This window comes from Amaranthus tricolor, chromosome 13 (genome assembly GCF_026212465.1).
Source record: "Amaranthus tricolor cultivar Red isolate AtriRed21 chromosome 13, ASM2621246v1, whole genome shotgun sequence".
NCBI lineage: Eukaryota > Viridiplantae > Streptophyta > Magnoliopsida > Caryophyllales > Amaranthaceae > Amaranthus > Amaranthus tricolor.
Window position 1 is genome coordinate 1,722,187 of NC_080059.1, and position 72,089 is coordinate 1,794,275.

The window sequence follows — 72,089 nt, forward strand, 5'->3', positions numbered from 1 at the left end:
AATTACATTAAAGATCTAAAACATTTGTTATCATTGTGTAAAGCTACTGATATAACGCAAAATACCACAAGTGAGGATCTACATTTACATATTAAAAACACATTGTGTAATTGTTGCGCGTGCCGCGTCTAATTGTTACAAATAATAAGAAAAAAAGAAAAATCCACAAGAGAATAAAATTAAAAAATCTAGAACAAAGAAGACATATTTATTAAAGAAGAAAAAAAAGAAAAAAATTATAAGGAAAAAAACCAATAAAAAGTAATAGCAAGATCAAAGAAAATGAAAACTGAAAGAAGAAAAACCTAGAAAACAAATGTGAACAAGAAATAAAAAAGCATAAGAGAAGAAAAAAGATAAAGAATTTGAAAGAAAAACTGAAAATGATGAAGAATCCAAAATAAAGAAGATACACACACAAAGAAGAAGGTACTTAGTCGTGTGTTGTTGTGTTCTATAAAGTTTTAAACAAGAGCAAATCCTTCTTTTTCCTCATCCCTCTTTGATGACAGCTTTTTTTCCTAATGCTATTTAAAAAGTTAATTGAAAATATTTTCTCCCAATAAAACCAAAAGTGTAAAAAGTGCAAGGCACAATAAAATGCAAAAAATGCAAGAGCAAAAAGGCACACAAAAGTTCGTCCCTTTTGCAATCATTGAGCCCAAACTAACAAAAAGCGATTGTATTTTGTCCTACATTTGAAGCGAATCTAGGCGCACACGAGGCACGCTTTTTAAATTTTAGGGACTAGGATGAGTTATACAAGATTAATTTTGAGACTTTGAAACTCGAATAAGCTCCAAATGATTGTGTACTCTAGGAAAAGCTCTTCTAACATCAGCACTATACTTGTGCCTAAGATTGCTAGTATCGTGAAGCAATTTTTGGTTTACCATAAGTCATTTCTATGAGTTCTAACAATAACACTATGGTGTGGAAGGAGAGTTCCTATGATTATCACCTCAACTATATTCTATTGCATTCTTCTACCAAGTCTTTAGAAGATATACATCAAATCTTTTCAAGTGAACAATCTTAGTTCCACCTCAAGTCCCCAACCAATGAACAAAACAGAGAGCACGAATTTTGAATTAATCCACTACTTGGATTTGGAGAGAGTTAAAAATTCTCATGGATCAAATGATGCCAAATCAAAAAACAATCCCCTTTCAGGTAAAGAAGTTAACAACCATAGAAGCATCTTTTCCAAAGTCCAAAATCAAACCACAGCTCATCCAGACTCCAAAGTCAAAACAAAATTGTTCACTCATAAAAACAAAACAACCATGGTCAACGTAGAAAATCTATAAACTTTCTATCACACTATCTCTCAGCTCATACTTCACGCCAATTTAAAACACTTGCCTGAACCAACCACAAATTGCAAGATTCATAAATGGAGAGAATAGCATATCGACAACACCCTTATTACTAGTACTAGACATCAAAATCACCCTATTTACATGAGCCCCACCATCATTTGCTGCCTCCACCACTCAATTGTTGTGGGAAATCAAAACTCATATTTGCAATGTAAAATCCTCTGTATTTAGAAATTGAACTATTCAAATGTAAAATCCATCAAGCTCAAAATGGTGGGTGACAAGACTCAAGAGAAAAAGAAGAAACGGGTATTGCAGGGATGCTTGAGATGAATTAACATGGGGAAGAGTTGATAACAACGGAGTAGGAAGGATACGGGAATCGATCAAGAGTTAGTATCCTTCTTTGTGATTTATTAAACTAAACATGTCTTCCAACTATATAAGTCTTATTATACACATAAATCTTGTTAATGACTACCTCTCAAAGCTATTCTTCAAGCAAAAACCCCTTAGAGATATCTGTCGCGTCATGGAGAGATAAACTGTTTCTCATCTAACTTTAGCAATCGATGTTTCTTCTTATAAAGAAATTCATAATCTACCAAAACAGATTTAGAATGGTGACAACTTGACTTAGTAGGACCAATCAGCTTGAAGCCTTGTACCGATGAACTATACCATCAAAGATCACATCTTTATAGGGTAAAGCATCCATGCGTGTTATTTAGAGTACTGATAAAGGAACCAACGAGTACAACAAAGCTACATCATCTAAGTGCAACACAAATGGTAAGTTCTTATTTTAAAAATTATTTATAAAAAATAATCAGTAAAATGACAAAGCAGTTCTATGAATAGCTGCCTCAACGAGTAAAACAGATCCAACCACAAAAAACTTGCAATTCTCCTTCACTAACACTTCATGTAGCAAATAGCCAAATATAACACTTCAATAGTTCAAATAATCTTCTTAAATGCTATCAGGGCAATGGTAAAGATCCTATATCCAGTAGTATGTCCTAACTCCTAAGATCTCTTATATCTCAAAATGACCTACAGTCAAAAGAAGGTTAAGAACCTATATGTTTACTTTATGATACGTCAAAACCGGAAAAGACACAAGACTAGACATAAAATTGGATGCTTGATTTCAACCAACATTTTGCACATTCCTCGATTATAAATCAAATTTAATTAATAGTGATCTTGTCAACAATGCACACATAATTCCAATTCTAACTAAAAATTGAAATCAAATCTCTAGACTTCACATTTCAACATGTCCGGATTCTAAACTCCTCCTAAAACGTCATCGTCTATCACTACCAATCCCACAACATCAGAGGGTGAATAATAGGATACCCCATGTCAAAGGTTCTTCAAGTCATAGGGCTCGTTAACTGTCTAGCCACATAAAAAAATTCCAAGCTTCAGTAAAACGCATGATCCTCAAAAAAAAGAAAAAAAAAAACTTTTTTGCTCATGCCTCAGTACAATTTCCAATTACACATAATTCTTGCAATCATAAGACAAACACATAATCCCAATTCTAAATCGAAATTGAAATCAAATCTCTAGACTTCACTTTCACTAAATAAAATGGAGCATCCAAAACTTTTCATCGAACGCATCAATAAGCAATTTCAAGAAACAATTTAGTTACGAATTCCAATCACCAAAACTACAAAACAAACATGCATTGACAATAAAAGAATACATAATACTGAATGATATAATCACAAAACCCTAATTTAAACCGCCAACCAATTCAAAAATTCACAATAAAAGAAAAAGATCCAAAAAAGTATAGAATCAACACAATCATTAAGCAATACATAAACTAAAACAATACAACCTCAATACATCGCAAAAGAAAATAAAATCAGAAACAAACTAACCTGGAATCTTGATTCAAAATGAATCTTGAACTCAATTTCAATCTGAAGGATTCAGAAATGGAAATGTAGAGAGTTTAAAAGAGATTCTTGTTGTTGTAATTAATTGTTTTTTTAAAAAAATTGATTTAGGTGGAAAAAAAGCAGATGAAAAAAATAAGGAGAGAGAAGGAAGAAGGTTAGGGGTTGGGTTGGGTTTGGGTTTATACGGTTCGACGCGGAGAATTGTCGGGAACAAATTTGGGAATTTCTAAAAATTTTCTATATATTTCTATATCATTAAAAAAATTTTAAAAGTTCAATTTTTTGTGTTTTATTTTGTTGATTATATTAAATTTTTACAATATATCAAAAGATAATTTAAATTTTAATATCTATAATTGATTTTTTCACTAGGAGGTGCAAATCGAAATGAAAAACCTTTAACTACTAAGTTAACCTATAAATCTCATAAAAGTGTTATTTTTATATATAAACTCAATGGTTTAGCATAAACATATTAATAATGACTTAGGGGCGGATTTAGCTATGAGCAAAGTTGTCATTTGACAGCATTGTTTAATATGCAATAATCCTTAATATGGAACTAAAGACTTATTTTAATTTTGTTGAAACCAATTTAGTTGTGTAATGATTTAATATAGTGAATTAGTGGTGTGGGGTAGGAATAATATCAAATGTTTTTTTGATAAATATATTAGTTTACCACATCGTGAATGATATAATTGGTACTTATTTTGAATGTAATTTGTTTCAAAATTTGTAAAATAATGACATTATGCGCTGCTTTCTAATTAAGAAAAACTTGAAATGGGTAATTGTATGCCTTGATTAAAACATTGTTGAATGTAATTATTTTATTTAATTATTAATATCATTTGTTTTTATTCTAGATGCTACTGAATAATGTCAATATTTTTATTTAGAATAAAATTAAAACTAAACATATCTCAGAAGAAAAATATTACGAGGAATACTATTTTTATGTTGAGGTATGAAATAATTTATCATTACTACCGTTATTCTTGGACTAAAGTAAAATAATTTATTAAATTATATGTCCTTATTATTTATGTAAAGTTGCACACAATATTTCCTACTAAAATTAAAGTTACAACCCTAAAATCAAATATTGTATTGTTATTCTAAGGAACAAATCGCAATTTTGAAGTACTAGCATCTACAGTTTGTACACCATGTTGTCTCACCGTTGGATCGGAATGAATTGTAAGTGTTTGACCGCTGGATTTCGTAGTTTCTCTTTCTTGTGGGAAAGGATAGAAGGTCCCAAATGAGTTGGAGTTGGGAGGTATCAACATCGAACCCTTCCTTAACAAAGGATGCTAAAGGATAAAAGGAATCATATCTTAGGAAACCTCCCTTTGGGTTGGACTTTGGAGTTTGTATTATCTATTATGGTATTCATTGATATTCATGACTTTTTAAATACGAATATATCAACACTTTTTAGGTAAAAAAAATAGCAAATTTGACGGCAGTATAAGTGTCATTATTTACAGGTCTAATTTATAATTTTAAAGTTGTCATTTTAAAGTTTAAATTGAATATTTTGGACCTTGAAATGGACATTTTAAATCTTGGATTTCACAAATTTTAAACCATTGGAATAGACATTTTAAGTTTTGAAATTGATGTTTTATAGTTGGAGTATGTAAGTAAAATATAAATTAAGGGTTGGAGTTGGGGTTTTAAGAGTTAAAATTGACATTTTAAATGGTGAAATGAGTGTTTTAAAGGTCAAAGCTGATAGCTAAAATAATTAAATTAAGTCTCTGGGGAAGGAAGATTAAGGCTTGGAGCACTGGTTTTAGCGTTAGATTTGACTTTTTAAGTCTTGAAATGGGTGTTATAGGCTTGGATTGGGCAAGTAAAAAAAATTTTTGGTCGCACACGTGAGGCGGCCACATACAAGTTTTTGTGAAATTAAATTTGGATTAATATATTTTTAGCGGTTAGTACTACAAATTTATAACACTAATTCTTAATTGAGGTTGTTTCACTGTGACATAACTTTAATTAGAACAGCTCAAGTTATTTTAAAAAATTGCTTCCTATATAAGTGTAAATTCATTTTTATTGCTTTTTTTTATTTTTAAACTAATGGGCCTTTTGTATAGACCCATCTCACGGTGAGATGGACTTATACAAGAGGGGCTATATAACTAATTACATCAACATGATAAATGAAGGACGTTTAACTTTATTTATTTTATACAATTAATTTAGGATAAATTGTCCTAAATAATCTTACTTTTTACTCTTTCGGTGTAAATAATCTTAACTTTGCATTATTTTTAAGAAAAAATTGTCAATAATAATCCAATTTTTTTTTAATTTTTTCAATAATAATTATAAATATGATTAACTACGAATAACCGAAATATAGAAACTCGAAAGAAATATCCATTGACAAACAAAAATATATTTTATTACACCTCAAAATTTGTATTATACAAAGAAAATCATTCAATCCACTCAAAACAAAATAAATGTGGTACAAAAATATTAAAAGAGCACATGAAAATGATAGGCTTAGAAGCCCACGAAAACAATACCCGACCCGAATCAGAAGCATTAAAAAGCCAGAGCACGCGATGTTACGTATAAGATGGCTAACAACATTGGAATAGCTGTTAATTTTGACATGTTTGCATTTGATGAATCACCTGTCGTTGGGGTTGTTTTGGACCCACCTACATTTTACACAATTTTCATGACTTTAGTAAAAATAAATCTGATCACGTTTTTGATGTAATGTAATATTATAAGGCATTATTTATTAGGTTTAGAGGCCAATTAAATTCATTTAAATAAAGAAGATCACTTAGAAAACTATCTCAAATTAAGATAATGTAATGCAATATTGTAAATTGTAATAGACCATTATATAGGTCCAACATTTCACTTGTGACACGAATGCCTAAACACTATATATACATAAAATATAATATTTTTTCGTTTTATTATATTTGTTACATCTATAATTTTATACAATTTAATATGTTATTTTGATTATTTATATATTGAATTATTAGATAATAATCTAAATATGAAATTATTTGCTATAATTAATTATTTTTAATTATATTTTCTATTATTTATATAATATCTTATTTTTCGAATTGATTGGAAAATAAGTATTATAAAGTAGAATATGTGTACCTGGAGTTGGACTTCCGGTTGGAGATCCTGCTGGAGATAAGGCTGCCAAATTGCCATAAAAAACATATTAGAAGAATTTTTTCACATAAAATTATACTCTTTTGTCTCGATATTACATTCTCATAAATATAATTATCAAATGAACATAAATATTATAATATTCCCTCCGTATGACGTTAGGAATCTTTGTCTTTTGTTTCATGTTTTCATATGGGAATGGGATGTGATCAAAAAGTCAATTTGATTGCTTTTTTCTTTCAAATTTAGTTTTAAAGGTTGTGTTTTAGAGATAAATATTTTATTTTAAATAGTAAAATTTTAATTGTGAAATTATAAATGATTAATTTGAGAATAATATTGAAAAGCAATTTTCAAATTATTAACTTTAGTTATTTTTAAAATAATATATGGTGAAATTAACATAAATTCAAATTTTTCTTTTTTAATTTAGCAAGCATTAAATTGAACCAATAACCAATTTTAACACCCAAAATTTATAATACTAGTATAATATATAAGAGTTTAAATCATATTTTGCAGAAATTTTTATATGAGAATTTATAACACACAGAAAATCAATTTTCACAAGTTTTTAATACTAGTATAATATATTAATTTATTTTTATTTAATTTCAATTGTTGATTTTTCTTTCTTTCTAAAAAAATAAATGAAATATATATATATTTTATGAAATTTTAATTTGTCTAAGGCTTCAAATGTGTTTTTACACTCACATCCTTTCACAATTTCCTTAGTATAGTATATGTGAGGGACCATATGAAAAATTGAACTCAAACATGCATACGTCTATGACTATATAGGTATTTTTATATGTAAATTATATTCTTTTTAACTTATTTTTCTAATGCTATTAAAATTGAAATTGTCAACGTAATTTTATATATTGTTAAAGGAATTCATATACTAAAAACTTAAATCAGTTAAATTATTTAATTTATATATGAAATACGTTTTAATATGATATCGTCTCAAACAAAAATATGTGTTAAATTATTAACTAGTCAAATAGTACTACATACCATTATTACAAATGCTACGAGGAGGAGTTTTAACATTGCAAGCAGCAGGAAGAGTCAAGGCTTGTGTAGCATTAATATTCAACCCAGCAGCCAAAGAGGAACCACCATTAAGAACCTCGCACAAGCACTTGGGCGAGGACCTCACCACGCTGCCTAGCTGGGTGCAGCAGTCGGACGAGGGTGTCGACGAGTTTCCGGTAATGTAATTCAAGCAAGGTGATAAGGTCACCAACACATTGGTACACTCGTTACTAATCCCCGATGAGCTTGGTTGCGCAATTGTTATCGTACACGTTAAGCTTATTGCTAGTACTATGACTATAACATATTTTGGTGTCTCCATCTTGATTTTTTTTTTGTTGGTTTTGCAAAATTGTTTTTGTCAAGAACTAGACACAAGTATAAATATGGTTGTATAATATTGTATGAGAATTATGAAATTTTAAATGGGTATTTAAAAGAATTATGCTTAGAAGGAAAGTAATACAAGTAAAGTTGTTTGTTATAGGTGACCAACTTTTTTTCAAATGTCTTTGTTAAAGGAACTTGGACTGTTGTTTTGTTGCATGACTTTATTTGTTTTTACATTGATTAATTTTAAAGTATATAAAATATTATGGGTATCAACCATCAGCTTAAACTTTTGGTTGAGTTCGTTCTTTGACATGGTATTAAAAGCTAGCGAGGCAAGAGGTCACGGGTTCGAATCTCAACCACCCCTCATTTAAAGTGGAATATTTAGCGCATGTGTGCATCCACACTTCTAGCCCAATGAGCTCTCGTGTGAGAGAGCGTGTTAGAGTATATAACATATCATAGAACCTCAACCATTATTAAGCATTTGGTTGAATTGGTTCTTTGACAATTAATCAAATTACGTGTCTTTATTTTTGTGTCTAGAATAAAAGATGATATCATATATGTTTCTACCAATCTTCCATGCAATAACCTTATTTGTTTGGTCAATAGGATATTTTGTGTTGAATTTGACCTTTAATAGGCATGTACAACTTTTAATAAACATTTATAAATTTCTTTGAATATAATTATGATCTTGATAATTGATTTATTGATTTTATCATTTATTAGTTTGATCTATATATTATCAATACAATAGGTATCTTGTTTATATTTGGCTTGTCTAATTAATTATAAGATTGTTGAGTATAATTTATTATGGTGTTTATAAAAATCTTGTATGAACTTAGTTTACATAAAAAGTGTATGCGCACATATTTTCATTTATAGAATACAATTAAGTGATTTAAGTGTATAAAAAACTTACTCATGATTTTCTAAACAATCCTAACCGGCACGGTGACACCATAATTAATCCTATAATATCTGAAATAATAATGCCTTTATAATTTTTTTTGATGTAAGCATGGAAAAAACACACACACATATATATATATATATATATATATATATATATATATATATATATATATATATATATATATATATATATATATATATATGACAAATAGTAATGAACTAACTTGAAATGTTTACACGGCAGGTTCAAAATGAACTTAAGTTGGAATTGATCAAAATTCAAACAAAGGGGGAGGAATGTTCAATAGAAATTACTAATTATATTCAGGTTTATGAGTTATGTGATTATTTCATGTGACATATGATACATCCAATAATATAAGACAACTCTTCCGAACCAACATGTCATTTAAATTTAAAGTCAAACATGTATTAATATATTTTATTTTGAAGAGAGAAATTTGATTAAGATTTTTAAAACATATATCGATGATAAAATATAACCATGTGAGATCTCGTTAGATTCGTCTTAATGTATATTTTTTTATTATATATTTTTCATAATTTCTTATGATGTGTATTTAGAGATATTAAGGCTTAAAATTTATTTTTAAAAATTATGCAAAAAATAAATGAGAAGAATATTTGGAAACGGAGGGAGTAATCAATCTATTATATATAGTTTCTTTTTTTTTTTTTGATATTTGAATACCTTCAAATAGAAATAATTTCTTAATTTCATTAATTCACAGCTAAAATTTTTTTTTTTACAAACAGCATTTAAGGTAAGATTAATGAGTTTAAGATGGCATATTGATGATGAGTAGTTCGCAAAATTATCGTTTTTACATAGGAGTATTTTTTCGAATTTCTTTAGTTGCACTTTTTTACTTTTCCACTTTCACAAATAAATTTTGATCACAAATGATTTTTAATTTATGGGAAAAAATATAGTTAAATGATTTTTTATTAATTTTGTTCCAATGCCTACTTTTATTAGTATTAATTAGCTTTTCAATGTTTACACTTTAATTAATTGTGAGGATTTATAAAAAGACATCTTTTCTGTCACTATGTAAATAAAGAGTTACATGCAATAAAAAATAATATTTTTGAAAGAAAGACCCTTTTTTTTGCTCAGTACAATAACTTTTTATTCTTATTAAAATAAAAAATAGATATTATTTGTTATCCTTCTTATATTAAATATTATTCTTATTGAATCTTCGTTAATAATATAAGAATGTGATAATGTAACATTTTTTTAATATCATACGCAATAAATAAGTAAGTATAAATAACACCCAATTAACATTCCAACCTATTGGCTATTGCTAATGCATATATCTTATTTCCACAATGGTATGCTAATTTGTATGTTTGGTATGAGTAACAAACACACAAATGTCTACTCTTGATAAGGCAAATTCCATATTTCCTGCATCACCCCATGAAATATACTAACTCGCTCTTACTAATAATTATTCCTATATATTTGGAAAAGGTGTAATTATTAAAATAAATGAAGAATAGTGTATAGCAATTAGCTAGCTAGCTAGCATAAGACCTTTTTATACTACTATGCAATATGCATTTATTTGTTTGAGAACGTAAATCCATATTTGGCTTTGTTAATGTGTACACTCCCCCTTATTCCTTTAATTTTGGTTAATAACTTTTACTCTCTTTTTGAATAATGTTTTACTTGTATTTAATTCCTCTTTTTTATCTTACATATTATCACATCCATATATTCCTCATAATAATAGTTGATCGTTAAACTTTTGCACGTACACTTATATGGTCATATTGTAATGTGAGATATTAGTAGAATAAATCCTTGTCATACTCAATCACTGATAGGTACGTTTAAATGGTAATGTATCGGAATGAAACCGTAAAGAAAATGAAATGATTGAAGTAGAACAAGTGAAACCATTAAACTTATTAAGAGATTATTCTATTAAATTAACGCTAAATTTTCATTACAATTTTCGGACAATAATAGTGATAAAATTTCATTAAGATGATGAAGAATTTCTCCTTATAAATCTTATGTATATAAACTAGGAGTAAAAGATTTTTACAAGAAAATAACACAAAGTAATGAAAGCAGTAATGAACGCAAATGTAGATGAACCGTACAAGCTCATCAAAACAGAAAATTTTCCCCGTCTAAGGAAAATAATTCTAATTTCAAACAATAATAGCAGAAGCACATGAACTGATTATTAGAAGAAAAAGAGTAAAACGATGTGAAAATTTGGTTATGTTTCCATTGGATGTGCTCCCACTCTGAGTAGTTGATTTAGACCCACTTCCTGCAATTATTCATCAATTAGTTATATTATATCTTGTTATATATTGTGATAAAACTAATAAAATTTAGGAGGATAGCGAAAGTAACTAAATTGGTTATAAACTGTAAAAATAAATAAAGGGGACATATTATAATAAAAGGAGTATATATTCAATGTAAGAGGTACATGTGTTTTTTGAGTTTTAGGATTATAAAATATTTACAAAGATGCCACTAGTGTATCTTTTTAGACCAAATAAGTACTCACAATTTAAAAGTTTCAGTTATTTACAAAATGACACAAAATATGCACTAAAAAGCTATATATATATATATATATATATATATATATATATGTATATATATATATATATATATATATATATATATATATATATATATATCCCATTTTCAATTTCACTTTTAAATGGTTTTTACATGATCCTTTTTGTATAAATATAAAAGATGTAGCACTAACCAGTTGAAGGTATGGTTGAAATAGTGGGGGATGTTGGTGAATAAGGAGTAAATGAACCTTCAGGTGTTGAAGCATCAGCATCAGGAGAGTTAATTGGGGAACCAACAGGGGATTCTGCAGGACTTCCTGATGGCTGGTTTACAGCTGCAATACATATACAAATTTAATACAGTCAATTTGAAGTTTTAATATGATACTAGGATTGCAAAAATGTTGGGGAAGTTTTAAATATTAGGTCATGACAATTTGTCACACAATTTTACTATGGCTCACTTGTATGGATACAAGACACTTATGGGTTTGGGCCCACAAACCCATGGATCAAGAGCGTTGACTTGCACATACACTTGGTGAGGTTCATTATTTCTCAAAACCATATGATAGTAGGAGGACTAGCCCACCCAATATATATGCAAGTCCACCACTCACTATTTTATCGATGTGGTATCTTGTCTCACATATTAAGTATTTACAATACTCCCCCTCACATGTGAGCCACATCATACCAGAAACCACCTTCGGCTCTGATATCATTTTAGGTTGTGATAATTCGTTACATAATTTCACTGTTTCCCACTCGTGCGGACACGAGACACCCGTGGGCTCAGGCCTACAAACCCACGAGTCAAGAGCATTGACTTACACATACACTTGGTGAGGTTCATTATTTTCCAAAACCATATGGTAATAAAAGGATTAGCCCATCCATTATATATGCAAGTCTAGTATTCATTATTTTCAATATTTGTAGTAGGCCTAAAATTTCGAAAAACTAAATGAATGATCTTAAAATCTTTGGTTTACTTTTACTCCGCCCTTCTAACGAAATTAAATGGGTTTATGGCTTACCATTGCACCGGCTAGCAGGTGGTGTTTGAACCTTACATGCAGCAGGGAGGGCTAAAGCTTGGGTCTGATTAATAGTGACTCCAAAGTTAGAACCACCACCATTCAGCACTTGGCAAAGGCATTCAGGCTGTGACCCAACCACACTAGACAGCTGTGAGCAGCACGACGCAGACGGTGCAGAAGAGCTTCCTGATATATAGTTCAGGCACGGCGCTAAGCCTACCAGTGCAGAAGTGCACCCTGACTGAGCCAATGCTCCTCCTGATAGCATTGTCATGACTAGCACAATTCCAATAATTGAGGCCATGTTTTTGCTGTTTTGTGTTATAATGACAGAAACAGAATGTCTTGTATTTCTTTTTGGTGGTATCTTTTTGTCTAAGACTTGGAATTTAATGCTGGGAAAAAGTAATGGGTTTAGATTATATAGTGAGGTTTCTTAATAAAAGAGAAGTCAAAAAGTAATGTTATGGATTACCTAATTGTTCTAATTTTGGCATGTTAGTGAACTAACTATTTTCCAGGTGTAAGTTTAGCTATCAACCTGCATCATTATCGAGATACTCGATGTATTCAACTCATAAAAATTATTACTAATTGTTAGAGTATATAATGTATTTTGAGGTCAAAACCATCAGCTTAAGGTTTTGGGTATATTGGTTTATTATTGTTAGAGTATAAGATGTCAGAAGTCAACGTGATAAGAGGTCACAGGTTCAAATCTCTAACTGCCCCTCATTTAAAGTGAAAATTGAGCCCTAAGTATGAGGAGGGCATATGTTGCATTCACAAATCTTGTCCAAAAGGTTCTCGTGAGAGGAGACATATTAGAATATATAATATATTCTAGTGTGAAAACATATTCACATTATATCATATCCGTCGAGCGACAAAATTTTTAAATCTATGAAACTGATACTAACATCATAAGAGTGTAAATAAATTGTGTTTTAGACTATAAAACTGATACTAACATCATAAAAGAGTAAATAAACTGTGTATTAATTTGATTCTAATGTTATCTTATAGTAGTTCCAAATAATATTTGACTGTATGATAACCAAATCATCTCATGATTACATTGTTGTGTACGTTATCATAATTTTTTAATTTTTTACTCTCGGTCATATTAGACTCTTTGATCATCATAATCAGTTGAGTAGTAAAATTGATCAATTTTGATATCAAAAGATTATGAAAATTTTATTTTGGATTAGGACATTTTTGCCTCATGTCCAAATCTAATCTATTGACAGTTGTTTGACTTACAACAATAATAACAATGTTAGAATCTTAATCCAAAAGATTAGGATCAGTTACATAATTAATATATCAGTTCTAATATAATTTTTACAATTGGCATACTAAAAATGTATATCAAACCTGTAGGATATGTTACAATGTTAGAAAGAAGCAAAACTCCATGGAAGGAGGCAGAAGATACCGGAGCAAGAATAATAGAATACTAAGTGTTTGTTATTATTACTCAATGATGAATGATACAACCAGCAATACATATATACAGTGAATGCCTAACAATTTCTAAGAGGAGAGAGAAGTTGTTACAACAGTTTGTTATACTAACTAAGTATTTAACTATAGTAAAGAATAAACTTGCTAGGCTGACCTATGAGAGTCTTGAGTGTCAACACCCCCGCAAACTTGTGGTGACTGAAGTCATACCAAGTTTGGACAGTAAAATCTAAAACTGGTGAGATGGAAGTATTTTGGTGAGGACATCGACAAGTTGATGATGGGTGGGTAAATAGGTAAGTTCAATGAGGCCATCCATGACCTTTTCACGAGTGAAGTGACAATCGATGGCTATGTGTTTAGTACGGTCATGGAGGATAGGATTGGTAGCAATGTGTATGGCAGATTGGTCGTCACAAAAGTGGGTGACAGGTTGAAGATTAGGGAAGCCAAGTTCCTCCAATATTCTGACGAGTTAAGTGATTTCGGAGGCAGCAGCAGACATAGCATGATATTCTGCTTCAGAAGAAGATTTGGAGATAGTGGGTTATTTTTTGGACTTCCAGCTAACCGGAGATTGACCAAGCATCATGACATAACCAGTAACAGAGCGTGGGGTGTCTAAACAAGCGCCCCAATCGGAGTCTGAATAAGCATGAAGATGGATATCAGTAGAGCCTTTGAGGAGTATACCTTGACCAGATGTAGAAGCAAGGTAGTTTAAGGCATGAGTAAGATTGGTTTGAGTTTTTTTGTAGTTTAAGGTTGAGTGGCAGGGAGGTAACAGTAGCTTTGAAGATAGTAATACCTGAGTCACGAAGCAATTCAGATGTAAACTTCTGTTGAGATAAAATGATACCGCCTTTGGCATAAGTCACCTTAATACCAAGAAAATAATTGAGACGCCCCAAATCTTTGATACTAAACACAAAATGCAAATGAGACTTCAAACCATTAATACCATGAATATCATTTCTGGTAAGAATAATGTCGTCAACATACACGACAGCAAGAATAAACGATTGAGAAGATCTTTTGATAAAAAGTGAATAATCATTCTTGGACAGCATAAAACCTTGATGAAGAAGTTCTTGTGTAAGCTTGGCAAACTGTTATGAATGGTATCATGAATGGTGTGACTTGAGTGCACAATTGATGTGTACATTCATATGTAACTCTTGGGTTTGAAATCCAATGAGTATGGTAATGTGGGTGATTAATTTGTTAACTTAATGATTATAGTGTTTAAGTGTGATTTATTGTGATGAAGTATTCATAGGAATTATTGGTGTTAATGATGATTAATAAAGAAGTGCAAAGGGTCTTGGAAGATACTTTGCTCGAGTAGAATCTGACAGAGGAAGTCTAATGGTCGCTCGACCAAGTGAGCTCTTTGGGTTGGTTGAGCGGTCAGACAGAATGCATCCAGAAGTTCTCTGTAGTTCGCTCGACCGAGCGAGCTCTCTGTTTTGGTCGAGCTGTTCCTCTGACTCACCAGAGGACATTCCTAAGACAGCCTTCAGGACACGATATGGGCATTATGAGTTTACGGTCATGCCCTTTGATTTGACCAATGCACCAGCGGCGTTCATGGCTCTCATGAATAACATCTTTAGCTCGTATCTTGACCAGTTCGTTGTAGTTTTCATCGACGACATCTTAGTTTATTCCAAAGATGAGGATCAACATGCCGAACATTTGATAGTCGTATTACAGACTTTGAGAGAGCATAAGTTGTACGCCAAATTCACAAAGTGCGAAATTTGGCTACGCAAGGTTTCCTTTCTTGGGCACATAGTGTCTAGTGAAGGTATATCGGTAGATCCGGCGAAGGTGGAGGCGATTTCGACTTGAGCCATTCCGAGGAACGCGTCTGAAGTTCGTACATCCTCCCACCTTCCCCTAAGATAAATATTTATTTTAAAAAATTAAGAGCTCCCTTCATTTTTCATTACTTTGCAACTATTTTTTCACTTCTACAACAATCAAATTTCACTAATTTCTCATTTATCAACTTTGTTTTCTTACTTTGACTTTTTTTTACCCTTATATATTTACCCCTAATACAAGCATGCCCTTATAAGTAAAGAATAAATGAAAACATATTGGAACGAAAAAAAAAATGTGAAGTTTTTATTTTAATCAGCACACACTAATAACAAAACTGCTCAAAAATAATAGTAAAAGGAGGCCAATCTGGCCTCAAGCACAGATTCTACAATCATAATAAAATGGATAAATAGACAAGAATCATTCAGTACATATATATTCCTATAACAATTAGCTATAAAATGAAGTACTACAAAATGGCTTAAAATATAGCCAGAACGGAAGTATAGGACACGATTGAGAATACAAAAGCCAGCAGTTTAACAGAAGATTTGATGCTGCTTCCATTTGATTCATCAGTTGATGGGACTGTCTTTGATCCTGAAGCTGCAACATTAAGTAAAAATTTGTTGGGATGGTTTGTCTACATCGATGAATTAAAGATGATGTACACATTTTATAAGTCATTAGTGTCATTCTTCCTATTGTCATATTGTTAATTAGAGTACATAACATATCTCGGGCCTCAACCATAAGCTTAAGTTTTTGGCTAAGTTGGTTTCTTGATCTGGTATCAGAAGCTAGCATGACTTTTGATTCAAATATCAACTACCCTTCATTTAAAGTAGAATTGTTGCATTCATAGTTCAAGCCGAAAGGGCTCTCGTGTGAGGGGCGTGCTAAAGTATATAACATATCCTGGGATTGGGCCTCAACAATAAACCTTAAGTTTTTGGTTGAGTAGGTTCCTTATCACATGGTTTTGAAACGGTATCTTCTAGGCTTATAAGCTAATATTTACAATAAGTTTAATTCAATTTAACATATCTATATGTCAATGTATGTACCTGAGGGTGAATCAGCTGTTGGGCCTTGAGGTTGTTCATCTGGCTGTCCTGTAGGAGTACCTGCTGGTGCACCAGCTCCTGCTCCTGCCTCTGTAACACATACAGAGTTAAGTTTGATTATATTGAACAATTAGACCTCGATATATAAACAATGTCAAAGCCTTAATTAGTCCTGAAAGATCATAAAAAACTCACCACTGCATCGGCTAGCAGACGGAGTTTGCACATTGCAAGCTTTAGGGAGCTCGAGAGCACGAGTTTGATTGATCGAGACACCCAAGGACGAGGCAGCACCACTATTGAGGACTGCACAAAGACACTGAGGCTGCGAATTGACGACGTTTGCAAGAGACGAACAGCATGAAGATGCTGGGGAGGAAGAGTTGCCTGATATGTAGTTAAGGCAAGAAGACATGCTTATTAACACACTTGTACAACTATTAATGCTTGATTGTGCATTTGCACCATTATATGTTAAAAGTGTCATTCCTAGGACTAGGAAAACTAACCATAAATGAGACATTTTGGAAGCCATTAAAAAGTGATCAAGAGGAAGGAATTAAAAGGGGATTTAGTATGTGTTTTATGGATGATTAATTACTTGTTGTGGTGAGTATTTGTTGGGAAAAATGAGGATGGTTTTATAGGAAAAGAGGTTGAAATGGACAAGATAATGTTGTTAAGTTTGGGTGGCCAAACCAATATTAAAGTTCAAATGGGTAGTTGAATTCTAGGTCTTTTTAAATGATTAGTAATTTAACTTGGTTTAGCATTTTTGTATTATTATGTACTTAATTCTTTAATGTTTTCTTTGATTTCCTACCTATATACCATGTATTCTAGTTGGACACTCTTATTATTTGGTTTGACAAATTAAATTTCACAAAAAACCATTATTAATTTCATATCTAATTGATTCTTGAGGAACTAGCTAGCTCCATACCAATCTCATTTGTTCCAATCCTCTAATCAATAATAATTTTCCATTATTTCATTGTCATTAATTCAGTTACTTTCATTTAAACTCCTATCTAGTTAACCTTAAGTGGCATATAGAAGTTGATGTCAATTAATTTTTAATAATACACATTATATGCAGTTTTACATAAATAAAAAATATGTATTAACAAAGAGGTTAATTGTTTTGCATCCACTAATTTGCATTGCTAATTTGCTATTATATCTCCTTTGATTTGAAAACGTTGTATGTAGACGAAGCACATTAAAGTAAAGGTATAATTCACTCAAACATGTGTAGTAGTATGGCAAGTTTTGACTTAGCACTTAAATCTTACCTACTTGTAAGATCAAATCCAAATTTTGCTCATAGACCAAATTTTATATAATTGGTTTGCAACTTAAATTCCAATAAGAGTTCATCTCCTTAAATCAAATCCTATTGTAAGAGTATTACAAGACCTTTTAGAATAAATATAGAAGACTAATTATAATTTAATTTGTCTTTTTTTTATTATTTAATTCGTCTCAATGAATTTGGCTCGAACACTTTATTTTTTTGCCTTTTTATATTTCATATTCTATCTCTAAATATTTTACTATTTTAATCCACTATACTTAATTTCTTAATTACTGAATCAAAAACAAATATTACTAAATAGCTGATATAGAAGTACTAAATACGCATTTCCAAGCCCCTTATTAGCTTATAAGAAAAATGATTTGAACATTCTAGTCACTTCCATTTAGTTATATACAAAAGTCATAGTAGTTGGTCTCCAAAACCCCCACTACATAAATACTCTACTTTTCCCCTAAATTACACTCAAAATGCACTCTAACCTTATAAATCACTCTCAATATTCAAGTAAATTCCAACTTAACAAAAACAACTAAATGGAGAAAATTAAGAAAAACCCGCAATGTTTTTCACAATTAGTATCATTAACCATCTTAACCATTTATCTCTTAGTAATAAATAAGGCTCAAGTAAATGGTCAAGTAATAAGTTCACCATGCACATCTTCAATGGTAACCACCTTCACACCCTGCATGAACTACATTACCGGCAGCACAGCAAACGGGCGGTCGTCGCCGTCTATGGATTGCTGTGATGCCTTGAAATCAGTAATGAGTAGCAGCATGGACTGTGCTTGTGTCATGTTAACTGGTGGTGTTCCTTTGCCTCAAATTGTTAATGCAACTCTTGCACTTGGACTTCCTAGGATTTGTAGTAAAGTTGGTATTCCACTTCAGTGCGAAGGTGACTAATTTTTATTTAAACTATTAGAATATATAAGATATCCTGCGGCGAAAATCATAAGATTAAGCTTTTGGTTGAGATGGTTCCTTGATATGGTATCAAAAGTCAACGTGATAAGAGGTCACGAGTTCGAATCACAATCATCCCTCATTCAAAGTGGAATATTCAGCGTCTGTGCGCATCCACACTTCTAGGCTCTAGCCCAACGGGCTCTCGTGTGAGGGGGCGTGCTAGAGTATATAACATATTCTGAGACCTCAATCATAAGCTTAAGCATTTGGTTGAGATGGTTCCTTGACAAGTACATGCATGATTATTATGTTTTATGATCTCATAAATAACGTCTTTGTTGTTACATGGGTCTGATTTTAAATCTTATCAGGTATTTCCCACCGGTGGGAGTAAATTTTGAGAAAAAAAACCTCTCACATGTAGAGTATTTCCCCACGATTGGGAATGCTCTAATAAAAATTGTATTTGATGAGTTTTATCAGCATAACCAATGAGCTAAAGTTTTTTATGTTCTTTTGCAGGTTCTGCAGTTCCTCTTCCGGCTCCAGGTACCATATTACCATATTAGTGGTAGTCTGGTAGCAGTGTCGAAGTCACAAATTTATATAGAGGTTAAATAGTGGTTAAAAATCTAATTTTTTAAATACGAAAGTTTTGTTAGATAAAATTGCTTGTATAAAGAATCATAAGTTCAACAAAGTTTATTAGAAGAGGAAATTGAACTGAAAAAACGAGAGTACACAAGTATTGAAACAAAATAAAAAAGCAATGCATGCATCAGCCGAGAATCGAACCCGGAACTGTACCGTGGCAGGTTACTATTCTGCCACTAGACCACTGGTGCTTTTGCTACTTATTAGGATAAGTCAAACAGCAGTTTAAAATTACTTAGCAAATTTGAATTGTTATTTGTTGTAAAGTTATTAATCTGTCTTGCGTTTGTTGTTTACTTGTTTTGATTATTGGAAGGTCCCCTGCAGTTTGGAGTACCCCCCGCTCCTAGCTCGGCTTTTACTCCCCAAGGTACTTCAATAACAATTTTAAAGGTTTTTTTATTACGTTAGCTTGTTATATAAACCAACTATTAAACTTAATCAAAAGCCTGGTAATTAATTAGTTGTTTATTAGAAAAATAGACTAAAAAAATCAAAAGCTAATTAAAATTGCTATTCATATATATCGATTTTGTCATGATTATGGTCTGGTCTAAATCGGGTCAGAGAAAACTCAAATCTATACCCATTTAATTTTTTGTGGACCCAGACCAAGATGTTGATTCATAAGATCAGAAAATTTTGGACACAAACCTAGAACCGTTAAATCTAATATGTTTAGGGTCTTAATATAATTGTTCATATTTCAATATTTTTACATATTTAAAATATAATTAGGTGTAAAATAAATCTATAGGTCAAATATAGATTTAAAAATAAGTTAAAATAAAAATAAAATAAGCCAAAAATTTATTATCATGAGTTGGGTAATAGATGAATTTTAGAGAGCGTGTTTGGGTTTATGGAGTATCTAGAGATCGGGTTTGGGTTTAGGGCGGGTCTAGAGAGCAGGTTTGAAGATCGTCGACCCAAATTTATATCCGTTTATTTTACTTGGACTTGGATCCAAATTCAAACAAATTGGGTGTAAATTAAAACAATTGAACCTAGATGGTAAAATTAGGGCTAACTATATGTATGAGGCAGTTTAACAGGGTATTGGATTCATAACAATTAATTAATTCTCATAATAACATTTTAAATTTTGGTTCAAAAGTGAATCTTGTAATTGATTTAAAATTCATTTAATATATTTTTTAATTACATGACTAATCATAAGAAAAAAGTTAATTTCCAATAAATTCGGACGAAAAATGACTTCTCAAACGCAACCTTTCAACATTTAGCGAATTCTAAGATGCTTCTGTATATTTTTGCAAAATTACTTAATAGCTAATTCTTTTTACAGCATCTCAAACACTTGCCCCAGCTCCAGGTATTATACTAAGTCCTGACTATACTGATTTCATTTACTTAATTACTATGTAAAATTCAGCTTAAATTAAAGTGATATATATGAAGTATATTAGAGTGAGAATTTTTTAAGAGTAATTTAGCAAATTTAGAGTGCCAAAATGATTATGCTGATGGTTAATATTACCATTTCCGCTCATTTATCAAATATTATTGAAACTTAACAGGTCCGGTCCAAGTTGTTACAACTCCCCCACCTAGCTCGGAATTAAGTCCTCAAGGTATGTCATAATTTGTTGCATAGATGCTAAATCGTCTAATTTACTATTGCCTTTATCCCTTATAAACTACCCTCACAGTCGTTTTCGATCATATGCAAGGTAGACATTTGCTTAGGGTTCAAAATTAGAATATATGCCCTTATATCTAAAAATTCTAGTTAATAAGTAGACATTTAAAAATTTGTGATTTATGATTAATTGTTTTATCAATTAAAAAATATATGACACGATTATAATATATATGGTCCGTCTCTATTATTTTTCAGAACACCGATTAATATTCAGAATCAACCCTCTACAAAAAGCGTCAATTTTTTTCAATTTGTCTAGAACCCATTATACCAGAAACAATATTGATTACCCCACATTAGTAATAAATAAATCTTACAATACGTATTGTTCAAGTCTCAAGGCATTTTTGATTGAATAAGGTTAAATGGTCTATTTTTGTGACAATTTTTTGTGATACGTGGTGTTAGCTTCCAAATCAACGGTCTTCACACCGGAATCTGAACCGGCAGCCCTAGAACAACCACCGGTTGTACCACCGTCCACAATTGAAGCCGAAGCACCTTCGAGGATTTCGAGGATTCGACCGGTGACAATACCATCATCAGCATCAAATGCATCCAAAATATCCCTAACTACTATTAGTATTTGGGCATTTTACATGTTAGTCAAGCTGTAAATGACCAGTTAAAAATTGAACATCATGGTCATATGTTCTCTTGTTGTCTTGCACAACTTTTAAACATCAATTTCTTCTCTAGTATTACCATTTTCCAATTTGGCAACCAATATGTTTTTGTTTTCATATACAATCAATATATAAATGTTTAGCGTTGATATTAGACTCTGTGTTATTTTCATCAAATTATTAAAAAATTTTATATTTTAAATTGAAAAAATTTATTTTTAATTTTATTTAAAAAAATTAACATTAGTAATCTAATATATTAACTTCACGTAGAAAATAAATAGATTTCTCATTATTTTTGAATAATCACAACTTTATTTTGCATGGGTTTGCTTAAATCTTACCAACGTATATGAGCACTGTTTTAATAGCCTAGAAAATTAATTTGTTTGAAAAGGGGTGAAGGTTTCCAAGAAATTTGATGAATTAAGTTTAGATGTTTTTAAGGGTGAAATGATGTTGAATAAAAGATGGATTATTTACATCAGATATAATTTTAGCGGACACATGTAATATGTAGGATTATTTAAGAGCATAGTTAAAATATATGTTTATTTTCAGCAAATATACATCATGTTGAATTATTAATAACTATTTTTCGACCTAATAAAATCACTTTTCTTTTTTTATTTCATAATCCATATTTAGCAAATGTAATTCCTTAAAAGGAGGGCTTCCAAATTGAGTTGCCACTTGTAATAAGATAAAAAAATAGAAGGAATATAGATTGGTTGTCCATCTATTTAGCAAATGTAAAAAATATCCACCATAAAATTTTCCAAATTTTAAAGATTTTTCATGTCCAATAATAAACACTCGATCAACCATGATGTGCACACACAAACATATATAAATAATAACTAAGGCTTTCATACAATCACCAAATCTTTATTCCATTTACTTTTGTCAAAAGAAATAACATTCAAAACAATACCAAAATCAAGAAAAAAATGGATTCTAATAACAAGTTGGTTGCGGTGTTTTTGATGTCCATGGTGGTGGCAGCCGCCATGAACATGGTGGTCGAAGCCGGCGATCCCAATGGGAGTGGTTCTGAGGTTTACAAGAGCTGCTTTGAAGCATGCATGAAGACTTGTAACGGTGGTGAAACTCATTGTGAGATGAGTTGCGATGACAAATGTGATGCCGAGGAACTCCAATGTAAGTTAATTTTTTTTAACTTTCTTACAAGTTATAACTAATGGTCAATTCCAAATGTCACTCTATGATGGGCCGAATATTCATCTCTACATGCAAAATTAAACATTAAATATCTATTTTTTGTTTTCAATAATTTTTTAATCAAATAATTACCTTATCGGAGCCTTAGTTACAACTATATATATGGCCGATTAAAGTTAATTCGGCCCGATACTTTAACTAAAAACAAACGATTTATAATTTATTAAATTTGATTATATTTTAGTATTGGTAGAACATATATCAAAAAGAATACATTAGTTTATAAAATATATTTGTTGACTTTCACTTATCATTTTATCCAGATGAAATTCAACAGCTTAGATAAATATATATAAGGTGTTAATCTTGTAAAACAAAGTACGATGATAAGACTTACATGTAACTTGCATATCAAAATGAAATAAATAAATGGGAAATTCCACATGGTAGCATTTAGTTTTCATAAAATGTCAGTAGTATTATTTTTGTAAGATTTTTTTCACATGGTAGCGTCCAGTTTATCTACTATCTAATTGTCGTAGCATTTTCCGTTAAATTCTTGTTAATTTTTGTTTAATTCATTATTTTGTAAGATTTTTCTACATAGTAGCATCCAATTTTTGCTCTCAATTGTTTAATTTACCATTTTAACGTTTAATTCACCGATTAATTTATCAACACCCTTAAATATTGTAACAATTTTATTTTCATTCAAATTATTGGCATTATAAAGTTCAAAAGGTGCATTACAAACACTAATAAATAATTCAAAATGCGCATTTTATAAGCTCAAAAGGTGCATTTCATAAGTTCAAAAGATGCATTCCAAGCGCTAATACATATCTACTTAATTGTTACAACATTTAAGAGCGTTGATAAATTAATCGATGAATTAAACGTTAAAATGGTGAATTAGATATTTGAGAGCAAAAACTGCATGCTATCATGTGGAAAAATCTTACAAAATAATGAACTAAACGGAAATTAACAAGAATTTAACGGAAAATGCTACGGCAGTTAAATAGTGCGGATGCTAACATGTGGAAAAATCTTACAAAAGTGCTAACACTGGCTATTCATGAAAATTGGATGCTACCATGTGGAATTTTCCTAAATAAAAAATGCACATAATTTAATTAGTCAATTTTATTATATTTCATTTAGCAAGTCATTGGTTAATCTAATTTTTTTTTATTTTCCTTGTTACAGCCAAACTAAACGAGGTTGGAAAAAAATTAATACATTAAATATGAAGATGATGATAGATAATTGGATACGTAGACAAAAGATGGTATTTGGAAGAGATGCTCACGTTCGTTCCTAACAACATATATATGATTTAATTTGTACTCTATTTATTGTGTTAGTTCCCAAATTTTATGAGTTAATAATGTAATGGACTTTGTTTTATATTTATTTTAAATTTTCATAAGAAATCTGTTTTAATGATTGGTTAAATTACCTTATATTCTAACATTTATCAGTAATATAAGTGGAATAATCCATCAATGAAATAGTATGTTATTTTTCTGTATAAAACAATATAAATACAACCACAATATGATTATACAATAAAAAATATTGTATTATGTAGACAATTATGGGTTGTTTAATAATGATTGAATATTTTTCTTAGGAATTTAATATTTACGGTCTACGTGAAAATCAATTCCCCCTTTACATTTTGCTTTTCATTAATTCTTAAATAAAACGGTCTCACGGTGAGACCATCTTTATTGGGCTGGCTTAATATACATTTTTTGTCTTAAAATGATTACTTATAACGTTAAAGTGATCACTTATAATTTTAATATAATTACGTTTTATAGTCTTAGAGTGATTATTTATAACCTTAAAACGATTACTTATGATCTTAGTAATCAATTGAAAAAATGGGCTATTGTTGAGTGAAGACCCAATTCACATGACCTTTGTGATGAGTTTGATCACTTGATTGCTCATGCTTTATCTTGCACCGTTGAGAGTGAAGATGTAAGGGGCATGAGTTATGGAGGATTGAGATTTGGATCTCTCGATGAAGTGATCAAGGTGGATGGTTTGGAGTGGCTTGATGTTAGCAAGGGAGTTCTAAAAGGGGGTGGCTCGACCTGTTAAGCCAAGAAGCTGCTGCTTTCAGTGCTCTCTGTCTTGGCGCTCGACCACTCGAGCATAGGCGCTCGACCCGAGTGGTTTTCAGCCAACGCGAACAAAATGCTTCTGTTTTTAACTCGGTTTTTTTTGTGGGCCTTTTAAGGCTTTGTCCTAGTGTTCTCTAATGTGTCTTAGGACTATATAAGGGGTCTTGGGAAATCTTTAGGGTTCATGTGAGAGCCTAATAGTGAGAGTTAACTAGGGTTTTAGTCAAGAGAGTTTTCTCCACTTGTATTAGGGTATTTGAAGGAGGTTGACATCAAGGTTCAATCTTTTGCTTTGAGAGTGTGTTCTTGAAACTTGTAAGGTGAGTCATTGATGTATTCTTACTTATATTAATGATAAGATACTTATTTTGAGGGGAGGTATCATTAGATTTCTCATATATTGTGTGTTTTGCTTCTTCCATTGTTGTGCTCTGTTTTTGTGTTTGTTCTTTGCATTAGTTTATTGATTGTTTCTTGACCATTGCCATAGCCTATTCACAACAGCTATTATATGAATCCGTCTCATGGTGAAACGATTTCATACAAGACGAGCTGTTTGCTTTTAAGGGACTATCTTTTCCAGAAACCAAAGAATATTATATTATATGTTTATTTAGAGAGAACATTACCTTATAAGTTATAGGAGTAATTATAAGCTATTGAAAAATTTGATAAATAAAACGTTTAAATGTGTTCGAGAAATCAAATAGTTTTTTTAAAAAAAAAATAAATTTAAAACAGTTTTATTAAACTTAAGAGAAATTGCCCTGCGGTATAAAAAACAAGGGAAATCAAAATTCTGATCTAATGAAAAATCCTAGCAGACCAAATTAAAATTGAAATCTCCTACGAATATTAAGACATGTCAAAATTTAATTCGACTCGAAATTGACTGGAACACGATTGGAAATTATTTCGTTCGTAACTCAAAAATTTTGGCCCTTAAATCGAAAATGACCAGAAAATATCGGAAAAATTAGGTCTAACCCGACCATAATGAACCCAATCGTTAACCTATTTTTAATTCCACGTAATCATTTCAGTTGGAACCTATGTACTATATGCTTTTACTCGATTTTTATATTTTAATTAAATATTTCTTAATTGTAGGCTTGTATCCTTTAACAGGTATAATGGTTTTTTTATAAGAAAATATTTTCGTAAGAATTTAAATTATTATAAATAAAATATATTTTTGAAAAAAATTAGTGAAAATATATAATTATTTAAATCTAATTTAATTCAAAAATAATCTGACCTGCAACTTGTTCGACCAACCATTTAAGAGGCTTGTATACACTATACAACAGTGTCTGTCTAAATTTGAATTAACTATCTCTTGACCTCTCGGGCTCTTGGGCCTTCTAGCCCATAAACCGTAGGTAAGCCATCAATAGTTGAGCATTATCTTAGGAAGACAACATTTTCTTTTGTTAACCTCATTCATTATTATTCCTATTGTTTTTGGCTTAGTCGATTTAAGAAACTCTTTAACTGTTTATTAGAGTTGGTAACTAATTTGACTAATTAAATATATTGGCTAATTAATCGAAAAGATAAAAGTTATTGTTTAACCGTAGTAATATGACTATTGTAATAATGATTGAAGTTGTGTTTTGAAGGTACTTTTATGGGCAATTTATTTTCGCATGGACAACGTAATTTCTGTAGTCGTACAATTTTATAATTATATTTAGTGCAAGTTCATTTATCCGAAAATGATGATTTATTTTACATAAAGCATTGAAATACAAAAGGCTAAATATTCCAATCATTGAACATTCCACATTAAAAGGATGAGAATGAATATATTCCCCAAGAATAAAAAGGTAATTCTCCTATATCTTTAAGAAGACTTTGGTTTTCAATTTTCCTTTCTTTTAACTTCTTTTGTTTAGCTTTAGTAATACATTTTAATAACATACTTTACTTTACTATAGGAATATATTCCATATAAATTTTTGTTGTTTGTTTTTTTGCATTACTTAAGATTGTTTTTAAAAGTATATATATAATAGTTTCATAAGTTGTTTTTCATACGTTAGTGTATAATTGCTTCTTACCTGTTTCTTCTTCTCTATTTATTTACCCATCGTATTTATTATATTGTTTCATACCTAGTTTTACCAATGTTGTTTTTCTGCAAGTAGTTGTAATTTGAGGTTATTTGTTATCTTCCCTCATCCAGGCCTTATTTTCGAGCGGGATATTAAATTGATTATAATGATGATAATTAGATGATATTTATTTTTAATTAATGTTGTGAAAATAAAGACAATTTATTATATTGGTCGAGGGGAGAGGAACAATTTATTATATTGGTCGAGGGGAGAGGAGGGCTATATGGGCAGATCCAGGTGGTATCCGAGTGGTTCGATAACAACATTTAAATTTTATAAAAAAGTAATAACAAATAAAGCAGGGTCGGCCCTACAGGGGCAAGAGGGGTCTGCGCTCCGGACCTATCAATAAAATTGAAAAAGACATTTTAATATTTAATTGTTAAGAATCTTTAATAAAATACTTAATAATTAGAGGCTTATAATTAATATTTCACGTCCGACCTTTTAAATTTCAGAGTCGACTCTAATCAGCAAAAGTACGAATCCTCCTACGTATTCATCACAATTGAGCATTTTAGTTTCTCTTTTCGGCTAATGAAGTAAGAAGAAAGGTGGTGGCAGGCACAAATCATGATTCATAAAGGTTAAAACCAATGGCCATTTTGTTTGACTTAAACTTTATAATAATACTTCAATAATAGGAGTAGACTATTAATAATGGGCCATTTAAAAAGGCATATGTTGAATTTTGATACTCCACTAGATACTTCGTATATAATTTAAACATCTACATAGTTGAGATGTCTATGTCTTTAAGTTCTTTTCATTCGGTTTAAATAATTTTTAGCTACAAATATTAATTAGTTCAGTTTACTTGTGAAAATGATATAAAAATTGGGTGAAAAACAGAGCATAAATAAGAGACACAACAAATAACAATAACAATGTGTTTATGAGGTATTAATGGATACCTCCCCTTCAAATAAAGTATCTTATCATTAATATAATCACAATTACACTAATTACTCAACTTACAATAGTTAAGAGCTCACTCATAACCCATAAAGGTTTCACCTTTAATGGTGAAACTCCGCAAATGCCACTAATACAAAGAGAACACTCTAATGACCAATGCCCTAGCTTCCCTAATGTATTTGCCTCTCCTCACTCTTCTAATGATGTTCTTAGACCCCTTTATATAGTCCCATAACATATTAGAAGCCCTAGGACTAATCCCTTGAAGCTCAAGGAAATCCCGCAACATAATAGGACACGCGTTATTTGGCCCTCTGGAAAGCCGCTCAACCGAACATGCTCCACTCGACCACCCGAGTGAACCTCCATACCTTTCTGATCATCTCCAGCAACTTGGCTCGGCTGGTCGAGCGCCCCTTCAATGATCTCTGGCTGCTGCTACCTTGCTCAAATGACCATCATCACCTTGAGCCTTGTCTTGACCAATGCATCTCTCATGCACCGTACTCATATTCTTCGTTGCATCATCATTACGGCACCCCAAAGATCCTTCACATGAGGGTGATTTGGTGTTTGTTCTAACAACTTGAAATAAGTTTAGTTGAGAATTAAATTTTGTATTAGTTGGAGAATAAGTATCACTTTTGAGGAAAGCTTTTGTGTTGATTTCTCATCTAACTCTCTCTTTTATAAGTCTACCTTGTAATTAAAAAAAATTAAATTTGAGAGTTAAATTCAATTTTGATTTGCAAAAACATAGGGTAAAAATAAAAATAATATGAATTAAAAAATTACTTAAGCTATATTTGGTTTAACAATGTATACTTGTAATGAAAATTAATTGAACTAAACCTAACCTTAGTAACAATCGATAGATTATTGCTTATATAAGCTTTTCATATGGGGTTGAGTTGATAATCGAAAGATGGGTAATCAACTTATCAATTAAGTTTGGTTTAGATTCTTTTTTTAAAAAAAAAAAATCTTCCAAGTTCCAAATTTATAATTTACCTCAAATTAGAAATTTCGAAACTATACGTGTACATCATTAGCATATTAGTTTATTTTATAAATTTATCGTACCTGAATCGTAATAGATCATGTTTATATAAGTTAATTTCTACACACAATTATTCACATCTACATAATTACATAAAAAAAAATAAAAAATAAATAATAAAAAAATGGAACTATGCTACTTCTTACATTTGTTTTAAGTCAAGCTATTTGGACATGATGACAATACCAAACATATAGCGATTTGCTAACTTGTTATAATTAAAATAATTTTATATTTAGAGTAGTTAACTATTAGTATCAGAAAGGAAAATTTAATAAAAGCGATTAAATTGATAAAGCCATTAAAATTACTTCTTTCGTCCGATTCAATTTGTATTATTTGTCATTTTCGTCTGTTCTATTTAATTTAAATTATTCTATTTTTGAATATTAATTCATTCGCATAATTTATTATCGCTCTTCATTTATTTTTATTATCCACTTTTTTCTTAAAAAACTCATAATTTTTTTTGATTTAATTCTAATAGGACAGAAAGAGTAATTTTTAATTTTTAAGTTATGTAAGTCACTTTAGGGCTATATAATAAGGAGATATGCATGTTTTTTGAATTTCATTTTTTTGATATCATTAAAACATGTAATTATATTCATCAAAATACCATTGAAATAACTTTTTTAGTTTTTACCATTTTATTTAAGTTAGTCTCTTGAGAGACCGTCTTTTTAAGAGACATATCTCAACCCCAACTTATTAAAGATTAATACCTACTTATCGTATTTTTAATGTCTATTTGCATTATCCTTAATGCTTACTTAACGTATCCTTAATGCCTATTTGTAATATCTTAAATGTCTAATTACATCATTCATAATGCCTACTTAAAATATTTTAAAAAAATATATAATGGTCAGGCCAATTAGAAATGGTCTCTCACAAGAATTTGTGTTTTATTTAAGTTTTATTTAATTCTCTTTCTCCTAAATTAATAATAAAATTAGTTCAATTAAATTTGATTTATAATTTTTGTGAGAACAAACATTCAATAAACTGAAAATCTTTTTTGTTCCTTACTTTTGATATAACATGTTTTTGAATAACTTTTTTTGGATTTTCCTTCTTCCCTTATCAACCAAAAAGAAGAAAATTTGAAATTTTGTGAAAAAGAATTTGAATCAAAAACAATTTCCACAGCGGAAGTCTCTATAAGGTAGGTGGAAAACATCATTTCAACTTTAATTATTTATATTTATATTTTAAATTATAATAATCCAAGTTATTGTAATATCTTCCTCCATACAATAAATAGAAAGCATGCTCAAATATGGAATCACCACGTGTACAGAAAACGCCACCGACAGTTGAATCTTATTTATTCCCATTAAAAAACAATAACGTGGCTTCATTTAACTGGATTCTCATACTTTTCAAATTATTTATTTTTTATTTTCCACTAATAACTTTAAACTTCATTTGTGGGTTTTATTAATAGCAGCAAAAAATAAGTCATTTTCCCAACTTTCCCAAGAGTTTTTCCCCTTTAAGGAGTCTTGTTCATAGAGAACCAAAATTATGACTTAATTTGTGGAAATATATTTCTATATGTATCACAAATTTCTTAATAAGTTTTGAGGGGATAATATCCAATCATATTCCTAATTATCTTATCTTTATTTTCCTATATAAAATATAAATATATAGTTCGACTATATATTATTATAAATGATACCCAATAGTTTAGGAGTAATATTTTCATATTAGTGTTATTAGTTATATTATTATGGAGCTCTATTGGTTGGAGAAAGCTTTTATGATGCCTGTTAGACGCCTCTGCCGCAGATTTACTGCTCGTCTTCGTTTTCGCAAGCGTGGTATGTTTTTTTCTACAATTTCGAGGGCTTCAACCATAAACATATGTTTTTTGTTGAGTTGATTTTTAGTTTTAATGTTTAGTAAATTATTATTAGTTTTTTTACTCTATTTTCTAGTGTGAAAAAAAACTGAATAAAAGGATTATGGAAGGCAATTTTATATGTGATTGTCCAACTTAAGCATGATTTCTTGACATAAATATTAATAGTTCTTCCATTTAAATAATTAGCCGGCCTTTTGTGAGGAGCAAGTTATAAAATAATTTAAATTTTTAATTGAGTTGATTTATTGATATTGCAAATCGATAATATATATTTTTAGTTTTATGTGGTAATAAGATTTATGTGATCTAAATGATGTTTCTCTTAATTATAAATGTAACTTGTGATTATATTCTGGATATTTAGATTGGTTTAAATTTTGTTTATGTATGAGTGTTTTTAAAGTTTAATAATTGACTGTGTTTTTATTTTTAATCGACTGTCTAGCTTTATGGTTGTGACTTGTGACTTGTGATTTGTGACATATGGTTGGAGTTGGACTTTAAGAAATATCTACAATATATGTATTAAGCTTATGTATACAGTATACAACATACTTTTGGTAGTAGTGGTGGTTAAAGTGTTTATATGTTATCACATGGAAGGAAGATAAAAGTATAGTACACATTCTTTAAATTTGAGTAATAACTTCTAAAGTTACACTACTATTTATTGATTTTAGTAGTTAACTTTCTTTCTTATAAATAGGTTACCTAAAAAGCTATTTTTGTAAGAGATTGTCTCTCACCTCGTAATAAAAAGTTCATATGTTAATAATTGTATCAATTAGACTATTCAGCCTATATATAGAAAGTGTCTCACACAAGAATTTTGTGTTTCTCCTAATTTGTTGTTCCTTCATAATTGGACATTTAATCTTCTGATTGGTTAAAAGACTTTTAATTAGATGTTCATTTCCAATTAGATTTGTTAATTGTAACCCTTTTGATAGGTAAAATTCTAAAGACATTCACATGTAAATTATACACTAAGAGTATATTATTAGCTCTGTTTCAAAATACTTGCGATTGATAATGACTTATTATGTGGAAAAATCCTACTGTGAATTGTAATTTTTAAATATATAATCGAACATATGAACTCCTACTCTTGTTTAAAGATTCTTACGTGACTTACTTGTGGCATGCGTAGTGTTAAGTCAAAATATTTTGTCAATTTGATGATAAAAATAAATATTTAGTACTGGTCGTTTTGTAGCAGGCTTAGCTTATGACTGAAAGAAATTCTAGATCATGTAAGCATGTTTTCGAATATTTTAATTAGTTTAAATCTTTTTTATTGATATAATTAGATAATTAGAAATTGATAGTAATTGCTTAATAAATAGCAGCTAGGAGATTAGAAAGCTGAAAACGACTTATAAACCAAACCTTGTTTGACTTTGCATTGAGTTAACCATAATATTCTTGTGGTTAATATTAGTTTGATTTCATTTATTTAGTTGAAAGTGAAGTGATTTTTTTGTTTTGATTTTGAATTAAAAGTAACATTCCGTATATCTAAATTCTAAAATTTACTAGTTGTCATGGCTTTAAAATAACGTTAAAGTGATAGTTAAATGTCAAATTGATAACTATAAATGAGCAAATGAAAATAACCTCGTGTATATTTCTAGTAAGTGCAAGTTGGTATTTGTATGTGTAAATACACAACATGTCTTGTGCGTCAACCGTTACTCGTAATAACATGTATTATATGTCTTTTCACAATATGAAATTGCTATATATGTCTAGTATAGTCAGATGAATGTAATCTTATATTTACATTAACAATGATGTTGTTTTAGCTTTTGATTGCTAACTTATTTATATGTTCACATTAAGAAGTGCACATAATATATCTGTCATAATCCGAAACATTTTTTTAGTTGAATTTGACTAAACATTAACTAATGAATTTCACTGATAAACAAGCAGGGATATTAATACTTAGCCAAGAAGTACAAGCTTGTGAGTATGAAGATGTTCAAATCATGTGGGAGATGTTAAAGAAAACAGAGTCAATTCCTGGAAGCACTCCTTCCCCTAAATGGCTCAAGAAGAAACCGATTCGAAAAGCCTTGGCTTGGACTCGATGGGGAACATGCTTCAGCCACAAGTTCTAGTCGAACCACTTTGGACTTTGGTATAAACATAAGGCTTGTCTAGCCATCTGAATTGCATGTAAATGAGGACTTTTCTGGGCTGTGTATCATAAATTTGGCTCCTAAAGATGCTATTCATAAAGGAATGATCTGGTTCTTAGAGAATGAACAAATTGACCTGTTTTTAAAGGTATAACTTGGTTAAATTGATGCTTAAAAAAACAATGTTTTGACCTACCAAGATGCCTTATAGGAATGGATCCTTTGTCCAATTCCAAAGATAAGTAATGACTTTCTAGCAATCCTTCTTGTTACATAGGGTGTGCTATGTGCCTTGAGTAATAAAAGTGCCACAAAAAATGTTTATTATGCATGGTTGCTTTTGTAAGATCACAATTGTGACTCAGTTGTGTACCTTTGAATTTTTATGGTATGTCGTTAATTTTTCAGGAGCGGTGATAAAATAACGTATAATAAAAGATTATTCGAATAAATATCGTAATTTGTTCATTGGACTCGTTTGGGTTAACAAATTTATGTTTCAAATGAATTTTATTGTGAATATTGTACTCACAATGGTAGAAAAAAAGATAGCACTAAACCAGCCAAAACAACAACACACGATGAAATTTGAAGAACAGGCCAGAACACAGAAATGTTACGATAGTAGCATATTTCCTGCTTTGTCTCTATAATTGAAGTAAAATCTTAGCTTTGTCAAGGAATCAACGCAACAAAAATTAAGTTTATGATTGAGATCCATGATATGTTAAATATTCTAACACGTCCCCTCATACGAGAGCCCTTTGGGCGAAAGATGTGGATGCAACACATGTCCTTCTTATACTCGACACTTAATATTTCAATTTAAATGAGGGGTGGTTGCAAACCCATGAGCACTTGTCATGGTGACTCTAATACAATGTTAAGCTTATAGTTGAGACCTGATATGTTATATACTCTAAAAAACATTGCTTTGTCTCTATTATCCACAATAAAATGTTAAGTTACAAGTTAAATACCCTATCTACATAAACTGTTTAAAGTTCAAATAATCTGAAATTTACTCAAAGTATGAATGCCAAACAGTCTCTTAAAAATAATAAGCCCAATCACCTATGAAAAAATATGTTCATGGCCCTTAAAGTTTACGTTCAATTTCAATTTTAGTAAAAACTAAATATTATATACACCGCATATAACAATTATTTTTCTCGTCAAAGTCATCTTTTATGAGCTAGTGAAAAGCATTAAAAGCATTTTACTCAAAGTATGAATGCCAACGGTTTATCGCTACGTGAATTTGTGTGATACTGATAAGTAATAACCACCTGTATAAGTGACATTGTATAATATTGATCTTTCTTACTTAATTACTTTACTTTCTCGCTTTATATTTTCTTTAAATCTTAATACTTTAAAATTAAAACAAAAAATAATTAGGTCATTCTATTTTAAGAGGAAAAATTGAAATCAAGTAGTATCACTGTATCGCACTTAAGGATGGTCATGGGGCGGGTCTGGAGCGGGTCTAGCCAGACCCGGACCCTTTTATTTTTTTTGGATTCGGACCCTAAGGGTCCTAAATTTTCAAACCCAGACCCGGACCCTACGGATCTGACGGGTCTAGGGTCCTTAATGGGTCTTATACAAAGCCTCTTTGATTTGTCAAAATCGAACCTTTTTCGAGTCTTTTTGTATTTTTGTAAGCAACTTATTATCGTATTACAAACGGTTGTTCAAGTCCATGAAATTCAAATACAAAATAATTACTAAAACGTAAAAACACTTGTCTAAATATATAATTAAAAATCAAATATAAAAGAGTAAATGAGAAACATAGTTTATATTCCATAACATTAAAAATTACAATCAATTTTGATCAATCTTCTTCAACTTCATCAAGATCCTAAAGGAAATATCAAACAATTATAAATTAGTTTTTCAATAAAGAAAAAGTAAATCAAAATAAATCCATTAAAGTTAAAGCGTACTAGTTGAATCGCATCTATTTGTTGTTCTTCATCAACATCTGAATCATCAATTACTGTGGAGCAAGCATAAGCATCTTCCGAAGAACCTTAGAAAAAGATTTTAAAAAAAACAAATTAAGATCACCAACCAATAACAAAACTAATACTAAATCAGTAAACATTAGACTTTTACCTTTTATGTCTTCCATTAGCCAATTTTGTAAACACATTAATGCTTCCACAGTTTGTGAATGAAGTCTTGAACGATGAGGGCTAATAACTCTTCCTCCGGTACTAAAAGCACTTTCTGAAGCAACGGAAGAAACAGGAATGGCAATAATATCTTTCGCAATCTTTTGCAAAGTCGGATACTTCGTATTTACTTTCCACCAATAAAGGACATCCAAATCCTCATCATCCGGTAAATGGTTCTTCCTCTACATAAAAATCCAATTCACACCTATTCACCTTTCTAACCTTCGTTCTCTTAGATTGAGCAAATTCATCTTGTGCACCGTCTATAGAAATTGGTGCAGGTCGTTTCCTACTTTGTCCAACATCTTTCACATTTTTCACAATATCACTTTTCCTTTGATACTCCACAACCAAATTATCAAGACACCTACGAAGTCTTGCTAATTGCATATCAACCTCATTAACATCAAAAAACTTCCTAAAATAAAACTCCACACAATCCATTTTATTTCTTGGGTCTAAGATAGTAGCAATAGCCAAAAGTTCACACATATGTTCCCAATACTTGTCAAATTTTTCAAGCGTATTTTCTGTCATCAATCTAATAATTTCAACATCACTTTGTAACCACCTACCCATAGCAAGCTTAATCTCACAAACGCTTCGAAAAAAAAGATTGATAGTGATAAACTTTCTTTCAGAAAAAACATTAGTGGTACTGTAAAAAATTTCTAACTTATCACAAACAAGCTCAGCTAATTCCCAATCCTTATCACTAGGAACAACAAAATTCATCTTTTTATTCACTCGCCTTAACCTTGAAAACACGTCTTTAAACGGCAAAACACTTTTAAACATCAAGTAGGTTGAATTCCATCTTGTTTTACAATCAAGACTAGGCCTTTTAATGTTAACTAAGTCCAAAAAACGACAAGTCTCCTCAATATTTTCAATTCTTTTAGGAGTTGACATCCAAAAAGACACACAATCACGAACTTTTTCAATTGCAGAACTAATAACCCCTAATCCATCTTGAACTATTAGGTTCAATATGTGAGCACTACAACGTAAATGCAAAAGATCACCCTCAAGCATCAAAGACCTTTTCTCAAACTTATCCACTAAAATCTTCATCATTGCATCATTAGTAGTGGCATTATCAACAACAACAGCAACAGATATTTTATTTTCTAAACAATATTGAGACAAACAATCCATCATTACCTTTGCAATAACACCTCCGGTGTGAGGACAAGACACATAGAAAAACCTATATAAAATAATATAATATAGGTTTTAGTCAAAGGATAAATGATAAAATTAAAAGTAACATGATTACATGAGTAAATAAGTAAGATTTTACCTTAAGGTGCGATTTCGTAAGACTCATTGTTTATCAATAAAATGCGAAGTTATAACCATGTAACCCTTCTTCTGGTTGGTTGCAGTCCACATATCAGTAATGATTGCAATTCTACTTTCATTATGTTCGAGCAATTTATGTAGAGAAAGTTTTTCTTCTTTAAACATCTTCATGATATCTCGCTTTAATGTGGACATAGAAATCATCTTAAAATTGGAATTAAGGCTTTCAACAAACCTCCTAAACCCAATATGATCCACCATAGACAATGGATACTCGTGCATAATAACCATGGAAACTAATTACCTTCTCGAAAAATCTTGGTCGAACTCTTTAAGGTTGCTTTTACCACCAAATTTCAGAGAACTTGACCCATCACATTCCTTCTTAACTCTTAAAGTTGTTTGACCACGTGCAAGATTCAAATGTCTTCCTGAGCAAACTTTCTTCGCGTGTTTCAAGAGATGAGAAGTTCCACTACTACCACCAGTTACTAGACTAACACCACAATGCTTACAAACAGCTCTAATCACACCATTTACTTCCTCTCTTACAAAATAATTCCATGCCTCAGAGGTTGTTTTCATTCCCTTATCTTTTGTGCACCATCATTATCTGTAACATCTCAGTATAACTCGGGTCGTACGGAAAGAGAAGATGACCTTTTAAAAACGAGGCAACTATAATCCGAGTCAAATCGGGATGTTAGAAACATTTTAAATCGGTTTTGAAGTTAAGGAAAACGTGCGGATCGAGTTCTATTAGCGTTATTAACAACTACTAGATAATAAGAAATTCTTAGCAGCGGATAAGAACGAAAAGTTAAATCTACTTATTACAACTTGAGAACGAAAATCGCCTCATGAAAACCAAATGTTCTTCAAACTTAACTAGAAATTCTAATGATTTATTTCTTATCAAACTTCTATATTCTAAAGATTTATTTCTTCGAGGGTCAATCCTCACTCCCCAGACCTGCAACTTAACTTTCTGCTAGTCATTGCCCAGATAGGAAACAACATCATCGCAGGGTCGTTAAGACCAAAAGTACACGTCAGCAAACGTCACATACCAAATAAATAATAATACAAGAGAAAGTTTTAATTTATTAGCTGATAATTCACAGAACCTTACGCTTCGATCATGCTTATTAAGAATAATTATTTTCATGTAAAGGTTAGTCAGCCATACTGCTGTACTATCCAGCCATACTGCCGGTACACTCCAAACTCCATAAGTGAGACAATACATTAGGGGGAGCTAACCCCTAAGCAAGTCTCTACCATAGACACTCGCCTTACTTTGGTGCCTATGGTTAAGTATGCATACCCCCGCGGTGGCTCATAATGCCCTCATAAACCGCGAGTAATTCATTTCCACCAATTGACGTCATACTACGTCCACTTTAAAGTTAGTGAGGTCATACTACCTCTGCTTATCAAAACAATGTATAAAAAATTATTGATTCGAAAGATAACATTATTCGTACTATATATCCATACTTTACTTTTGTATACCATTATTATATGATACATCAGACTAATGCGAACCACGCTGCGTGTACATACCTTAAGCAAGATAACCAACTCACAAGCGTCTTAATCAATTCCCGGTCACGAATCGACTTCCTACAAGGTTCAATCGTATTCGGGAAATAAGCACACATACACATTTTCCTCAAATTATCCATAACGCACATATACAATCACATCCATACCTAGAATACTATACACAATCATGAATATCCATCACATACTATAACATGGTAAATACACAAAACAGGACAGCCTATACAATCTGTCCAGAAACTCAACTTAAAACTGTCAAATTGAAAATCCGACTTCACCGTTGCGTCCGGAAGGCGTCAAAACCCCCGGGTACCAATTTTCATAATTTATAACATAGTATAAGTATTTTTAACTTAATTTCAAAGCCAAAAATGTTCCAAAAACAAATTTTTTCACCATTTTCAAAACCTACGGGATTTTGTCATTCCATCATTTTTTTATCACAAAAATATAAATATCAATGCTTTATGTCCTATCAAATCTAAACAACAAAATTTACAAAAAAAATAAATTTTAATGAATTATTATTATATATATATTTTTTTTCAATATAATTCTTTTTACACAAATGTTTTCACACATACACATCACATATATACATGTATATTTTTTTTACCAACATTATAAATTTCTTCTATTAATCAAAAATAAATAAATTTCTAACACCACATACATTTTTTCTATATATATATATATATATATATATATATATATATATATATATATATATATATATATATATATATATATATATATATATATATATATATATATATATATATATTTTCAATCATCCATCAAACAAATTCTTCACACACATGTAACATATCTAAAACCCTAAAAAAAAAACCCTACATTAATTAGATAGAAAAATACATCATACTTTCACACATGAATTTTAAATCATGAACAAATCATAAACCATAAAATAACACACATAAAAATCATAGAAATTTAAATTAAAACTTAAAAATAAAAACTAGATTAAGAATTACTCACAATTGCTCAAGAACAAAACACCAAAATTGATGAACCAATGGAGGACTAGGCGTGAGGATTAGAGGGTTTTTGGGAGTGTTTTCTTACTTGCAAATGGTTTTAAATGAAAAGATGTAAGGAAATTAGGAGATTAATGAAATAAAGAAATTAAGGAAATTAAAGCAATAATTATGGAAGGCAATTACTCTCAATCTTTCAATATTCTTAGGAAGTTACAAATCCCCCATCCTTACTCCATATGGCCGGCCAAATCCATTCCAATTCCCTTTTTTTTTTTTGAAATTAAAGATAGATTAGGAAAAAGGTTTGGACTTAAAATGGTTTTAATTGCCTTAAAAGTTGAAGTCTCATGATCTAACTTACTAACAAAATAAATAATAAAAAGAAATATATTCTTCTAAAAAGAATAATAATAATAATAATAATAATAATAATAATAATAATAATAATAATAATAATAATATTACTAGCAAATCATTTAATATATCGGAAAAAAAAATATCGGGGTGTTACATTATCATTAATAAACCCTTCTTCATCTACATTCAATGTATTTTTTGACTCCGTAACAAAATCATATTGTGGTTGTGCCACTGATTTGGACGTACATTGTGATTGATTTTCATCCATTATCTATACCACTATACGTCTATACGACAATAAATCTAAATTTAAACACCTATTCAATCAATAGATTTCATATCAAAATCATAACAATAAATCTAAATTTGTTTTCAAATCAAATCAAATGAATAAAACAATACTACACCAAATTAAATTAATATAAGAGAAAAAAAGAGATGAATAAGAGGGCATACATCGATCCAGAAAGGGCGATGGCTGGCGATGACTTATCAAAACTTCCTCATTTCTCCATTCTTTAACACAATACAAGGAATTACCTATACCCACAAAGATTAAGTGTTTTAACATTAAAAAACGAGAATTGAAAACAGAAATTGATGGCTGAGGTTTGGAAGTGATAGTGTGAATCTGCACATGAAATTGTTTGTGATTTTGCTTCAAATTAATGTCTGTTTTAGCTATTTCCTTTAAGATATTGATATTTTATGCAACTTTCTTCCAATGTTTACCATCGAATTGTGAATAGAGGCACATTTTAAATTGCAGTTCTTCAACACAATAAAACCACAAAATACATTGAAATCACTACCAAATTAAAGAAATATTAAAGAACACCAAAGAAATGGAGTACCTGGAGTCTCGACTGAAGTGGAGAAGACGACTGCCAATGGCGATGGAGGTCGATGGAGGTCGATGGATGTCGGCTGTCGCAGAGGATTAGAGGTTAGAGGAAGAGGAGAAAGAAAAATTAGGGTTACAGGCTTAGGACCCGGTTCATATTCATAATATTAGAATTTAGAAATTAAAAATTAAAAATATAAAATTTAAAAGTTTAGGGTCCGGATCCGGGTTCTAAAGTAGACCAGGACCCAAACCCGGACCCGTCAGATATTTTTTGGATCCAGATTCGACCCGGATCCGATGGGTCTCAAAAATTAAGACCCAAACCCTTAAAAAAGGGGTGGGTCCGAAGCCGGTCCAACAGGGTCCTGGATCCATGACCATCTCTAATCGCACTTAGAGTAAGTACCACTCTAGGATAAGACTAAAATCTGAGTTTGATTCTCTCTACCTTTAATCTTAAAAAAAAAAATAAAAAAAACAAAACGGTGCGTTTTGGATTTTCAACAAACCACAATTAAAGCCGTGTTAACCTCTTTAGCATTCCCCTATCATCATTTAAAACATTTGCTAGGGTTTTCCAGCGGCGCTAAGATTTTCTAAGGTTTAATCTAAATCTTCAATCGCCGATTTTGCAATCGAAAATGGGGCACTCTAACATATGGAATGCTCACCCTAAGAACTACGGCCCTGGATCTCGCGCTTGGTATTCTCTCTTTCTTGATTTTTGAACATATAACATTTTTCTGATATTTTTGATATTAGCAAGTGTTTAATTTTGTCGTATTCATCTAATTGACAATTGTTTTGGATTGTTGCAGCCGTGTCTGCGGAAATCCTCACGCAATCATTCGCAAGTATGGTTTGATGTGCTGCAGGCAATGCTTTCGTAGCAATGCTAAGGAAATTGGTTTCATTAAGGTTCCTTTTCTTACTATATTGTTCAAGTGTTTTGTTTTGGCTTGATCTTTGATTGAGTTTGGCATGCTTTTTCTTTTTTCTTTTTTTTGGTATTGTTTCTTTTGATTGGAAAATAGGGATTTTAGTTGTCATTCATGTTGAATAATATTCCCCCCGAACCAATTTAGATGTCCCATTTGCTTGGGCGCGGTTATTAAAGATGGTGTGGGGTCCATAAAAAAGGTAAGTAGTGAAGGGTAGTTGGGTAAGTAAGGTATATGCGGGTATATTCGTAATTACTTGTGTGAACCGAGGATTGTCAAAAATAGAAATGGGACAACTAAAAGGACTTTGCCAAATAAGGAAATGGGACAACTAAATTGGTTCGGAGGGAGTAGTATTCAAGTGAAGTTAGAATTCCATCCTTACATGAGTTTGATTTCAACTAGTTCTGCTGAGCAAGTGACCTAGCTTAACATGACATTACAGTAAAAACAATTAGAAGTATATCAATACATATCCATCAAAATATGCGCCTGGGTTTAAATTTTTTGGCATTGAACCCCACATATTTCAAGTGTTGATGGATTAGGACTCTCCTGTTCGTAGTAACTTCATTACGTGAAAATGAAAAGGTGAGGTAATAGTTATGTGACGAATTAGGTTTAGATGTATGGGGTGTTTGGTTGGGAGTTGAATTAGAATGAAAAGTAGGAAGGAAGGAGCTATACATCTCCACAGCCTCATGTATAACACTTCCTATCAAAATGAAAGAAAACCAATTTCTTTGATTGTAATGACTTGGGAGTTTTGGTTGAATGACTTTTTTCCTTAACAATTTATTCTTCTTAAATTAGCCATCTTTTTCTTTCAATAGATGAGATGGGAGCTATTGGTACTACCTTGAAGGATTGATTTCAACATACTAAATACTTAACTTGGAGTTGAGGAAATTCTGTTTAGATTTTGTTTTGAGGGTGTAAATTTTGTGAATAATAGTTTTTTGAAACGTTCCTTTGGAATTTTGAGTTGTCTTTCTTTTTTGCTACTAATTAGTAAGCAGTACTCCACAAATTTTGAGGCAAAACTGTATTCAATATATTATTGCAAAGATGAGAAGGTATTACCTCAGAATCCTCGTCCTTTCTACAGTATGGACTAGGAATGTATCTTGTGGTTTCCTTTTTGAGTTGTTTTTAAAATGGCACGCAAATCCTTTTGCTGAATATCAAATATTTAGGCCCACCTTGTTTTTTCATGATGGTGAATGGGTTATATCAGTGTATGGGTGAGAAATGAGAATTGTGAGTTGGATACTTACTAGTTACTAGTTACAGGTTGATCAATTTCTTTCTTCTTGTGTGTAGGGATTTTCCTTACCATGAAATCGAAAAAAAAGAGGAATGGTTTATTTTTCTTTTTGTATTTACTTACATGAAAACCTATCTTAATAGTACAAGGATCTTTGGGTGTTACAAAGTGTTTAGGCCATACCTCTTTGTATTGAGTATTGCTGGTTGCAGGTGATTTGTTCTCTATTTTACTTCACCTTTCAATTTCTGAGCTGTATGTTGTTTTCTACTTTTCTAAGTGATTACTTCTAACTCTTAATGAACTTTTACATTTTTGGATTTTCAGTACCGTTGAAGATGGAATTGGAGCGTCCAGTCCACTGCAGAAGCTGGTTTTGAATATTTCTTAGACTAGACTATGAATTATCTCTGTGGTGTGATTGGCGCTACTGAAATTTTATGGTTTTGTTATTTTGAAAACTATTTAATGTAGTCACTTAAATCTTCAGAGAACATAAATCTATTTGAACTGCATATGCTTACTGCCCTTCCAATTTTCATCCTTTTTTGGTTTAGCAAACAAGGTATCTGCGTTGTAGGTTAAAATCTATATTTGATTTTGTTTGGGAGTACAATCCTTGATGATCGCATTTGAGCAGTATTGCATTTCGAAGATATGCAAATTGAAGTGCTAGCTTTCAGAATTGCATTGACTAGCTGTTATTCCTTTTAGACTCCCCGTTGTTATTTGTAGCCTGGAATTGTAGGAGCTTAGATTAATGGTCGGTGATTCTTAAGTACGTGGTTCCTTAATTTTTCTTTTAGCAATGAGTTGGTGTAGGATTGATGAGCGATGGGAGTCAAATTGATGAGTGGCTTGGTTGTTAACTTGCTATAGGATTGATAGTACCTTATTTTTTCAGATAGCATGAGAGATTAGTAGATGCCATTGTAACTCAAGTCTCGATGGTTATGTCTAGTCTTTTATTCCTGACTTTGGTGAATCATGTATTTATTGAATGTAGTGTCTTAAGTGAATTCTAAAGCATCGGATATATTCAACTTTATCTTTGCAAGAACAAAGATTGTTTTTAGTTAATGTTTTATAGCAAATATTTATTTGCTACTTTATGGATTCAGTAAGTGGATATAAGAAACTAAAATGGCTGATAAGATTTCTGGTTTTGTTAGTCGTGAAAATATTGGATGTTGCAGCGAATGAGACTTGCTTTGCGTTTGATTTACTTATGTGACTTTTTGTCACTTTTCTTGATTTTACCTCTGATTACAATTTGGGCAATGTCAATGATACCGAGAGAGTATTTAATTTAATGACCCACATGGCCACATACATATATTTGTCTTGATTAATTTATCATTTTATTTACAAGCTATTCATAAACTTACACTACCAAGTAGTAACATAACTAATGCAAGTACTTTCAAAATAATACCACTATATTAAGGTTACAAGGACTATAGTTTGCAAGTATGCTCTACACAATCAAATTTTTATAGCAGAGTAAATAGCAACCACATAATTGAGTGAGTTGTAATAAGTTTTTAAGTAATTTAGAGCAACTCTTAAGTATACAATATTATAATATAAATAAAAAAGTTATTTTTCTAAAAAACATCAACTGAAACGCATAAATTCAAAAAATTGACGGATTTCCTCCAAGAATCTACTTATATTCAATGTCTATCTCTTTGAATATGTTTCATTTGATTAAAAAAACTCTAACAAAAATAGTTAAATGAGACAAATTTAAAGGGGCAGAGTGATATACTCTTTATAAATTTGTATTCACTTCAAATATAATACACTTGCCTTGTTTTTTACAATCCTTGAACGCATGACACCTTGCATGGGAACCTCAAATTCTTAAAACAAAAAATATGGCACCACAGGTTAGATGAATAGGTGTGCATAACTTTACTTCATTTAAAGGTCGGATGTACCATGAATTTAGAGGCCAAATATACGCAACTTCACTGCACTAACAATATGTTTCTAATAGAGTTTTAGTTGTTTGCTTTTTAGGATGGTGTAGCAAATGTAAAGACAGTGTGAGATCCGGTTAAATTTTTATCAGAAATTAAGAAAATGCTTATAGGGCTCAAGAGTATATTCTCAGAGGCAGCTGGGGGAGGGATCTGGAGAACAAATCAGGGATTTTAACCCATGCCCATTGCCTATTGGCCTTTTGAAGGAAAGAGTTCGAGAGATTCAGCTCTTATTCTTAAGCCCAATATCACTCAAGTGTTATATCCTTCGTTAAATCATGTGTAATACCAAATTATTTCCATTTAAGATTATAGAGTATTTGCTTTTAACAGAGGTGGGGCTACATTAGTTCTTGGTTGGGTGTTTTGAAAGCCAAGATGAGGAATCCTTCTTCCATGGACCGAGGCAGCAGGCGCATCATGGCCTTCCGTGGCAATAAGCTACTCATCTAGTCTCTTGATCTTAAGCTCAGCCAATTAAAGATTAATGCCTACTTATCATATTCTTAATGCCTACTTATATTATCCTTAATGCTTATTTACCGTATTCTTAATGCATACTTTCAATATCGTAAATGTCTATTTACATCATTAAATGTCTATTTACCTCATTCTTAAAGTCAACTTATAATATTTTTAAAAAATATGTAATAGACCGACCCATTTAAAGATAGTCTCTCAAAGAGACCGTTTCTGCAAGAATTTGTGTAAGCTATTTATTCCATCATCTAAGCAGCAGGGAACAATCAGTCGGACACAGATTTAGGCCAACAGTTTCCGAGTTTGGCACAAGTCAAATATGCATATAATGCTCACCTCAGTTTTTGTTGAGTTGAAAATAATAAGCGTACAAGCAGAACGTATAATGGACATGCAAAATAAAAAATAGGTTCATAAAAGAAAATAAACATGATCTAAAAAATGGTGAAATGAACTCTCTTGAACACGCACAACAGTTATTGTCTTTAGTTTCCACTTTTGGTTCAATTTCAACTAATAACAGTGTAGCCATCCATGCTCCCTCGTAAGTTCAGCCTCTTCGCCCCCTCACGAAGATCCTCGACAGCAACAAATGTAATTGTAATGGATTTCAGCCTTTTGCAAGTTACGGGACTTATCCCACATTGGTTGTCTTTTAGGATGAACTCTCCCACTGAGAAAAGCTAGAAGTAATAGCGAGACATAATTCTTATCAACCCACTCCTGCAGTATAAAAGAGCAACAAGAATGGTGAAAAAAAAGGATATCAAAAGCACATACAATATAACGCGTAGGGGTAAGGGCCGTCAATTTCCATCGTAGGTTGTCTGCCCGTTGGTATATGTATCAGAAATATCAGTAGTTGTAATGCAATTCTTATCTACCCATTCAATCAACTCGGTCCATTTACCCACCCCTAGCTGGTAATAAGTAACAATTTATTGTTACTATCATAATTTTCAATACCTATTATACTAATTTGCTTGGAGCAAAATATTTTATTTTATAATAATTTAATCTTTGCTCTCTGTTTACTATCAACATACCTGATTAATATACTGGCAGCAAACTAAAGGCAAATATTAAATTATTAAAAATAATTTAGAGATAGAATTATTCATAGCGAATTAGTGAAAGGTTGGATTATTAATATCAATTTTTCCTTTAAATAATAAATTAAGTTAAATTTTTTAATTATCAAGTTTAATTTTTTCATGAAAATGTGATAATATCTATAATAATAAGAAGAATTCCAGTGTGAACTGTGCTTAAGTGTGAACTGCGCGAACCTTGTAAGTTTTTGGCAAAAACTTATTATTTTTCGTGAAATTTTTATGGTTGAAAGGTAACACTTTTTTTATTGTAAAAGTAATACTTTTGAAACGTGTTTTTTTTTTTTTTTTTTTTTTTTTTTTTTGCAAAAATGTGTTACTTTTCATTCATAAAAATTAGGGAAAAAAATAGTAACACGTTTTTGCTAAAAAATAACAAGGTTTGCACGGTTCACACACACACATATACATATATATATATATATATATATATATATATATATATATATATATATATATATATATATATATATATATATATATATATATATACACTTATTATGTTCCTTTTTATTTATCCACTTTAGGTTTTTCCCATTTTATATGAGAGAAATTTAAATATGATTTTTGAAGTATATATTCAAGACAATATATATTCATGTAGAATCTTGTTAGATTTTTCTTGATGCAAAAAATTTTAATATATAATTTTTATAATTTTTACAATGCGTACTATAACGTATCAAGACTCAAAATTTACGTTGAAATACGTGAAAAAGTAAAGTGAATAAATAAAAAAAAAGAACGAATTATTCTAATCAAAATCATTTTTTTTTTAATTCTATATAGACAAATCATTGCCTTTTTATTAACCTAATTTCACAGATTGTTTTCAATGAGCATCTAAGTAGGAATTTTTTTTCTTTTTATATCTCTTTATATAAGCCATTCATTTTTTTAGCCTAATTTATAACAGAAAACAAAAAAATCAAAACAACTTTGCCCTATAAATCCTACCCATCTACCATTCTACCCGATTGTACTTCAGAGTTCAAACTCAACCCTAAAAAAGTTCTGTCACAATATAAATCTCAGCGTACAAATCAAACCATAAATCCATCATCTTTAGAAAACTTTAGGTTGTTTCATCATCATCCCCAACCAAACAGACTCTACCATGGACAGCGGCCAATACTCCGATGATGAGTACTACGACGAGTATGGTGAAGACGACGTCCTCGAAATCGGCTGTGATAATCACTCCCAAACCTCCGATGAAGTCTCCTCCCATGTCGGCGACGACAACAAAAGCTTTACTGTTTTAAATATGGCTGATATTCGTCGTCGACAAGACGAAGCTATCTCTCATGTTTGTTCCGTTCTATCGCTACCTAAATCGCACGCTAGTCTCTTACTGTTGCATTACAATTGGACTGTTTCGGACTTTCTCGAGCGTTGGTTCACTGATGAACACGCCGTGCGGAATAAAATCGGTCTATTTGTAAATCCGATTACAATCACACACACAATTCCAGAAATCGACGATAATAATTACTCTGATTTTATTTATTGTGAGATTTGCTTCGAGGAATTCCACCATGGCGAGATTTGGTCTTTATCTTGTAATCATTCCTTTTGTGTAACCTGTTGGAAATCGTACATTAGCTCGGCGATTAATGACAGTGCTATAGGCAGTTTAACCCTAAAATGTCCTGGGTTTAAGTGTCGTGTCGCGGTTACTAGAGATTTAATCGATGAATTAGTTTCGATTGAGGAAAAAGAGAAATTTGATGATTATGTTGTTAGATCTTATGTTGAGTGCAAAAGAAAAAATATTAAGTGGTGTCCTGCCCCGGGGTGCGAGTGTGCGATTGAATTTGAGAGGGATGGTGATAATAGTAGTGGGTATGATGTTACATGTTTATGTTCGTATGGTTTTTGTTGGAATTGTGGGGAGGAATGTCATAGACCAGTGGATTGTGAGTTGGTTAAGAATTGGAGTATGAAGAATTCAGTTGAGGGTGAGAACACTCAATGGATTATTGCGTATTCAAAGCCTTGTCCCATGTGCAAGCGTCCTATTGAGAAGAATCAAGGATGCAATCACATGACATGTTCTTGCGGGTAAGTTATTTGATTTGGCGATGAGCTGGCAACCAACCCTAACTGTTGCCCTTAGGTAGAAAAAAGAGACAATAATTTGGCGACGAACAAAAGCCGTTGCCTTAACTAAATAGTCATTTGGCGACCAATCTTGTGACGTCACCTCTATCTATCTATCGCCCCTTCATCGCCATTGGCGACGATCAACTTGTCGTCGCCTTGACTGAATAATTTTTTGGCGACCAATAGTGATATCACCCCCTCTCTATTTATCGCCCCTCCATTGCATTGGCGACGACCAAGTCGTCATCGCCTTAACTAAATAAACATTGGCGACCAATCTTGTGATGTCACCCCTCTCTATTTATCTTCCCTCCATCGCTATTGGCGACAATCAAGTCGCCGTCATCTTTTATTTTATTTTTTTGGTAGAATAAGAAAAGTAGAGTAATATATTGATGATTTGGAGACTGAAAAAAGAGACTAGAAAAAGATTTTGCTATAGAATTGAATGATGAATGACCATATCCAATCTAAGATGTTAACATAGGATGCATTGAACGAACTAACCGACGTACTAACTATGTTACTATTTTTCTGTGTTATAGGAGTATTGTTATAAACCTTAATATTAATAGATTTCTTATCAAATGATCTAGACGTATAGGCTTGTGCTATATGATCGATTTACATATATATTACTACAATTGGTTAACATTTTATATGATCCTAAAACTTTGTTTTAACTAGCAATCACTGTATAATTCTTTCCAACCTCATATAGGTGATTATACTAGTACTATACATAGGCATAGTTTTAGGTATTCTACAATCTTATTTGGAAATTTTAAGCATGTTTAACATATTCGATCGTATAGGGTCCAAAAAAATTAAGAGCCTTAATATTAAATTAATGACACAGTATATATGTTAAGTATTTAAAGATTCAAAATTGTTTGAAAATATCATAAATTATGAAATTCTACAAATTTTTGTTCTGCCCCTGATTAAGAGGCTCTTGATGACCTTCGTGGGTATAACCTTGTGCAGACACCATTTCTGTTGGATCTGCCTAGACCCATATTTCACCCATCGTGATAGTGCATCATGCAACAAATTTGAATCAGGTGAACAAATGATGAGTGATGCAGAAACACAGAAACATGCAGGGAATTTTCTGGAAAGATATGCACATTACTATGAACGATGGGCAAGCAACCACAAGTCACGGGAAAAAGCACTACACGACTTGCGCAGAACAAAGAGTGTGGATTTAGAAATTTTGAGTAAGATTGGAAATGTGATGGTGTCTGTGTCGCAACTGGAGTTTATTGTTGATGCTTGGAAACAGATTATAGAATGCAGGCGGGTTTTGAAATGGAGTTATGCTTATGGCTATTTTTCGACTGAAAATAATTCTCTTAAAAAACAATTTTTTGAGCATATACAAGGACTTGCAGAGAATTATCTGGAAATGCTTCATTCTCATGTAGAAATTAGTCTGAAATATTTCATAAATGATGAACCTCATCGTTTGAAGCCTGAAATACGAGATTTTAACAGTTATCGTTTTACGGTGGTTAATTTAACAAAAGTTACTGCTAAATATTTTGAGGATTTGGTCAGAGCTTTAGAGAATGGTTTATTAGAGGTGGAATAGAAGAAAGACGACGTACATCAACAAATTGTAGCACCCACTTACATCAACAAGCTAGAGAATTATTTTAGTCCAAAATATATTTTTGGAACTCTGATTTTTGGTACATGTGATTTGTGTTTTAATAACATTTTATTAGATTTATTTTCTGTTTTCATACAATACTGAATGGAAAAATTATTTTAGTTCTGATAAACATTACATTGTCTAATTTATAGTTTGAATTAATGAAATAACTGCTTTCCGTGTGTTAGTTATGCCCTAAAGTCATTTTTTTTTCCATTAAACACTTTTATTTTATAATTTGATTGTAATATGGCTTAACCTCATTAAAACCATTTTAATTTGATTTCAATCCAATCCTTATCGGCACTATTGTATAGTTTGAATCTCAACATAACAACTCATTACCTACGTGGCATTCCCCTCAATAAAAAAAATGTATTATTTTGTCACCAATTTCTTTTATAAAAGTTCAAGTAAAACATGTCTACGGCTAAGAGTTTCCAAACAAATGATGTATGAGGAAGCCATTTTAGAGTAGACGTCGTCATTCCAATTGAATTTAAGTGTACCTCAATATATACTCAGCTGATTAATGTTTTATTTTTATGGTAAAATGTTAAAAAACTACCTAATATATACTTCATTTTGCAAAAAACTACCTTAAATAAAATTTTTTGCAAAAAACTACCTTATATAATACAATTGTTTGCAAAACACTACCTTATAACGGATTGTGTTTGACCGCTATCTTTAACCGTTGACCCGCATGTGAGACGCACGTGATGCATTACTGTATTTAATTATTATTATTATTATTATTATTATTATTATTATTATTATTATTATTATTATTATTATTATTATTATTATTATTATTGTTATTATTATTATTATTATTATTATTATTACTATTATTATTATTATTATTAATTTTTTAAAAAAAATAAAAATAATGATAATAATAAAAATTTAAAATAAAATAAAAATAAAAACAAAAGTAAAATAATAATAATAATAATAATAATAATAAATAAAATAAAATAAAAATTTTAAAAGAAATTTAAAATAAAATTAATTTTTATTTTTTTACTTTTGTTTTGATTTTTATTTTATTTAAAATTTTTATTATTATTATTTTTTTTATTTTTAAAAAAATTTAAAATAATAATAATAATAATAATAATAATAATAATAATAATAATAATAATAATAAATAAAAATAAAAACAAAAATTTTAAAAAAATAATAATAATTAAAATTTAAAAAAAATAAAATAATAATAATAATAATAATAATAAAATTAAAAATAAAATTAAAATTAAAAATAAAAATAAAAAAAATAATTATAATAATAATAAAAAAATATAAAAAAAATTATTTTTTTAAAATTTTTTTATTTTTATATTTATTATTATTTTTTTTTATTTTTACTTTTCTTTATATTTTTATTTATTTTAAATTTTTATTATTATTATTTTTTTTATTTTTTTTAAAAAAAAAATAATAATAATATTAATAATAATAATAATAATAATAATAAAATAATAATAATAAATATAAAATATAAAAAAAATAATTTTATTTTAAATTTTATTTTAAATTTTTATTTTATTTATTTTATTATTATTATTTTTTTTCTTTTGTTTTTATTTTTATTTTTTTTTAAATTTTTATTATTATTATTTTTTGTATTTAAAAATAATAATAATAATAATAATAATAATAATAATAATAATAATAATAATAATAATAATAATAATAATAATAATAATAAAAATAAAAACAAAAATTAAAAAAAAAAAAAAAAATTAAATACAGTAATGCATCACGTGCGTCTCACATGCGGGTCAACGGTTAAAGATAGCGGTCAAAGGCCACAATCCGTTATAAGGTAGTGTTTTGCAAACAATTGTATTATATAAGGTAGTTTTTTGCAAAAATTTTTATTTAAGGTAGTTTTTTGCAAAATGGGGTATATACTAGGTAGTTTTTTAACATTTTGCCTATTTTTATCCAATGAGAAAACTTTAATGCATGAAGAAAACGGCGGTAAGGTCAAAGGTGTTCTGCCGGGCAAGGGTTTGTCCCATGAATGTTCAAACACATATATTATAATTATCCCCTAATAATTAAACAAAGTATAATTACATGTCATTTTTAAGTTTTATACTACAAGCTAAAATAGCTAATGAATGCCCTAGCTCGGGTGTTTGTTAATCAAAATAATAATAATAATAATAATAATAATAATAATAATAATAATAATAATAATAATAATAATAATAATAATAATAATAATATATTTTAAAGAATATATTATAAAATAAAATAATAAAAATAATATGGCGAATTATATTCTATTTTGATGATATATTTAATAATATAGTAAAATTAAATGTAATTTAAAATTTGAAGTACTTTTCAGTATATAATTTAAATTAATTTATATTTTGTTAACAAACACCAATAATAATTATCAATTAAGGTTCAACATCTAAACTTTCGTAAATAAAATATTTACTAGCGAAATTAGTTGTATTCGAATTTGAAAGTTTGTGCCTGGTGCATGTGACCCTTTTTGAGAGCAAATACATTTATACTCCTTTTAATTTTATTTACTTATTTTAATTTCATTATTTATATTTTATTCCTAATTATAGTTAAATGATATCCTTATTTACTTTTTAATTATAATTTATATTTCTAAACTTTCTTGTCACGTTGGCTTCTGATACCATGTTAAAGAACCAACTCAACTAAAAGCTTAAGCTGATGGTTGAGACCTCAAAATATGTTATACACTCTAAAAGATAGAACACAAAATCTTTCTTGAAAAATTGATATTTGCTCTTCAATTGAGATTCTTTTAGAAACTTTTAAATTACAAATTTAAAATTTAGACAAAATCTAACCCAACTCCAAACTAAAATATATTTCTAATCAAACTGTATCGAGTTATTGATTACACATAAGAAAATAAAAAAAGCAAACGAATCTAAATAAATCACACTAGTGAATTACACTCTATGCTATTCACTATTATTGTCCTATTTAGTTTTTCACTTTCAATTTGTATTTATTCTTAATCTATTAATTAAAACATCGTCAAGTAAAATCTAATTTGCTTCGTTTTGATGTAAATTTTATAAATATAAACACTTTGTACTCCATTTTTGACTAAACACAATTAAAATTATTTATGATTAAATATAAGCATTAACAAATATAAAAAAGTCAAATCAATCAACTATCATCAATCAATAATCAATAATCAATAATCATCAATAAAACATACTAATGAAGAAACGACTTGGACAAATATCACGTTATTATTAAAAAATTTTCCAGCTTTTTCTATTGTTGACATGAAAACTTTTGATGATTGACTTGAAGATTTTTCTTGAGCCAAGGGACTCTTTGACCGCACTCTATTTTTTGGTATGAGTTGTCATCTTCCTTCTCTCCCCAGACTTTGATGAGCGGGATAGACTAGATATGATGATGAATTAACTCATTGAAAAATATAATATTTCTTGATTGACTATAAATACATTTCCTTATGTAATCCTATAATTTTTTTTATTCCAAATCTGAAATAAAATTAAAGTTTTTTTCATTAAGAAGCAACCCAACCATAAAAAGACAAAAATAAAATAATTTAATTTTTTATTTTCATATACATAAATTTTTGAAGCTCAAAATTTATATTGTATTTTATATTCATTTTATATTTTTTATTATTCTTTTAAAAAAATTTTATAAATTATACATGATGAAAATTTACAAATTAGAATAAAATATAATATATTAACCGAAAATCTAATTTCAAAGATGGGATCATAGAAAAAAGAATAAGTTTTTTTAATAATCAAAGTATTTTGCTGCATATTAAAATTGTAGTAATTAAAATTTTATAAAAATCTATTGACGTACATTTGTTGACTTACTTGGGTGATTTCATCATTATAATATAGCTTACTGATAATCAATTTGATAAAATTTTATTAATTTATGGTAATCTTTTTTCTACTTTTTCACTTATATGTTTTAATATAATTGTGTAATTAAAAAAATTTAACAACAACAACAACAACAATAATAATAATAGCAATAATAATATAAATAAATTTAATAAAAAAAAAATTTTTTTTTTAAAATATAATACCAGTCGCACAAAAAGTAAAGTGCGACTCGACCTAGGTACAGTCGCACGAGTCGCACTTTTTGTGCTACTGGTATTTTTTTTTTTTTGAATTTCGAATTATGAAATTTTTTTGTTTAATTAATTTATTTTTTAAGTTATTGTTATTTAAATAAATGTTGTAATAAATTATTTTATTTTAATATATTATTATATTATGATAATGTTATTATAATAATTAGTTTTGAATTTAAATAATTATTTGAATGTTTAATTATTTTTTAATGTAATAATAATATGTTAATTAAAATTTAGTTGTTAATTAATTTTTAATTTTTTATTAATAATTTTTTTTAGTTTTAGTTGATAATAGTGTTATTAAGTCCAGTGGTAAATTCGTAATATTTTAAAGTCCATGGGCAAATTCTTAATTTCATTAGAAAGGAGGGTGACGATAAAATAAAAAGAGTGGTGAATTATAACAATGCCCAATAGCCCAATTCTTATTTTTCGCAATTTTTTTTTAATTAGTTGATAATAGTGTTATTAAGTCCAGTGATAAATTCGTAATTTTTTATAGTCTAAAGACAAATTCGTAATTTCATTAAAAATGATGACAATAAAGTGAAAAAGGTGTATAACAATGCTCTTTTATGGAAGTATAAATCAAGGGACCACAACAGTCTCTTTATACACATTGACCAAAATCTGACGGCGCCGACTCTTTAAGGATTTGAGTATACTCCAGCAATTCAGCTTCTTCTCCTTTTTCTCTGGAATTAAACTTATTTTCTTTCGCCCTAACCCTAGGTATATCACTTTCATTTCATAATGTCGTCGGGTAAGCGATCACGTGATTATCTTTCCGGTGGTTCATCCGACGTTAAATTACCGGTAGCTAATGATCTGACCTCTCACAAAGTTCCGCAATCGAACAATGTTTCAATTCCGGCGGAAAATCAGCCGGTGACATTTTCAATTGGTTCTCCTGTTCATAATCCAATTGTTTATCCCTGGAATGATTTGGTTGAATATGGTTCCTTTTTTGAGAAGTGTTACTTTTGTAGCAAGAAGATAGAGGGGAATCAAGATATTTTCATGTACAGGTTAGCGATTTGAATTTTGAATATTCGTTTTTTAGATCTTGTTTTGAATTTCTTTTGTTCTTGTTTGATTCTAATCAATTCCATTAATTTAATTAATTCCTTTTGTAATTCTGAATTTGTGATTTTAATTTCGATCTTGAAGTATATGATAGAATATATATTATATTTTTAAGACTAAGAAACAAATAATTAAATCAAGTGGGAAAATTTAGTAGATTTTTAAGGCTAAAAATAAATAACTAAATCAAGCGGGAACTCGGTAAGATGGTATAGTAAAAACAAATAAGTAGAATAATAAATTACGCGGGAGTATAATAGATTTTGAAGGCTTAAAAACGAATAACTAAATCAAGCGGGATCTCGGTAGGATGGTATAGTAAAAAAAATAAGTAGATAAATTAATTACGCAGGAGTATTTAGTAAATTTTGAAGGCTTAAAAAACGAATAACTAAATTAAGCGGGATCTCGATAAAATGGTACAGTTAAAACAAATAAGTAGATTAATAAATTAATATTTAAGACCTTTTGAGGATCTTAGTGGTTGAACAATTTTTTTATAAACCATTGTTAATGCCCGATAAAAGCTTATCCGACCTGTTAATTTGATCCAAAACTTATTAAAATAAGCCGATGGAAATTGAGACTTTTGACCCGATTAATTAAATGAGTCGATCTGACCTAATCTGTTTGTGAAATGAATTAGGTTAAGACAAAATTTTAAATTCGAAAAAAATTTGTAAAATCTATTAAATTAAAAGATATAATTTTGACTCAAATTAATAGTTATACGCTGAATTTAATTCATTAATATTTTCTCATTTTTAACGATAAATACAAAATAAATAACTCATAAACTAAAATTTTAAAATTAAGGCACTAAAAATAAAATATACTCAATGCTAAAAAGTAAAAACCCTAAAATGAAAAAACAAAACTCTAAATTGACTAAATAGGGTTAAATTTAGGTCTGAAAAGTAAAAATCCTAATTTTTCTAATTACAGAAATTCCATTATAACAACAGAAAGATTTAATTTATTACAAAATCTCAAATGAGACGGTTGTATGGTCTATCTCTATTGGACTCGTCTGTATATATTTAGGCTTTTAAAATGATCACTTATAATTTTAAAGTGATCAATTAGATAAATGGTCTAATTATATGGATCCGTACATAGTGAAACGGTCTCATATAAAACGATCTGAAAATTTATTTTTCTCCTTAATTCTCTAACCTACTGCAAAACTAAAAAAATATATATACATTCTACTTAGTATGCATGGGCATGAGTGGGTCTAATATAATTGAACTCATCACAACCCAAAAAATTTAAAACTTAAAATCAATTCTTATACATACATTTTCTATCTAAACATTAGTCTACATTTGAGATTAGGGTTTCAAACCCTATCTGGCCGCTATACTCCACGAATAGTTTTAATATACATTGTTTTTTCAGGATGATATTAGGTTAAGATTTACTCCCTTCGTTTTCATATGTTAAGATTTACTCCCTTCGTGTAGAATAATTCAAAATTTTGTCATGCAAATTTAATCAATTGATATTAGGTTAAGATTTACTCCCTTCGTTTTCATATGTTTTTCTCAAATAGAATTCACAAATTTTAGTGTCAAACTTTGACTACGATTTCTCATTGATCTATAAGAAAAAACATATTCATGTGGGATCTTGTTAAATTCGACTCAATATATACGTTCTAAATATCAACTTTTTAGAATTTTTAAAAATTTATAATTACATTTATTTGATTTTAAAGTAAGTATTGGGATCTGCAAAAAAATTAAATGAGAAGAATATTTGAAAACAAAGGGTTTCAAAATCTACAGTAGTTTATTTAATTGATGTTAGGGGTTGGTGGAATAAAAAAAAAAAAAAAAAAAAAAGAAGAGTTAGGGTTATTGAACGACCTAGCTTGTAAATTACAGTAGAATTGTGTATGATGAAGAAATTAATTTGTTAACGTTTAATAATAATGCTCATCAAAATCTGATAAAAAAAAGTTAACTAATTATGTGAAATACAGCAACTTGCAAGCATTTTGCAGTGCAGAATGTCGCAATGAACAGATTCATATGGAGAATAGAATGGATCATATCAAAAGGAGGGCTGCACAACATAAGTTTAGATCAAGAAAGCGAATTAAGTCTTTGTAGTGGAAAGGCTGGTTGGCATGTACTATTCTTTCCTTTGAGATTGCTACTACTAATAAAAGCATTTTCTGTCGTAATATATTATTATCAGTAGCAACTTTAAAGGGGCATAAAGAATAGATCATATAGTGTTTATCTATGTTTCATGTCTGGAAAAATATCAAGCTTTTCATGATTTTGGTGATGAGCAGGCCATCATAGAACGTTTTTGCTCGTATATGCATCATGGTCTTATTTTCCGGGCATTATCATGTTTTATATAGATTATTATTTATATCTTTTAGATGATATTTTTCAATTATTTATTTTATTTTTGAGGGAAAAAAAAATTGTGGTCTTGTGAAGTATGTATGTGATTCCCTCTCCAAAATGAAGTATACACATTGCATCTTGTGTATACTAGTTAGTTTTCCCGTTTGGTCATTGCCTTCTGCGATATCTTTCCTTTATCCATTTATACCTAGTTTTTATACGCTTCTATATGTTTTTTTTTTATGTTTTTGTTTACTGAGGCTTTTTTTTCTGAGGATTTATCTGGATCTGTCTCGAGTCAAGGGGCTCTTTGGTCGCACTCTTTGAGTATGAGTTGCCGCCTTTGTTAGCTCTCCAGACCCTGATCATAATTTTTATGAGCGGGATACACTGGGAACGAAAAATAATGATGATGACGACATTACATCTTTGTGTTAATTTTTAATATATATGTGTTATTTACATAAACTATGGTATCGATCTTCCTCTTTTTAAAATTTCCTTAAGAAAAAAAATAAAAATATGTGTAGACACCTATTAAAAATCACCAATCACTTTGCGAGCATTTATGAATTATTATTACTTTTTTAGTCCGCAAAAAATTTTGTAACCATTTATTATTTTTTGTGTTCCTATCATCTATGTTGAATATCTTATGTTTACATATATATTTTATGTCATTTACATTTATTATTTTAAAAAAGACTTATCAATTTTTTTGGCTGAATAATTTTTATTTCTTTTTTATGAAGGATATGTCAACAAAAAATTATTTATGAAGAATGTGACATAAGCTAAACATGACATAGCTACTGAATGTATTTCTTAACTTCTACACATATGCTAATTAAAGAAAATTGTTCTAATCGTGCTTGGCGCAGGTACTAATCTAGGTGCATATTTTAGCTCTTCATACACTTAGCATTATTTTGAATTTTAATATTTATAATTGTGATTAATTTAAAATTATAAAAATAAATATTAATAAAATTTATATAGAGACGAATAAAAAAGCTCTTTCTTGTGACTTATGGTTGCAATTCCTCGTGCATTTTGTAGGTTGTATATTTCATGATTTTGTGTACTTAATCTTAAGATGTTGCATGGAGTATGGTTTGACCATGACTGCAGCCATTGCCAACAGAAGCTGCGTCTGCACATAATTAAAACACACGACATTTGCCAAAATCGTTATCGAAGGCGACTTACGAAATTCGATTTTATAATTTCATACTTTCTTTGGTTTTTAATAGTTGTTATATTTTTATTTTTTAACGTTATTCAATATACAATTTTAATCTTTAATATCTTTAGTTTCATATGATAAAAAATTCTAAAATGTTAATATTATGAAAATATGCATTAAGACGAATCAAAGAAGATATCACTTAACTATTTATTACAGTATACATAAAGAAATATATTATTTTACTATATACCAAGTATATAGTAAAATAATATGAGTGTTTGGGAGACCGTTGATATCTAATTCCGGTATTTGATTGGAACGACTAATTTGACCCGCTGAAATTGAATAAAAGTAATATATGTCTCTGACTTTACTTCTTGGCCTTTTGCTGCTCCCTTGAATTGATTTCTATAGTGCTTATACTTTAAACAATTTTAACACTCGTATGTGTGTGAGTTTCGGGAACTATTATATATAATTTTTTGAATTGAATTTGATCTTCCACGTTCATTTCTTATTCTGGCTCAGATTCACTCGACTCTCTCAGTCGAATATCTTTACTGATATAATACTACTGGATTATTAAACAAAAAGAAATGGAATGACTTGATTTACAATTTTACATAATTAATAAATACATATATACTACTTCTGGATAATCAAACAAATTAAAGTACGATCATCAACCTATAATTTTGATTACTCTCTTTTTGTTACTCAGTGTAAATCGGTTTCTAAATCATAGGAGTTATAATTTGTAATACTAAATTACATTGTTAATTATTACATCGGTTTGTTAATAATTGAAAACTTTTCTTTTATCTTTATGACAAGCGTTCAATCATTACTACCTCTAAAAAAAAGGTAAAAATTAATATTTCCGTTCCAATGGATATTTTCAGTAGGCAATATTTTAATATTGGAAAATTAAAATTAATATTAATATTCCATCTTTTCACTCATCCGCTTTAAATAATTACATCTTTGAATTATTTTTTAATAGTACAACATTTGCCCTTAGTTTGCTATCAACATAACTTTTTATTTTATAATAATTTAACATTTGTCCTTAATTTGTTATCAGCATTTGCTATCAGCATATCCTAATACTATACTGACAAAAGTTAATTTATTAAAAAATAATTCAAAATTATTATTTACAACGAATGAGTAAAATATTAAATTATTAATATCAATTTTTACTTTAATATATTAAAAAGACAAACATAACAAACCAAATCACATACCGGCAAGGTGGAGAACATACAAGTCATGTGATTGCATCCTTGACCTTGACTCTTCTCAATAGGGCGCTTACAATATGGACAAGGCTTTGAATACGCACTTATCCATATAGCGGTTTTGACCTCAACCTCAAATGTATTATTCATACTCCAATTCTTGACTAACTCACAATCCACCGGTCTATGACATTCCTCCCCACAATTCCAAAAAAACCATACGAACATAAACATGTAGCATCATACCCACTTGTATTATCACCATCCCTCTCAAATTCAATGGCATACTCGCACCCCGGTGCAAGACACCACTTAATATTTTTTCTCCCATACTCCAACATAACATCTAACAAAATAATCATCGTATCTTTTCAATTCCACTTTTGACACTAATACTTCAATCAAATCTCTAGTAAACACTGCACCCCGCTTAAACATATGACACTTTAAGGTTAAACTTTCTAAAGCGTTTTTCTTAGTAATTGTACTAATAAACTTTTTCCAACATGTTACACAAAAAGAATGACAACTTGATAAAGACCAAATCTTAAATGCGTTAAAATCCTCAAAACAAATCCCACACTTAATCATAACCTCAGCGAAATAAGCAATTGTATCGTTGTTAACTATAGGGATTTCAAATAGACCGATTTTATTCCGCAGGACTCATTCATTAGTGAACCATTGATCATAAAAGTCAAAAACAACCCAATTATAATGCAATAACAAGAGACTAGCATGGCTTCTACGCGAGCATAACAATGAAGACACATGAGTAATTGCTTCGTCTTGTCGACGTGGAATATCGTCCATCTTTAAAAAGGCCTGCGGTTGTAATTTGTTAGGACCCGAATCCGGATCCATGGATTCAGTATCGAGTTCGGGTCCAAGCTTCTTTTTGCGTTTTTGATTAAATTTTGCTTGGTATTGCTATAGCAATAGAGTTATAAACTTTAATTAATTATTAAAAATAAAACTATTAATTAAAATATAAAATACATCCAATAATATTATACAAAGTTACTGTAGAGAATTTCGAGGTATATTTATGTGGAAGGAATAGCAAAATAATAATGTGGATAATAAAATTTAGAGTGGTATTGAACAACTAATACTTAAAGTAATAATAATAGCACTAGAAATATATAAGATTACAATATATATACTACTAATATATTGTTGTAGTTCACTCTTATTCTTACAATAACCCATTTTAAAATATTCACTAGTGGAGAAAAACGTATTTGCTGCTCAACATTTGCTGCGGTTTTAGTATATTCGCAGCAATAAATGGGAAAAAGATTTGGAAAAAAAAAAAAAATACTAATTGCTGCGATTTTTGTTAGCAAATACCCCATTCTACCGTTAACAAATAGCAAAATTAAAAAAAAAAAGCATTTATTGCTGCGGTTGGCTAGGGCCCGCAGCAAATAACCTTAAATAACCGTTAAATTTCATCAAAATTAAAAAAAAAAAGCCTTAATTGCTGCGGTTGGCTAGGGCCCGCAGCAAATAACGAAAAGTAACCATTCAAATTCAGCAAAAATTAAAAAAGAAAGCCTTATTTGCTGCGGTTGGCTTGTGACCGCAGCAATAAACCGCATAAAATGTACATTGCACGCTTCTTCAACTTCTCAAAATACAAGTATAGCAAATAAAGCCCGCCATTCTCTTTTCATTTCGCCATTCTCTTCTCACAAACCCATTGAAAATCCTCGACTCAAGCAATAAACGCACCATTTTCGCCATTCAACATTTCATTCTTCATCTTCATCTTCTTCTAAAAAACATAAAAGTTGGGGTGCGATGATGAAAATGCAAGTGATGAGCACTCTATTTATACTACTAGAAATGCTCCAAAATTCAACAAAAGTTGGCAAGTAATTAAAGCTTTTACACTTGGTTTAATAGGGAGGGGTAATAGGAGTAGTATTTTACCATTCTTGATTGTAAATTTTTGACTAATTTATGCATTGATAAAAGAGAAGTGGTTGGTGACTTTGTTTAAACACACACTTTATCCCTTTGTGTTGTTAGACGAATAAAAATGATAACAAAAATAATAATCTCACAATCAAGCACAACAAAGTAAAATACGGAAAGTAAAGTAAACACGATATTTTTACGTGAAAACCCAATGCGGGGAAAAACCACGGGACCGTAAGTGGGACCAAACTCTTCCATTAATCACCAATAAAATTAATGGGGTACAACCAAAATCCTCTCTAAACAATACTAGATGCAATACAAACACCAAACAACCCTTAAACATCACTCAAAAGAGGTAAAATAATAATTAGGGTAAATTAGGGCAAAATAAAAATTACCCACTTACAATGCACAAAACGACATTCCCACCGTTGAATATATAGGTTGGATAGACAGAAACACCGTGTCAAAATTTGACACAAAACAGGATACGAATGGCCTTTGATCGGATCGGCACAACGTCACGTTGAGCCTTTTTTTATGCTGCCTGCTTTTCTGTTTTGTTTGTGCGTGTATATTTTCTCACCCAAATGCTGCTGCCTTTGTTTTGCTATTTATAGTTTCCTTTTTTTTTAATTACTTATTATAATTATTATATTACTCCATTACTAATATAAAATTAAACTCATCTTAAAATACTAATTGGGCTCTTTCTCCAAGTGGTAGGGAATAACCCAATAAATTGAAATCTTCTTTTGTATGTGAAATTGTACTAATTGAGGAAGAATTTAATCTAGAATAGTTATGCACTCTGAAGCTTTGAATTGGTTGCTTTAATTTGCTTCCGCATTCAAATTTTCCGGTTTAAGTATGTTAGTTAATTCTACTTAATTTTACACATGATCTGAATTAAAAACATTGAATTTGCAAATGGAGTTGGAAAAACAAGGGTCTCTTAGATCCACGAATCCGATCTAAATCTTTGTTCAGGACCCGGGCCGGGTCCAAAATCCGTTGTTATCTGACTCTAGTCCTACCGTGAGACATACCCATACAAGCAGTCAAAATCCTTTATATTTTATTAAAAAAATAATATTAGTTAAAAACTTTAGGAGTATCCCATTTAATTTGAAATTAATTAGATATTAAAAATTAAATCTGTTTCGGTAATGAAACGAGGAAGTGCGAGACACTTGGAATACCGCAGATGGAGGCGTTATCGGAAGTAGCAACTCGTGGGAGGAAGCGACCTGAATTCCTGCAACACAACACGTTAGCCTTGTCCGGGGGTGATCTCCCGGAAAACCCCTCCGACGCTCAAGTCAGAACGTAGATCGGAAATTAATGAATGACAGATTATAGAATGAATGCAAGAAGGAAGGTCGGGATTGGGATTGCTAGTGCTAGTGCTAGTGTTTGGGAAGGCTAAGGAAGTAATGTAAGCAAGGATACTAGGAAAGCTATTTCAGATGATCCTCCCTCCTTGATGGTAGCCCCTATTTATAATGGTGAGGAAGGGAAGTTGCAGAAGAAGTGAACTATCATGGGAGTAGTGGGAGTAGTGGGAGGTGGACTGGTCATGGGAAGAGTGGACAGTTATTCTTCTTGAAACAAGGAGAGCCTTTCATTGTGGGAAAGTGGAGAGTTAGGGTTTTTTAGAGGTAACTGGCCCATGGGCCATTCAAGGAAAATGGTAATTCCAAAAAAAGCCCATTGACTGAAAGTCAAGGTCAACTGAAAAGGTCAAAGGGTATTTTAGTAATATGATGCTAATAATTTAAAATAAATAAGTAAATTAGATAAATGATACCATGACATTTAGCCCCACGCATGAAGGATGATGTGAGGAGAGAGCCCTAGCGACTTGAAATATCTTCCTTTTATGCGGAAACAATAAGCGTCTACCAAAACACCTTAGTGTCAATGAAGGGATGTGATTATAGAGAACGTTCGGACCCTCAAGAAGATGAATATGTTCCCGATTTGGCAGATCTTTGGGAGGATTCCGAAAATTGAGTTCGTAAGCTTCGAACCGACTGTTCATATGCCGAATTCCGAGTTGTAACGAAAAAGTTATGACCTTTTCAAAATATCCGTGTGAGACATACAAAGTCCAAGAAAGCAAGGAAAGAGAATCGAGCCGCGGCTTGTGATATGCCGTGGGATAGCCCCAACCGTCGATACCATCCAGCAAATAAAAAATGTTGTTGTGGAGGTTTGATCCCGCAACCTCTCCGACTGCGTGTAGCTCTTGGAACCAACTGAGACAGCCGTTTAGTTGTGTAGTATGTCCCACGAATTTGATATATTTCCATTAAGTTAAGCTCCTAAAGTCGCGGCTTGTAGCATGCCGTGGGGTAATCCCAGCTGTTTATACCGTGGAGTCTTAGGAAGATAATATGCCGCAGAACGAGTAAATCACGCGAGTTGATGACGCGGCTTAGATTTATACTTAGATTTTTAAACCTTCACTGAAGGACTTAGGGGAGTCCGACTTATCGACATCGCAGGACGATAAAAATACGTGAACAATTTTTCTCGTCTTAACAAGCCCCTTATTCTTCTATGACACGGGATGAGCACAAAGGTCCGTGTCTTCGATTATACGGACAATACGAGAATTCTTCCATACTTAGAATTTTTACAAAATTATTAGGGGCACCTGGGAGTCCGACTTATCGACTCTACGGACACCTTCCATACTTCGAAAAATTATAAGGTGGTCATTCGATGGTTTGCAACAAGGAGGATGACGCGGCCTCATTAATTTCCGCGGCTATCATGGGTGATGCGGCAAGAGAGCCGCCACGTCTACAAGTCGGACGGTGGAATGAGTGATCTCAGACTTGGAATTTTTTCCATGTTTTTCTTGGAGTGCAATTTAGGGTCCGACTTATTGATATCACGGGAGGATAAGAATACTTAGAATAATTTCTCCTCTCAGCGAGCCCTTCATATCTTCTATGCCGCGGAATGAAGGTAAGGGTCCGCGTCTTCGATCATATGGTCGGCACGGGAATCCTTCCATACTTAGAATATTTCAAAAATGGTAGGGAGCACCTGGGTGTGCGACTTATCAATATCGCGGATTGATAAGAATGCTTCGAAAGATTGGAATTTGCTCCTATGACGCTAACGAGGATGACGCGGCCTTGTTGTATTCCGCGGCTATGTTGGATGACGCGGAATAAAGAATCACCAAATTAGCAAGCCGGACTGTAGAATGGGTAATTTCTATACTTAGAATTTCTGTTCTCCTTAGAGTATAATTCTGGGTCCGACTTATCGACCTCACGGAACGATAAGAATACCAGCCACTTCTCTTATCATACCCCTTGCTCTTCCATGACGCGGAATGGGCATAAAGGCCCGTGTCTTCGATCATACGGAAATATGGGAATTCTCCCATACTTAGAATTTTTACACCATGACTGAGCGCACCAGGGAGTCCGACTTATTGACTCCCCGGGCACATTCGAGTGTTGAAGGACTTAGAATAATTTTCTATATTCTACCCCTCCCTGGGGGTCCGACTTATCGAAGTTACGGGAACTTTCCTGACTTACGAGATTGATTTTTCTGAATCATTGAACCCGAGTTTACGGATCCCACTTATGAATATCGAAGATAGTTGAGATTTTACTTAGAATTTTATTCGGGATCTCATTCTAAAGGTCCGTCTTTTCAATGTTGCGAACAGGCAGTATCATGGGCAACCTTGGAATATTTTCGATTTTGGGACCCAATCTAAGGGTCCGACTTTTCGATATCACCGATTCATAGTGACTTAGAATAATTTGATTATGGGACCCCTCTCAAGGGGTCCGACTTATGGATATTACTGAATTTAATAAGATTTGCAATAGATTTTAGTCGAGTACTTACGAATATAAGAGCCGGATAATCTGAAAATAAAACTTCTGATGTTATAAATGAATTTTGATGATCACTAAGAATACAAATGACAACGCGAGCATGCCGCGGGATGAGTGCTGATAAAACAGAATACAAATGACAACGCGACTACGTCACGGGATGCGATGATAAAACTGATTTCGAATGACAATGCGAATACTTCGCGGGATGAAATAATTTCGCGGAGTTAAGCTGATAAGACTGATAAGACTGATAATCACTGATTGCCCCTTGCAAATCTTGTTAAATGAAGAATTTCTTCAAATGGTCTCCATTTCATGGGCGGGGTAGTTTTTTTTCCCTCTCTTTTGGCGGGTGTCGCGGAAGGTCCGCGCTTCATGGTGTTGATGAGGCATTGGCGGGCCATTAACTGGTCTCCCTTGAGGATGCCAACTTGTCCATCATCCCGCTCGAATTGCAGCAAGAGTTGATGAGGAAAGATTGCTGCTTTGATCTTGTTAATAAGTGGAAGCCCCATGATGGCGTTGTAGGGGAATACGAGATCCACTACCGTGAATCGTATGGGCATAGTTCTGCTTCCGCTTCTTTCCCCTACTCGCACAGGGAGTATGAGTGTTCCCATTGGAATGACCTGGTTTCCTCCAAACCCAATCAAAGGTTTATCAAGGGGTTGCAGGTGCTTTTCTTCGAATTTCATTTTTCTTAGGCATTCCATCGTTATAAGATCGGCTGTGCTTCCGGTATCCACCAATACTCGCCTCACCATCATTTGCCCAATCTTGATGGTAACCACTAAAGGATCAGTGTGTGGTTGTTGCAACGGTTGGGAAGTAGTGGCATCAAATCTCATGATCGGCCCACTTGAGGTGGTTTTTGGGGGTCCTTTGAATAGAGTATGGACGCTGCCTTTCGCAGCGCGGATTGTGGGATATTCCTCGGTGTAGCCGTTGAAAATCATATTGATGGTTCCTTGTGTGTTGGAACTTTCACGCCTAGCCTCGTTTCTTTTCTGGTTCCAAGGCCTTCTTTCCGCGTCGCCTCTCGTGCCATAGTCCTTTCGATTGATGAACCTTGATAGCTCCCCCTCGTCGGCTAGTTGATGTAGGATACGTTTGAGTTCGCGGCATTGGGCCAAAGTGTGGCCGTGCTCTTTGTGGTAATCACACCACAGATTGTAGTTGCGTCGATCGGAGGGAGTGGTAATAGGAGGTGGAGTTGGCAACTCATCCCGAACAGCGAAGAAAATGTCCTTCCTGTTCCAATTGAACCTCGGGTCATTACCTCCATCAAGCAAATTCCGCGTCCTGGACTCCCCTTTAACGGCATATACATGCCGGGATCGTGGAGGTCCCATGTCTGAAGGAGGCTCTGGACGATGCGGCATGTAATTTTTATCCCTCCTAGATGGATGTTCCTCTACGCTCCTTGAGGAGCGATTGGATATTGGATCCTTCTTTTCTGATTTACGCCTCTTTGGGTTATGTGCCTGACATATCTCGGAGGCCGTGACATAGCTTTGACATTGCTTCATGGCCTCCGCGTATGTCTTCACTTGACTCTCGATCAACTGGAACTTGAGCCTTTGAGCCTTCATTCCGTTGATTAGGGCGTTTAAGGCGACTGATTCTTCCAAATCCGTTACCTCCAGCACTGCCTCATGGAATTTCCTCAGATACGATGATATGGATTCCCCTTCCAGTTGCGTTATGCTAAGCAAATGGAAGTTTGATTTCTCCTGCCTTCTGGATGCCACAAAGTGACCCAGGAATTTGCTCTCTAATTGGGCAAAGGTGTGGATACTTCTCCCTGGAAGAGAGGTGTACCACGTCAAGGCTACTCCTGTGAGAGTAGTTGGGAAGAATTTGCACCACAATGCCGGGTTGGTGGTGTACAGCAACATCAAGTTTTTGTATGCCATCAAGTGTTCCTCGGGGCAGGATGTTCCATCGAAGGCCGCCATATTTGGGATCTTTATTTTCCCGGGGTTGGGAGTATTCAGTATCTCCGGAGCCATCGGAGAGATTATTGGCATAAGATCTTCGGGGAGGCTACTCTTGCCGGTCTCATTCCGCGGCATTATGACGGGGCTGGTGGGATGGCTAGATCCCGTGAGTTGCGCTTTCTTCCTTTCTTCCCTCTTCTTGTCCACCAATGATTGAACACTTTCGAACGCCCTCTGCTTCTTGTTTTCCAGGTAAGTACGGGCATCTCGAGAGGCGGTTTTGGATTCCCCGTTTTGGGATTCGCTTCTGTTGAGGCTTTAATGTGTCCTCGATCTTTCCCTCCTCTTCTTATTGCGTCTACTGGAATGTGACATCCTTGAGTTCCCCTCCTGAGATTCATGGGATTTTGATAGCTCCTGGTGGGGTTCGATTCTCTCTCGCAGATTTTTTATCTGCTCCGCCATTTCTTCCAATACTTGCTGTTGAGGGGGGTTATTGTTATTATTCATGACAGTGCGGAGTTGTTCGGAAAAAGTGGCAGTGAGGTTTCGTGCTAGCATGTCCAGATCACGACGAGTCACGGCTTGGTTATTAGCGTGACCTGCGGAAGTGTCTGTATCTGTGCTATGCACGGTTGCGGTTTGTGTTGGATTTCTTTTGGGAGCCATGACTTTTTGTAACACTCCCCACAGACGGCGCCAAACTGTTTCGGTAATGAAACGAGGAAGTGCGAGACACTTGGAATACCGCAGATGGAGGCGTTATCGGAAGTAGCAACTCGTGGGAGGAAGCGACCTGAATTCCTGCAACACAACACGTTAGCCTTGTCCGGGGGTGATCTCCCGGAAAACCCCTCCGACGCTCAAGTCAGAACGTAGATCGGAAATTAATGAATGACAGATTATAGAATGAATGCAAGAAGGAAGGTCGGGATTGGGATTGCTAGTGCTAGTGCTAGTGTTTGGGAAGGCTAAGGAAGTAATGTAAGCAAGGATACTAGGAAAGCTATTTCAGATGATCCTCCCTCCTTGATGGTAGCCCCTATTTATAATGGTGAGGAAGGGAAGTTGCAGAAGAAGTGAACTATCATGGGAGTAGTGGGAGTAGTGGGAGGTGGACTGGTCATGGGAAGAATGGACAGTTATTCTTCTTGAAACAAGGAGAGCCTTTCATTGTGGGAAAGTGGAGAGTTAGGGTTTTTTAGAGGTAACTGGCCCATGGGCCATTCAAGGAAAATGGTAATTCCAAAAAAAGCCCATTGACTGAAAGTCAAGGTCAACTGAAAAGGTCAAAGGGTATTTTAGTAATATGATGCTAATAATTTAAAATAAATAAGTAAATTAGATAAATGATACCATGACAAAATCGTTTGCTTATACGATGTACGCAAACATGATATTATATTCTATGTAAAATAAATTCAATACCACTAAGTTACAGATTTATAATGTATAAACATATTTGCAAATGATTTACTCTTGTGAGAGATCGTGTTTTGCAAAGTCGACCTTATTAAATAATAAAGAGTATATATTCTAATAATTGTATTAATTGACTATTTAATATATGTATAGAGAACGTCTTACGATGAGGCTGTTTTACTGAGGAATTTGTGTTTGCGGATTAGGCTACAATATTCTTTAAGTAACGCACAAGAAACTGGTGAACAACATACATTGGGCTTTTGGCTCGCAGATGTTTGGGTACAAGGCCCAATTTGAGATTTGCACACTTTTCTTTTTTTTTTTTTTTTTTTTGTTTTTGAGATAAGCAACTTTTCGTCTTGAAAGGGGATTTCTTGGCCTAACTCAAGCTCAAAGCTTTTATATAAAACAAAATAAATGGAACCAATTAAGCTCTTTTAAGACGAATAGTTGTGCAGAATCGATCTTATTATAGTTGGAATAGTTATTGTTTTTTCAGATAAAATATCAAGTTTGATTCTAAATTAATTATATATTTTCTTCGGCCTATTTTAAATCTAATAAAAAAGACTAATCATTGTTGAATAAAATGAATTTAAATTGAAATAATGGTGAAAATGTGAGTAAATTAACTCGCAAAGCAAATGACTAGGTTGTTATTAGAGAATAACTTCTGTCAAATTTAGAGTTTTTTTTTATCAAGGTATAAAATTTAAAATAAACGATTGTAATATGGATATTTTAATCATTAATTATTTTGCATGCGGACTTTGAAGTGTACACGATTACTATTTATGTCTCTATCTAAATTTGTAAGAGCTTTCATGATAATTATGTTCATTTAAATTTGCTATGTTATAATAAGCGCAAATAAGAGCTTTTTTTTTAATATTGTATACCAATTGATAAAGCGAGTATATAGTATTGGAACTCACGCATTGCTTAAATTATGTGTAGTATACCCAACTATAAATTCCATTGAAGAACAATTTTAAGCTTCCATGGTAGGTTTAGGGTATGAAAGGATTAGGTACATAATCAATTCTTATCTCGATCTATGACATCATTTTAATATTAAATTCACTAATATTTTAATTTAATCTCAAAATTATTTATACTTTGTCTTTCCCACGAAATTTACCTCGATTTTCTTTTTATATTCCTCTACCAAATTTGTCAAGTTTTATTGGCCATGATCCAAATTTCTCTCATTTAAACATGTCTCTCATTATCCCACAATATTTATTTTTATCCTTTTTTTTGGTTACAAAATGCCCGTGGGCAAATTTGGTGGGATAAAGGGAGTCGAAATACTCCTTCCGTCTCTCTTATTTATCATATTTTTTAGTTTTGAAAATAAACTCATCACTTATTTAATCTTTTTTATACATGATAACTTTCTTTTAAAATTATCAACAAAATTCAATATTTTTTTTGTTATTTATCCCTTTAAAAACAACTTAATTTCTCATTCATGTTTAAAGAGACAAATGGGTATGGCTAACAAGCCCCTATAGCAATTTATTACACAATAACTCTACCACATGAAGTAGTACCAAAGTGAAAGACAGAGATAGACCCGAGTCAACTCAATCAGTCATAAAGTGATTACCCAACTCATGTACTAATCACAAAATCACACCATTCACTATAATAATGGTTATGTCTAGATTTCATCCTAAGAAAGCAAAAGTTAAGCTAGCCTACCAATTCCCTTTATTTCCTACACCATCTCATCCTATCCTATTACAAATAGTACAACTAGTCTAGCTAGCTCCCATGGTCCACGTGTACGACATTATGATGTTGACTAAACAAAATCCAAAACCAAATACCATAAACCATAACTCGCTACATGTCAAATTTTACCATTTCGGTGTAACAATTGATCAAAGACGACACAATGGATACAAGAAAGCTCTTCAAAACACCACCTTAAAACACAATGTACCATTCCAAGAACTTCACTATAAATGGGTTATCAGTGGAAAAAGATCTACTTCTGCTTCTTCTATAAGTTTTAATGAGTGGACAAGGATTAGAATAATTGATATGTAGTACTATTTTTTTTTTTTTAATAGTTACACTTTTTCGTTTTTACGTGAAAGTTTTTTTGGAAAATATAATTATAAAAAAAATAAAAATAAGATTAGAAAAAAAAATAATTTTAAAAGTTTTGGTTGTTATATATAATGATATACTTACATAATTATTGGTGAGACAATTTAACAAAATTATAGCACCTTTTTTGAATCAAAAAATAATACTTATTATTAGTGGTAGATTTTTTGTGTAGATCTAAAGGGTTCAAATCCTCTAGATTTTTTGGGTCAATATACAAAAGCAACATGCTATATAACTATTTAAAAAAAATACTTAATGGTTAAGAGCATAGTTTTTAAACTAAAGGTTGTTAGAGTATATAACATATCCTAGGGCCTCAACCATCAGCTTAAGCTTTTGGTTGAGTTGGTTCCTTGACAAAGGTAAGAAGTTTGAATCTTAGTTCTAATTTTTTTTATTTCATAAATAATTTATAATAATCCAAGCTAGACGATTCGCCATTGCTTGTTATGTCACTCGTTAAACTTATGTCTCTCATTCATATTTCAACTACTCTTGTGAGAGACCGTCTCTCAAAAAGACAACCTCAAAATAATAAAGTTATATTTTTATTTTCTCATTTATTTGTATTAATTGGAATATTTAGTCTATATATCTAATGT

At 31.2% G+C, this 72,089-nt stretch overlaps 8 protein-coding genes across 8 annotated transcripts in view; 4 read left to right on the forward strand and 4 right to left on the reverse strand.

Annotated features, from left to right (window-relative positions):
* Positions 1 to 3,416, reverse strand: part of LOC130798510 (F-box/kelch-repeat protein SKIP30-like) — a 6,809-nt gene extending 3,393 nt beyond the window's left edge. The window contains exon 1 of the mRNA XM_057661532.1: positions 3,224 to 3,416. The gene's annotated coding sequence lies outside the window, so the exon portion shown is untranslated. The remainder of the gene's footprint in view (positions 1 to 3,223) is intronic.
* A 2,216-nt stretch (positions 3,417 to 5,632) lies between these two features.
* LOC130798511 (non-specific lipid transfer protein GPI-anchored 5-like) lies at positions 5,633 to 7,880 on the reverse strand. The gene is made up of 3 exons (XM_057661533.1): positions 7,445 to 7,880; positions 6,404 to 6,445; positions 5,633 to 5,934 (listed from the first exon to the last, which is right to left on the reverse strand). Exons 1-3 carry the CDS (start codon positions 7,785 to 7,787, stop codon positions 5,816 to 5,818), a joined length of 504 nt encoding a protein of 167 aa, XP_057517516.1. The 5' UTR covers positions 7,788 to 7,880; the 3' UTR covers positions 5,633 to 5,815.
* A 3,017-nt stretch (positions 7,881 to 10,897) lies between these two features.
* On the reverse strand, positions 10,898 to 12,676 carry LOC130798512 (non-specific lipid transfer protein GPI-anchored 5-like). Its single transcript, XM_057661534.1, has 3 exons — positions 12,349 to 12,676; positions 11,500 to 11,643; positions 10,898 to 11,043 (listed from the first exon to the last, which is right to left on the reverse strand). Exons 1-3 carry the CDS (start codon positions 12,653 to 12,655, stop codon positions 10,919 to 10,921), a joined length of 576 nt encoding a protein of 191 aa, XP_057517517.1. The 5' UTR covers positions 12,656 to 12,676; the 3' UTR covers positions 10,898 to 10,918.
* Positions 12,677 to 15,896: 3,220 nt separating this feature from the next.
* LOC130798513 (non-specific lipid transfer protein GPI-anchored 5-like) lies at positions 15,897 to 17,561 on the reverse strand. The gene is made up of 3 exons (XM_057661535.1): positions 16,914 to 17,561; positions 16,719 to 16,808; positions 15,897 to 16,257 (listed from the first exon to the last, which is right to left on the reverse strand). The coding sequence occupies exons 1-3, from the start codon at positions 17,251 to 17,253 to the stop codon at positions 16,133 to 16,135; spliced, it is 555 nt and encodes a 184-aa protein (XP_057517518.1). The 5' UTR covers positions 17,254 to 17,561; the 3' UTR covers positions 15,897 to 16,132.
* A 1,011-nt stretch (positions 17,562 to 18,572) lies between these two features.
* Positions 18,573 to 21,991, forward strand: LOC130798225 (non-specific lipid transfer protein GPI-anchored 16-like). Its single transcript, XM_057661126.1, has 6 exons — positions 18,573 to 18,939; positions 19,473 to 19,499; positions 19,921 to 19,974; positions 20,914 to 20,940; positions 21,146 to 21,199; positions 21,679 to 21,991. Exons 1-6 carry the CDS (start codon positions 18,573 to 18,575, stop codon positions 21,885 to 21,887), a joined length of 738 nt encoding a protein of 245 aa, XP_057517109.1. The 3' UTR covers positions 21,888 to 21,991.
* Positions 21,992 to 30,738: 8,747 nt separating this feature from the next.
* Positions 30,739 to 33,783, forward strand: LOC130798515 (uncharacterized). The gene is made up of 2 exons (XM_057661536.1): positions 30,739 to 31,143; positions 33,123 to 33,783. The coding sequence occupies exons 1-2, from the start codon at positions 31,053 to 31,055 to the stop codon at positions 33,308 to 33,310; spliced, it is 279 nt and encodes a 92-aa protein (XP_057517519.1). The 5' UTR covers positions 30,739 to 31,052; the 3' UTR covers positions 33,311 to 33,783.
* Positions 33,784 to 41,131: 7,348 nt separating this feature from the next.
* Positions 41,132 to 43,332, forward strand: LOC130798516 (40S ribosomal protein S29-like). Its single transcript, XM_057661537.1, has 3 exons — positions 41,132 to 41,299; positions 41,415 to 41,514; positions 43,132 to 43,332. The coding sequence occupies exons 1-3, from the start codon at positions 41,238 to 41,240 to the stop codon at positions 43,138 to 43,140; spliced, it is 171 nt and encodes a 56-aa protein (XP_057517520.1). The 5' UTR covers positions 41,132 to 41,237; the 3' UTR covers positions 43,141 to 43,332.
* A 3,978-nt stretch (positions 43,333 to 47,310) lies between these two features.
* Positions 47,311 to 50,334, forward strand: LOC130798517 (probable E3 ubiquitin-protein ligase ARI7). Its single transcript, XM_057661539.1, has 2 exons — positions 47,311 to 48,448; positions 49,478 to 50,334. The coding sequence occupies exons 1-2, from the start codon at positions 47,502 to 47,504 to the stop codon at positions 50,085 to 50,087; spliced, it is 1,557 nt and encodes a 518-aa protein (XP_057517522.1). The 5' UTR covers positions 47,311 to 47,501; the 3' UTR covers positions 50,088 to 50,334.
* Positions 50,335 to 72,089: the final 21,755 nt, after the last annotated feature.

Excerpts from the sequence above, each read along its gene's own strand:
- LOC130798511 (XM_057661533.1), bottom strand. The coding sequence starts at position 7,787 with ATGGAGACACCAAAATATGTTATAGTCATAGTACTAGCAATAAGCTTA. Across the intron at positions 6,446-7,444 it reads TCGTAGCATTTGTAATAATG|CCTTATCTCCAGCAGGATCT; the intron begins GTATGTAGTACT and ends GCAATTTGGCAG. Across the intron at positions 5,935-6,403 it reads AACCGGAAGTCCAACTCCAG|GTGGGTCCAAAACAACCCCA; the intron begins GTACACATATTC and ends TGTAAAATGTAG.
- LOC130798512 (XM_057661534.1), bottom strand. The coding sequence starts at position 12,655 with ATGGCCTCAATTATTGGAATTGTGCTAGTCATGACAATGCTATCAGGA. Across the intron at positions 11,644-12,348 it reads ACCTGCTAGCCGGTGCAATG|CTGTAAACCAGCCATCAGGA; the intron begins GTAAGCCATAAA and ends TATGTATTGCAG. Across the intron at positions 11,044-11,499 it reads TTCAACCATACCTTCAACTG|GAAGTGGGTCTAAATCAACT; the intron begins GTTAGTGCTACA and ends GAATAATTGCAG.
- LOC130798513 (XM_057661535.1), bottom strand. The coding sequence starts at position 17,253 with ATGGCTTCCAAAATGTCTCATTTATGGTTAGTTTTCCTAGTCCTAGGA. Across the intron at positions 16,809-16,913 it reads GTCTGCTAGCCGATGCAGTG|AGGCAGGAGCAGGAGCTGGT; the intron begins GTGAGTTTTTTA and ends TATGTGTTACAG. Across the intron at positions 16,258-16,718 it reads AACAGCTGATTCACCCTCAG|CTTCAGGATCAAAGACAGTC; the intron begins GTACATACATTG and ends TTAATGTTGCAG.
- LOC130798225 (XM_057661126.1), top strand. The coding sequence starts at position 18,573 with ATGGAGAAAATTAAGAAAAACCCGCAATGTTTTTCACAATTAGTATCA. Across the intron at positions 20,941-21,145 it reads AACACTTGCCCCAGCTCCAG|GTCCGGTCCAAGTTGTTACA; the intron begins GTATTATACTAA and ends GAAACTTAACAG. Across the intron at positions 21,200-21,678 it reads CTCGGAATTAAGTCCTCAAG|CTTCCAAATCAACGGTCTTC; the intron begins GTATGTCATAAT and ends ACGTGGTGTTAG.
- LOC130798515 (XM_057661536.1), top strand. The coding sequence starts at position 31,053 with ATGGAGCTCTATTGGTTGGAGAAAGCTTTTATGATGCCTGTTAGACGC. Across the intron at positions 31,144-33,122 it reads TCTTCGTTTTCGCAAGCGTG|GGATATTAATACTTAGCCAA; the intron begins GTATGTTTTTTT and ends ATAAACAAGCAG.
- LOC130798516 (XM_057661537.1), top strand. The coding sequence starts at position 41,238 with ATGGGGCACTCTAACATATGGAATGCTCACCCTAAGAACTACGGCCCT. Across the intron at positions 41,300-41,414 it reads GGCCCTGGATCTCGCGCTTG|CCGTGTCTGCGGAAATCCTC; the intron begins GTATTCTCTCTT and ends GGATTGTTGCAG.
- LOC130798517 (XM_057661539.1), top strand. The coding sequence starts at position 47,502 with ATGGACAGCGGCCAATACTCCGATGATGAGTACTACGACGAGTATGGT. Across the intron at positions 48,449-49,477 it reads CACATGACATGTTCTTGCGG|ACACCATTTCTGTTGGATCT; the intron begins GTAAGTTATTTG and ends AACCTTGTGCAG.